The sequence below is a fragment of the Babylonia areolata genome, chromosome 35 (genome assembly GCF_041734735.1).
Source record: "Babylonia areolata isolate BAREFJ2019XMU chromosome 35, ASM4173473v1, whole genome shotgun sequence".
In the NCBI taxonomy this organism is placed as follows: Eukaryota; Metazoa; Mollusca; class Gastropoda; order Neogastropoda; family Buccinidae; genus Babylonia; species Babylonia areolata.
In genome coordinates, this window is record NC_134910.1 from 26090723 (window position 1) to 26156707 (window position 65985).

General features: G+C 43.3%; 1 protein-coding gene across 1 annotated transcript; it reads right to left on the reverse strand.

Moving 5' to 3' along the window:
* Positions 1-29410: 29410 nt before the first annotated feature.
* Positions 29411-60330, reverse strand: LOC143278039 (uncharacterized). Its single transcript, XM_076583051.1, has 9 exons — positions 60222-60330; positions 57514-57615; positions 51156-51374; positions 43916-44152; positions 41735-41818; positions 34579-34653; positions 32758-32838; positions 32382-32443; positions 29411-29527 (listed from the first exon to the last, which is right to left on the reverse strand). Exons 1-9 carry the CDS (start codon positions 60328-60330, stop codon positions 29411-29413), a joined length of 1086 nt encoding a protein of 361 aa, XP_076439166.1.
* Positions 60331-65985: the final 5655 nt, after the last annotated feature.

Here is a 65985-nt window from a genome sequence, read left to right on the forward strand (position 1 = left end):
CAATTATCTACCACCCCATCTGAAGGGTTCCATCTTCAATGACCTACCAGCCCATCTGAAGGGTTCCAGCTTCAATGACCTACCAGCCCATCTGAAGGGTTCCACCTTCAATTATCTACCACCCAGTCTGAAGGGTTCCAGCTTCAATGACCTACCAGCCCATCTGAAGGGTTCCACCTTCAATTATCTACCACCCAGTCTGAAGGGTTCCAGCTTCAATGACCTACCCCCTGATCTGAAGCGTTCCAACGTCAACGACCTACCACCCAATTTGAAGGGTTCCAGCTTCAATTATCTACCACCCCATCTGAAGGGTTCCAGCTTCAATGACCTACCAGCCCATCTGAAGGGTTCCAGCTTCAACGACCTACCACCCCATCTGAAGGGTTCCAGCTTCAATGACCTACCAGCCCATCTGACCTATCAGCACGACACAGCACAGAGAGGCAAACCACAGCACAACACAGTTCGGCACACCGCAACACCATATAGTAAAACACACCACAAAGCAGCATAGCACAGCACAATACATCATAGCACAACACAGCAATGTACGGCACAGCACAACGCAAAGGAACAGAGCACCGTACAACACACTAAAAAAAACAACAACAGCACAGCGAAGCAACTCACAGCACAGCACAGCACAGCACTGCACAACAGAGCGCAACCACTGACACTGTGCAACAGAGTCCAATACAGCAAAGCACGACACAAAAGAGTACAGCACAGCGCAGCGCAGCACAGCACAACACAGTGCAACACAGCACATCACAACAAAGTACAAATGCAAGGTGCAACAACAACATGACATAACATAGCACAACCGAGTACAACATATCACAAAACATCAGAGTGCAACACAACACAGCACAGGCACAGCACAACACAACAGGATACAACACAGCACAGCACCGCAGAGGACATCACAGAACAGCACAACACCACAGCACAGCACCATGCCACATTGTACAGCGCAGCACAGCATAGCCCAGCACAGTGTAACACAGCACAGCACAAACGAGCTCGAACACCACAGCACAGCACCACAGAGTGTAACACACAGCTGCACAGCACAGCACAACAGCGGATACCAGAACGCTGCACAGCACAGCACAACAGCGGATACCAGAACGCTGCACAGCACAGCACAACAGCGGATACCAGAACGCTGCACAGCACACAATCCACAGACGAAGATACTGACAAAAAAAAAAGCGAGCCCCACTCACTACAGATACCAGCCTGACATGTGCTGTCAGTACACGCGGTAGTGTAATTGGTGCAGTCCGATCCTGGCGCCACTCCTGGTGTTTGGAAGAAGAAAGAAAGAAAGAAAACACACACACACACACACACACACACATACACACACACACACACACACACAGAGTAAAAGCGAGAGATTTTACGCAAAATGATATATCTATCTATCGATATATCTACATCTCTCTCTCTCTCTCTCTCTCTCTCTCTCTCTCTCTCTCTCTCTCCACACACACACACACACACACACACATATATATATATATATATATATATATAAAGGGGGTCTTTTTTATATACATATAACACACCATACTCACACACACAGAGTAAAAGAGAGAGATTTTCCGGAAAATGATCTCTCTCTCTCTCTCTCTCTCTCGATTAGATATATATATATATATATATATATATATATATATATATATATATATATATATATATATATATATATATATATATACGGTTTATTCACATATAGGCCTCAGCCCCAAGTGAAGGGGTTAATATGAACATTATACAACTCAGTAAGACAACATAAGCAAACAAGCATAAATGCAGATAACAAAACATAATTATATTCATTCCACGAAGTGGCTATTTCTCTAAGTTTGAAAGTCTTAAACAAAAACCAGGAAAAATCACGAACGTCCTTACTGTTGCTGGACAACATTAACAGACTTAAAGAGGGATGTTTGGAATATTTTGCTTTTGTAAACATTTCACGTATATTTCCTAGTACTGGGCAACAACAAACAAAATGTAATTCGTTTTCTTGGGATTCGTTACACAGAGGGCAGACTAAATCATTCGTACTAGAAGTTTTGTATCTTGAGCGATGCACTGTCAGTTCTGATATTCCTAATCTAAATTTCGTTGTTATAAATTTCAAGTGTCTGTCCATATCTTGCAGTAGATAAGGTTTTAAATCATGTACACTACAGAAAGTTCTGTTCATATCAAATCTCTCACTGGTATGAACATATTATTCCAAGTCTGCCATCTTAAATCAATTAGCCTTTGGCGGAAAACAGATATAAAACCATTAACACTTCCAAACACCCTGTTCCATCCACACAAAGCCAAATCCATATTCAAACAAAGACGACCCTTAGTTACCCAGTTTTTCTTTCTCTTGATATCTAAATCATACAACATTTTATAAGCCTTTGATGATATTCTGCTATCTTCCATTTGAACAAGTTTGGTCCAGTAGCGAATACAATTCAGAACAGAGTTTATATATATAGGATACCGGTTTGTTTCACCATAAACAAAGTCATTTGGCGTTCGCATATGTACTCCTAAAAATGTCTTTAAAGCCATTAAATGAACTGATTCACAAAGAAAAAACAGATTTAACAAGCCCCCATAACTCAGATCCATATTGCACTATTGGTTGTATTTGGCAGTCAAAAAGCTAAAATAATAAATTAAATGAATTATTGTTTAACATATATAATCTTTTCATTACACATATCAAAGCATTTTTTGCTTTACTTGCAAGTTCCTTGCAAGCAGCAACAACACTTAAACGGGTTGAGAAGATAATTCCTAAATGTCTATGCACATTAACAATAGGCATTGCAACACCATCATAAAACCATCGTTCCCTCACACTTAAATGTCCACCTTTCCGAAATACTATTATGTTACTTTTAGACATGTTTACCTTTAATTGAAAAGATGTTGTTGCACGCTGTAAGCTATTTAATTGTGTTTGTAGGCCTATACCTGTTTCTGAAATCAAAAGTATATCGTCTGCTAACAAAAGAATAAACAATTCAAAAGCATCAAGTGGAAACATAGCACCTATGCCTACCATTATTAATTACTTCTATTGCTAATTCGTTTATGAATAAAGAAAAAAAGAACAGGGCTGCATGCATTACCTTGTTTAACCCCAGAAGTACATGTTATATAATCTGTCAGTTTGTCACCACACTGAACTCTAGCTTTAACTACATCATACATACTTTTAATACACCTATACAATTTTCCTTTTATACCATTTAAAAAAAAAAAAAAAGAACTGGCCAAAGAAGATTTCTATTTACAGAGTCAAAAGTTTTTTTCAAAGTGTATAAATGCTACATACCATTTACGATTGTATGAAAATTGTTTTTGAACTAAGGCTAGCAAAGTAAACATGTGGTCAACTCTTGAATATCCCTTTTTAAACCCAGCGTGATATTCACCTGTAATATTATTTTCTTCCACCCACTCCTGTAATCTGTTATTAAAGATTATTCCGAATAACTTACTACTTACATCAATCAAAGAAATTCCTCTATAATTGTTTGGATTATTAATGTTGCTTTTCTTGAAAATAGGTTGAATAATAGATTCAGACAAGCTATCTTGAAATATACCATTATCGAAAAGTTTATCAAACATCTTAAAGAAAAACTGCACAACCTGTTCGTTTGCATTCTTAAATAACTCAGCAATCATACCATCATGACCAGCCGCCTTTCGGCATTTTAATTTTCTGAAAGCATGTAATATTTCTTCTACAGAAATTGGACGATTGAATTATCCTTCTAACTCAACATAAGGCGTGTCACCATTCTGAATATTACTAACATCTTTTTCTAACAAGGCTTGAAAATGATGAAACCACGTATCAACTGATATGTTATTACTAGGTTGTTTTCTCTTAAACGACACTCCTCTAACAGTATCCCATAATTCTTTCTGATTATCAACTGTCATTACAAGTGTATGTAACAAAGATTTATAGTACTGTTTCTTCTTTCTCCTAAGTAAATACTTATATTCACGTCTAGCAATCACATATTCTATATTAACTTCAACCTTTAATGTACGACGACATCTTCGCAACAGTTTTTCTTTGATTTCCTTTTAAAAAGTGCACATTTCTGATCAAACCAGTCATTCACTTTCTTATTACCATTGAAGGACACACGTTTCTTCATACATTCTGCACTCTCTCTGATACAGTCACTGGATTTTCTTAGAGTTTCATTTACATCAGTATCAGTTAGATTAATTGCTAAGTCTGTTTTCATACGCATATCTTTATTACATAAAGTGGTGGTGTATACATCAGCATATACTTCATTCCATACTATTCAGTCTGTAACATAATGCTTTTCTTGTATATTGACATCACACAGGTTATCATTTGGAAAACAACTAGCATTGTCACTGGTAAATGGTCAGAGTCAATACGTTCAATAACAGATAATTCACATGAATCATACAACATTGTAAATAGTTCATTTGAGAAAATAAAGTAATCGATAACACTGCTTCCAGAGTCAGATATATATGCATAGCAACCTTCAAGGTCACCTTTACACACTCCATTTAAAATGTTCAAACCTAAAGCAGTACACATATTCAATAATAATTTCCCATAATTATTCAGATTATGATCATTGGAACAACGAGTAGCTTTAAAAGATTGGCTTCTGTGTGGCGCCTGAGTAAACCAAACTGGATTTGAACAAATCAATTCTTGAGAGAGAGACACAGAGAGAGAGAGAGAGGGAGAGAGAGAGAATGAATGAATGAATGCATCGTGCATTATAAAATGACATACGTTCAACTAACATAGACATATCATACTTTCTTTTAAGTAGTATAGCCTTACCTAAGCAATATATAATACACATCATGAAACATACTGTATTCAACTGATATTTATACACCAAAATAATATATGATATACGCTCAATATCTCTTACATGCTTGGTTAACAGCGCTCAGTTAAGTTATACACTTTGCTCGTATGTGAGTCGTTACTGGATACACTAAGACATAGGAATATGTCAGAGCTTAAATGATTTATACATATAAATAGATTTTTAATAGTTTGTGCATGCGCTGATGCTATAAGTAACGACAATCTAAACTGATTTGGGAACCTAGATTATTCCAATGGTATGTACTGTACACTTGAATCATACAAGACAGGACAGGATAGAACAAAGTGCACCTCATTTTCTTTCTCCATCTGGCAAAGTGGAACATAATAAGTCAGCCTCTTTGTGCATTCTATAACGATAACTATGTTCAGCAATTTCGGAAATGCCCAGTCTGAATCTTGTCATTGTATACTTCAAATGTCTATCTAGATTCATTAGTAAATATGTTTTGATATCAGGTATGGTACAAAAAGTTCTATAAACACTAAATCTTTCAGTGTTGTTTACACTGAAGTCCCATTCTTGTCATCCACACAGAATTAACCTTTCCTTGAAAATCCGAAGAAACTCGTCAATGCCTTCCACACCTTGGTTAAGCCACACATAACCAAAACCAAACATGCACAACTTACAACGTATGTTTGTAGCGCAGTCTGTTTTAACACGTGCATCAAGATCGAATAACATTTTGTAGGCTTTGTGATGTAGTCTAGACTAATATACTCACACTAATTTTAGTCAGTATTTAACGCACTTCATAACTGAATTGATATAAATCGGACACCTGTTCGTTTCTCCATATACAAAATCATCAGGTGTTCTATGCCCAAATATGAGAGAGAGAGAGAGAGAGAGAGAGAGAGAGAGAGAGAGAGAGAGAGAATTCTTTATTATCGAGGATAATAGATAAGCACCAGCGCGCTTTTTTTTTCATCCAGTCCCCGCCCTGAAACAGGGTCTACACTACACAATACTACATTATAATATATATGTCATTGTATGTACTACACAATGCTACTTAAAGTCATAGAATGCGAATACTATACTACATAAAGGCATAAGCATGGTATAAATAACACACACACACACACACACACACACACACACACACACACACACACACAGGACAAGCATGGCATTAACAATCGACATAAAAAAAAAATTAAAAACAAAAACAAAAAAAAAACAGAACACCGCCCCCCTCTCTCTCTCTCTCTCTCTCTCTCTTACACTTGCACACACAAAAGCATACATTGTGTAAGTTAAAAAAAACAACAACTACACTAATGTGAATATAAAACAGTAAGTCTAATAAAAATACACACAGCAATAACAGGGTGCTCATTGCCAAAGGAAGCATAATTCAACATATAAAATAGTATGAGAATATAAAATGTCACAGGTGAACGAGAGAGAGAGAGAGAGAGAGAGAGACAGAGACAGAGAGACAGACAGACAGAGGGAGACTCAGAGAGAGAGAGAGAGAGAGAGAACTCAGAACTCAAAACGTTTTTTATTCAAGGATTAAGATTTTAGGCACTGCCTATTCTTCCAATCTGTCCTTGCTAATCTACATCTATTACAAATAACACAGAGAGATAGAGAGAGAGAGGTCTATACAGTACAAAAAAAAACAAAAACAAAAAAACAACAACCGGAAATTCTCTTCTCTACTGTTACCACGTCAGTCAATTATTGACTTACTGCATTTTTGCTGTCTACACTCAAGTCCTTCAGCACAAGAACCAACATTGCAGCTGCTCAAGGGTGTGTTATCTGACAAAAAAGAACGGATCAACTTGAAAATCTATCTATCTATCTATCCACACAAACACACACACACACACACATATATATATATATATATATATATATATATATATATATATATATATATATATACATATATATATAAGGCCACACGCACACACACACACACACACACACACACACACACGTATTATAAGAACACACACACACACACACACACACACACACACACACACACACACACACACAGGTTGATAGATAACATCATCACCACCGCCACCGCCACCGCCATCATCATCATTTTCATCAACATCATAATGACAATTATAATCATCACCACAATCACCCACTCATCACCATCATCATCACTACCACCAACATCATCATCACTGCCATCAGAGTGATCATCGTTATAATCATCATCAACACCTACCAGTCACCACTATCACCACCACCACCACCATCACCATCACCATCATGTGGAGTGTAGACAGAATGGTAACGCGTTCACGAAGGGAGCGACAGAATAATTATGAGCGCACTGATGCGAATCCCACAGTTGCCAGTATTTTCTCCCCCTCCACCAGACATTGTGTGGTGGTCTGGACGCTAGTCATTCGGATGAGACAAATAAACCAATGTCCCGTGTGCAGCATACACTTAGTGCATGTAAAAGAACCCCCGATAAAAAAAAAAATTTAAAAAAAGGTTTCTGTGGAAAAAAAATGACCCTCCTCGATAAGAACAATAAAACTGGAGGCAGAAAAAAAAGGGTTGTGCTCTCAGTGTAGCGACGCGTTCTCCCTAAGGACATCAGCCCGAATTTCATACAGAGAAATCCGTTATGGCAAAAAGAGTAATACCATCCTCCTGACCACCACCATCATCATAATGATTATCACCACCACCACATTCACACTCACCACAACCACCATCACCATCATAATTATCACCACCACCGCATTCATAATCACCACCACGACAATTATAATAAAAATCACCACCACAACCATCATAACCACCACCACCACCGCCGTCATAATCACTACCACCATCACCACCACCACAACCATCACCATCTTTATGATCATCACCGCTGCCGCCACCACCACCACCACCACCGTCATCATCATAGTCATCACCTCCACCACCATCACCAGCAGCATAATCACCACCACCATCACCACCATCATCATCATCATCATAATCATTAACACCACCACCATTATCGTAATCACCACCACCACCACCACTGCCACCATGATAATCAACTCACGACACTTGTAATATCTGCCCGCGATGGTGCCTTTCGGACAGGTACAGATGGAGTTGATGCATGGCATGTGAAGGCAGTCCTTATCGCTTTTGCACTTAGCTCCAGGTATCCCCCGTCTGGGAACTGGATCACACAGAGGGCCCTGCTGACTATACACTAACGCCTCCTCCGAGGGAGCCAGAGAATCTGACGGGGTGGGATCGAATCCCACACTCACCGAATTTATATGCCCTTCTACTAGACCTTGAGTAGTGGTCTGGACGCAAGTCATTCGGGTGGAACGAAAATTCGATATCCCGTATGCAGCATACACTTAGTGCACGTGTTTTGGTATGTTGCGTTGTGTTGTGGTGCTTTGTGTTTGGTGTGTAGTGGTATGTTGTGTTGTGTTGTGGTGCTTTGTGTTTGGTGTGTAGTGGTATGTTGTGTTGTGTTGTGGTGCTTTGTGTTTGGTGTGTAGTGGTATGTTGTGTTGTGTTGTGGTGCTTTGGGTTTGGTGTGTAGTGGTATGTTGTGTTGTGCTGTGGTGCTTTGTGTTTAGTGTGTAGTGGTATGTTGTGTTGTGGTGCTTTGTGTTTGGTGTGTAGTGGTATGTTGTGTTGTGTTGTGGTGCTTTGTGTTTTGTGTGTAGTGGTATGTTGTGTTGTGTTGTGGTGCTTTGTGTTTGGTGTGTAGTGGTATGTTGTGTTGTGTTGTGGTGCTTTGTGTTTGGTGTGTAGTGGTATGTTGTGTTGTGGTGCTTTGTGTTTGGTGTGTAGTGGTATGTTGTGTTGTGTTGTGGTGCTTTGTGTTTGGTGTGTAGTGGTATGTTGTGTTGTGTTGTGTTGTGGTGCTTTGTGTTTGGTGTGTAGTGGTATGTTGTGTTTTGTTGTGTTGTGGTGCTTTGTGTTTGGTGTATAGTGGTATGTTGTGTTGTGTTGTGGTGCTTTGTGTTTGGTGTGTAGTGGTATGTTGTGTTGTGTTGTGGTGCTTTGTGTTTGGTGTGTAGTGGTATGTTGCATCATACTGTGTTGTGTCAGGTGTGTCGTTTTGCATTACATCACTACATCCCATAGGCCCAACACTCGGCTTATATCACAGATTGAGATAAGATTACATTGGGCCAACAGCAAAGTGAGAGCTGTATGATCAATGGTTTCTCCAGTCAATGGGAAATCATTTACAGCTTAGTCTTTTGTGAAGGACTGTGACTCTCAAACTAGGAGGCAAAATTGCACTGGATCTTAGTGCTGCAGCCTTGGGGGCTAGTTGGTCTTTGGGAACCATCCCAACGGTTAATGTCCTAAAACCCTCTTGGCCGAGAGAGTGGGGATGTACTTGGGCAAGACACTCTCCACTATAATCAAATTCTAGCCCAAGTAGTCGGAACAGCAGTTGCCTCCTCTGCTGCTCTGATGGTCATAGTCGGACACGACTATCATATATATATATACTATCATATATATATATATATATATATATATATATATATATATATATATATATATCACATCACAGTTCTCTGTCTAAACATCAGGCTGCTCTCCCGCTGCCACAGTGCTGTGCCACCTGTTTTTTTGTTGATGGGTTTTTTGGTTTTGTTTTTCTTTCTTTTTTTTTTCTGCCTGTCAATGTATTTGTTTTGAGAAGGTGGATTCTGTCTGAGGAAAATTGCCAGCGACAACTCCTTTGTTGCTGCCCTCAGCACTTCCACGTGCGCTTAGTACATGCTGCATGTACACGGGACCTTGGGATGTCATCTATGGGAAAGACCAGCAGGCTGATGGCCTCCAACAGTGTGTAGACGTGAAGGATTGGCGGTGATCAGTGCGTAATTCGAACCACTGTTGACTGATCACTTGCTTCAGGACTATGGACGCTGGGTCATAGTTCCGTGGAAAAGCAAATATAAAATACACTATTAAACAAATGAATACGAAAATACATAAAGCAAACAAATACATGAATTAAAACAAAAATAATAATAATAATAAAAACCAAAAAAAAAACCCAAAAAAAACCAACTGCATGAAGAAATAAACAAACGGATGACTGAATAAATACTAAGGTTTTCTATAGACACCCCAGAATTCTTTGATGCATGTAAATGAACCACAGAGAGAGAGAGAGAGAGAGAGAGAGAGAGAGAGAGAGAGAGAAGGACCGACAGACAGACAGACAGACAGAGAAGGAAAGGGTGAGAGATTGAGAGGGAGACAAAGACAAACAGGCAGAGAGAAAGAGAGACAGATAGAGAGATAGAGAGAAAGAGAGAGAGACAGAGAGAGAGAGAGCGGCATATATGTATATGTATATATATATATGTATATATATATAGGCTATATGTAGGCTAACTACAGCCGCATGAAATGAAATATTCGCAATTTCACTACCATTAATGTTGTGTCAAAATACAATCAAATTTCAATTTAATCCATGCAAAAGGGGTCAGGTTTTTGGGGTGGTACTGCACTAGGTAAAAACGTTGGTTGTGCTCTGACATGGTTAATACAGAACTAAACATCACCTTCCACAATTACCACTGTAGCAATGTACATCGGATTGATATCCGCTTCGCATTTCTGGCTGCAGCACCTTTTCGGCCAGCTTCAACTTTCTTCGGATTCTTTGTCATCTTCTCCTCCATCATTATTATCAAACTGACAATGTTTTACAGTAGTAACAGCTGTGGTCATTGGAGCAAGGAACATGCCAAACTTATGATATAGCCCACAGATAAGACTATTAAGTGCATGAACCAGGAATGGATCGCGTTCAAAAATCAGTAGCCAACCTTGATTGGTCATCAATTGAAAGATACATAATGCTCCAGAATACACTTGTAAAAATGTACTCCCAAGTGATTTTGCTTTTTTTTTTCTTTTTTTTTCCTAAACGTGTTTCATGTCTTGTATAAAGCTTGTCTACCTTTGCATCTTCGATTTTATCAATACCGAAATCGTTCCCTAAATACTCTTTAGCCTGCCTTCTTGAGACTAGTGCAATAAGCCTCTCACATTTGGATTCTGGCTCTTCAGTTTTGACTTAGTTTTGACCAGTTGGTTTACAAACTCATCAGATGCCATCTTATATTCAACCATACAAAAAGCAGCAGGTTGATCGGTCTTTAGTATCAACTTTGAATGCTTGCTTTCTGCTGATGCATTCCCAACCCTTTTACGTTCGCCTTGTGTTGGGATGATATCATTTCCCTTTTGAAATTCTTCAAAGAAGTCCCCATCCTTACAATGGAATAAAGCGATTGAATTTCTTCACGAAGATTAGTAGGAACTAAATTATATTTCTGAGTCATGACCCACGCTGATTGGTCTGCATGTCTACCAGCGAATGTAAGTTTACTCAATATCTGCTTCTTTTGAGTAAGAGCCTTTAAGTCACTGCAGTCATCAGTAACACACAATGCTGGCTCTCCCGCGAATATTAAAAAACAGTTATGAAGTCTGTCACCAGGGTCTACAAGACAGATCTATGGGTCTTTTTTTTTTTTAACCCAACCTCGTGACTGGTAGGCTCTATATGGTTGACTCTGGGACAGAGAATAATTAAGTGCTCAAACACACCGCCGCGATACCCATTCTCTAATAAGTTCGGAATAAATTCAGTCTTACCACACCATGTCTGACCCCCACCCCCACCCCCCACCCCCCCAAAAAAAGATTGCAGAATGTGCTTCTTTAGTAAACAGCTTCAACAAATCTTCCATCTTCTTTATCTAACTGTGCATCCATGATTACAAATATATGTGCGTTCAGTGGCCCTGCTGTTCCAGGCTGTTTAATAATCTGAATTGCAATACCATCAGATGCATTCTCCATGGGACGACCACTCCCGTGAAGAGAATTATCATCTGTAGTGCGCATATAATATATTTATAGCCACAGAGCGTATCTCTTTGTGAAATGCTCGCCTACAGTTACATCTGCCAGTTCCAAATCTTTTTTGATATGGAAACAAAAAACCTTGAGGGTGAAATTTCCTTTGAAGAAGCTACCCAGGCGCCTAAACGCATGCAGAACAACAAGAGTCCATGTACTTACGGCTTTTTTGCAGGAATTCTTTAAATCATTTTGGAGGGATCTTCGACATTAAATGGAGGTCTGAATAAAGGCGAATTGTTACAAACACAGAAAGAAGGCATAATAGTTTGTACGCCAATGGGTGACAAACCACGAGAAGTTATCAAGAACTGAAGTCCGGTATCTTTTTTAAACGTTATTTATAAAATTGGATCGCTCCCATCCTAACACTGCTGTTCAGAACCTCTATGGACACAGGCATCGTTCCAGAAGACTAGAAATCAGCCAACATCATGCCAGTCTTTAAAAAGGGCGAACATTGAGATCCAGCAGATTATCGCCCCGTATCATTGACCAGCATCCCATGGAAGATCATGGAGCGTATCATCGTCAGTTCACTCATGGACCATCTAGAGAAGAGCAACACCCTTTCTCCCAGACAGCAAGATCTTGTGAAACCCAGCTGCTGGAGTTTATGGAGGAGCTGACCGAGAATATGGAAGCCTGCCAACAAACTGACATCGTGGTAATGGATTTCGCGAAAGCCTTCGACAAGGTTAATCATTCCCTCCTCCTGCATAAACTGCACCATCATGGAGTCCGAGCCCATGTTAACAGATGGACTGGAAGTTTCCTACTAGACCAGAGGCGGGCTGTGGAGGTTGACAGTGCGAAGTCAGACTCGGCCGCTGTGAAATCTGGAGTAACCCTGGGATCCGTTCTTGGGCCAAGCTTGTTCTTGGTTTACATAAACGACTTGCCCGGAACTGTCTTTTCATCCACGCGACTCGTTGCAGATGACACCGCTGCCTACAGGCCAATAACAGCAGGCCAGGACCAGACCAAACTACAAACAGATCTCCAACAACTAGAGGTTGTTTTTTTCCATAGTGTTTTTTTTTTTTTTTTTTCTCCAAGGCCTGACTAAGCGCGTTGGGTTACGCTGCTGGTCAGGCATCTGCTTGGCAGATGTGGTGTAGCGTATATGGTTTTGTCCGAACGCAGTGACGCCTCCTTGAGCTACTGAAACTGAAACTGAGAGAAATGGGATGAACGATGGGACATGTCATTCCACCCCGGGAAATGTATCACCCTCCTGGTTATCAGTCCCAAGAGAAAGAAGCTGCTGACACCAACGTACCAGCTGCACAACCAGACTCTTGCCAATGTCACCTCGGTAAACTATTTGGGGGTCACAATCACACAAGACCTAGATTGGGATCTACACGTTCAGAATATCACGAACAAAGCTAACAAAACGTTAGGGTTTTTGCGTCAAAACCTCATAGTCAGTAACATCAGACTCAAAAATACAGCCAATAAGGCTCTGGTGTGGCCTGTTCTGGAATATGCAAGCACTGTGTGGGACCCGTACAAAGAAGGACAAATCACAAAAATTGAGGCCGTGCAACGAAGATCAGCACGTTTCGTTTTAAACCGTTACAAAAGAACCACCAGCGTCACCGACATGTTACACCACCTTGGATGGACATCCCTACAAAGCCGACGTAAGATCGCAAGGCTTACCATGATGTACAAAATTAATGACAACATGGTCCAGGTGGATTTTGACAAACTTAGTAAATCCCAGGAACCAAGACTGACAGTACCCAAGCAGAGGGACAGAAGAGCACATTCAAGGCAGCTTGCTAGACCAGTGTCTACGGGACTACCGAATTCACTCGTTCCTCCCGCGACCCATCTCTGAACGATACTTTGACCGAGGCTGTGGTTGGAGCTGCATCACCTGGCGTGTTCACGTTCGGAGCTCGTGAACTCCATCAGTAGTGTGTGCGGTTTTTTTTGTTTGTTTGTTTGCTTTTGTTTGTTTTTTTGTGTGTTTTTTTTTGTTGTTGTTGTTGTTTTCTTTGTTGTTGGGTTTTTTGTGCAATGGCATATGCTGGACTATGTGATTGTCCGACAGAGGTAACGTTTCCATTACACGCTGCATGAGAGGAGCAGTCTGTTGGTCTGACCATCGCCTGGTACACAGCAAGATGAACATCAGACTTGCATGCAAGCTCCAACCAGCCAGGCAGAAACCCCCTAGGAAGCTGAACATCCACCGCCTCCCTATCACCAAGGACATGCTGCACCAGCAAATCCAAGCAGCTTTTCAAGAAATTCCTGCATCAACTGATGTAGAAGAGGTATGGAGCACCTTCAGAGATGCTGTGTACACAGCAGCAGCTGACACACTCGGCTTTGTACAGAGGAACCACAAAGACTGGTTTGACGACAACGACTCTGGAATCTCCAAGCTCCTGAACACACTGCATATACAGCATCAGGATCACATTTCCGATAAAGACTGCCAGAGGACGGAGAACCAGTTCTTGCAAACCAAGCAACCCATACAGAAGAGGCTGCGTGAGATGAAGAACACCTGGTGGGAGAGAAAGTCCAAAGAGCTTCAGTCCGCTGCTGATGCTCACGACATGAAGACCTTCCATGATGGTCTCTGAGCTGTGTGTGGGCAGAGAGTCACAGGATCAACCCCTGTCCGAGCCTTGGACCAGACCACCCTCCTGACAGACAAGAAAGACATCCTTGCCCACTGGGCAGAGCACTTCAACACCCTCCTCAACAGGGACTCATCCGTATCTGACGAGGTAATTGCAGCCCTCCCACAGCTACCAGTCAATGACTCGCTAGCTGCCCCTCCCACCAAGGCTGAGGCCCGGAAGGCCTTGAAGGTGACAACGTCAGGAAAAGCACCAGGAGCGGATGGAATCCTGGTTGACATCTACAAGTATGAGGGCGAGGTGCTGACAGACAAGCTGACTGCCCTGTTCCAGTCTATCTGGGAGAGAGGGGAGGTCCCTCAGGATTTCAAGGATGCTTCAACTGTCCACATTTACAAAACATCCTGCGATAACCACCACGGAATCTCTCTCCTCTGCATCACTGGCAAGATCTTCAACCACATCATACTGAACAGACTTGTTGACCATGTCTCCAACACAGTCATCCCTCAAGCACAGTGCGGCTTCCACTCAGGCAGGGGAACATGTGACATGGTGTTTGCCGTACGCCAGATGCAAGAGAATTGCCGTGAGCAGAACAAGGAGCTCTACATGGTCTTTATAGATCTGACTAAGGCCTTCGACACGTTGAACCGCCGTGGTCTGTGGAAGATTCTCCTAAAGTTCGGCTGCCCAGAGAGCCTAATCCAGCTGACTGAGTCATTCCATGATGGCTTGCAGGCGAGTACAGGAAATACTGACATGTCAGATCTGTTCCCTGTGGTAAATGGAGTGAAGCAGGGCTGCGTGCTGGCACCCACACTGTTCTCCATTCTCTTCTCTGCCATGCTGATTGATGCCTTCCAAGACTGTGACTGGGGCATCTACATTCAGTTTCGCACAGATGGCAAACTTTTCAACTTGCGGCTTGCGGCAACTCCAAGCCAGATCCTGTAGTTTGAGGCACTGTTGAGAGAGTTCCTCTTCGCTGATGACTGCGTGCTTGCTGCACACACCCATGAGGACATGCAGTTCATTATGGACAGGTTCTCAACCTCCTGCAGGTGCTTTGGACTCACCATCAGCCTCAGCTCGAGTCCATTTACCAACCAGCTAGCTCACAGAACGCCAGTGCCTCCCCCACACCTGCAATCAAGATCAATGACACAGAGATCAGGTCAGTCGACAAGTTTTGCTACCTGGGCAGCACCCTATGCAGCAACACAGCCCTTGATGCAGAAGTGACGCTGCACATCGCCCAGGCCAGCTCCGCCTTTGGCAGACTCAACAACAGGCTGTGGAACAACAAAGGCATCAGGCTCAGTACCAAAATCAAAACCTACAGAGCTGTTGTGCTGACCACCTTGTTGTACTGCTGTGAAACATGGACAACACATCGCCGTCACATTCAACAACTTGAGCAGTTTCACCAGAGATGCCTAAGAAAGATCCTCGGCATAAAGTGGCAAGGCAGGGTCTCCAACCCTCAGGTCCTAGAGAGGAGTGGCCTGCCCAGCATCGAAAGCCTGCTGATCCAGTGCCAGCTAGGATAGGACACGTTGCCCGCATGACAGACAGCAGGATCCCGAAGATGCTTTTGTATGGCCAGCTGAAGGAAGGCTACCGTGAACTTGGAAGACCCTGCAAGCGCTTCAAGGACACCTTGAAGACAAACCTCAAAGCCTGTGACATAGACTTCGCTTTCTGGGAAACTGATGCTCTTGACCGCTCTCGCTGGAGGATGCTGTGTGTGCTCTAGTGGCATAAAGACGTTTGAAAACAAGAGAACGCTGGCCATTAAGGACAAGCGTGAGCGAAGGAAGCATGACTCAACTTCTGGAGACGTTTTCCCTTGCAACACCCCTTGCAACACCTGTGGGAAGTGCTGCACTACCAGAATCGGCCTCTTCTCCCCTATGAGGACACACACCGACAGATAAGCCTGCCTGCCTACTCATCCGTCGGACCGACGGGAGACTCCATCGCAGCGTGACAGTAACTTGGTCAAATGGGACTGCATGCCTGTTCGACCTTGTTGTGGGTCTCCTAGCCGGGAGAGACAGCTGTTAGATCATGTATTCCCCAGGGCAAGAAGCCCCGTCCCGTGTTTCTAGACCATCCTCAAGCCCTCTTGAGGAAAAAAAAACAACACGTGGTCCAATCCCTATTTTTTGGGGTGGTTTTTTTGTTGTTTTTTTTTTTTTTTTTTGGTTACTCCTCCACCCCTCAGAGCTGTTTTTGTTGTTGTTGTTTGTTTTGTTGTTATTGTTGTTGTTTGTTTGTTTTGTTTTTGTTGGGTTTTTTTTGTTTTGTTTTTTGGCGTGTGGGGGTCAAGAGTCATTTTGGGGTCAAAGGTCAAAGTGAGCCCGCACCCCCTGTCCTTATACAACTGAGAGACAGACAGACAGACACATGCACAGAGGCACTGACAGGCAACACCGTACAACACACACACATTCCTAACTACGTCCCCCCCCCCCCCCCGCCCCATATACACGAAAAGAAAAAACCACGACAAAGGCAGACTCACCGCACTGACCGTTGCTACTCGAGCCGCTGACTGAACTGTCACACGCGCACTTGCCACCCGAGCAGACAGCCCCGTAACCACAGTGTTCATTATGCACACAGCGTTCCCCGACCGCCACTCCTGAAAACACCATGAGAGTCATGAGAACATACCAAAGTCCGCTGTGACTCTTTCCTCTGCTTCTCCTTTTTTCCTCCTCCTCATCTTCTGCTTCTCACTGTGATTAGTATTATTATCGTTACCATCATCATCATCATCATTATTATGATTATTATTAATTTCATTTATGATGATTATATTTTTACCAATTTTGATAAAGATTTTCTTTAAATGATTTATCTAGTGTTTATATAAAAATTTGTTTACAAATTTGATTCATAAATTCCTTAACTTTACAACTTACCTAATTATTAACTTCTGAATATTATTTCACTATTTTCTTCTGATTTTTCCCTCAAGGTCTGACTAAACGAACTGGGTTACGCTGCTGTTCAGGCATCTGCTTAGCAGATGTGGTATGGTGTATGGTGGCGCCTCCTTGGGTAACTGAACGGAAATGACCTGTGACAAGCATCCCCGACCTTCACCCCTGAAACAACATGGCAGTCATGAAGCCCCGATAACACACTGATGACAGCTGTCGACAGCTTCCTGAAACATTTTCCCCCCTCAACACCATGACATTCATTGTTCGATTAACGTCCGGTTGCAACTTCACGTCCTTTGGAGCAGCGAATTCATACCCACCGTGTTGGCATAGCAATTCGGGGCCCAGTCCTCTCCTTCCGCCGTTTTAATCATTTTCCCCGACCGAAGTTAGGTGAGCCATTCAAAGGCTGGGTGAAGTGAGGAAATCAGAGTGAAGTGCGTTTTCCCAACGACACACTACACCATGCCGGAACTGGGCCTCAAACTCCAATCACTGGTGAACACTGGGTCCTGTGCCTGTTTGCGTGTTCAAATCTGTGTTGTGTCATAATCATCTCTTAGTTCACCTCTGAAATATACTGATATTCACTGTTCAGTTAAAACCTTGACATCTGAAGCAGCGCCTGCAAAAATTCACCCAGCGACACTCAAAAACAGTTTCAGTTTCAGTAGCTCAAGGAGGCGTCACTGCGATCCATATACGCTACACCACATCTGCCAAGCAGATGCCAGACCAGCAGCGTAACCCAACGCGCTTAGTCAGGCCTTGAGACAGTACTGCAGCATTGACAGGGAAACCGTTTCACAGAGAATCCAGGCTTTGACACACAACCGACAGACCTGGAAGAATTCGGTGAACAGTTCCACTTTGCAACGCAACAATAACTGCAAAGAATTAAGGGAGAATGAGAAGAAGAAAAAGAAGAAAAATAATCGGTCAACTGATTGACTGAATCTTTACTCGGCAAAGTACTAGACACGTTGAAGGCCTTTTCACAATTATGCCCATTCAACAACAAACAAACAAACAACAAAAACAAACAAAAACATAAAAAAAACTGAATAGCTCCATGCTGGCTTTCAAGAATAGGAACGAGAAGAAGAAATATTTCCAAGGAAAGGAAGAACAAACAAACACATGGGGAATAAAAGCCACAGACACAAAGGGAACTAAAGCCACTGACGCACACACTGACACAGACACAGGGGTAAGAAAAGCCAGACACACAGACACAAGGGAAAGAAAAGCCACAGACACTGACATGCCACACAAGGTAAGAAAAGCCACAGACACTGACATGCCACACAGGAGGTAAAGAAAAGCCACAGACACTGACATGCCACACAGGGGGAAGAAAAGCCACTGACACTGACATGCCACACAGGGGGGAAAAAGCCACAGACACTGACATGCCACACAAGGGAAGAAAAGCCACAGACACTGACATGCCACACAAGGGAAGAAAAGCCACAGACACTGACATGCCACACAACGGGAAGAAAAGCCACAGACACTGACATGCCACACAACGGGAAGAAAAGCCACAGACACTGACATGCCACACAAGGGGAAGAAAAGCCACAGACACTGACATGCCACACGAGGTAAAGAAAAGCCACACACACTGGCATGCCACCCAAGGAAAGAAAAGCCACAGACACTGACATGCCACACAGGGGGAAGAAAAGCCACAGACACTGACATGCCACACAAGGGAAGAAAAGCCACAGACACTGACATGCCACACAAGGGAAAGAAAAGCCACAGACACTGGCATGCCACAAAAGGGAAAGAAAAGCCACAGACACTGACATGCCACACAACGGGAAGAAAAGCCACAGACACTGACATGACACACAGGGGGAAGAAAAGCCACATACACTGGCATGCCACACAAGGGAAAAAAAGCCACAGACACTGACATGCCACACAAGGTAAAGAAAAGCCACAGACACTGACATGCCACACAGGGGGAAGAAAAGCCATAGACACTGACATGCCACACAGGGGGAAGAAAAGCCACAGACACTGACATGCCACACAAGGTAAAGAAAAGCCACAGACACTGACATGCCACACAACGGGAAGAAAAGCCACAGACACTGACATGCCACACAACGGGAAGAAAAGCCACAGACACTGACATGCCACACAAGGGAAAGAAAAGCCACAGACACTGGCATGCCACACAAGGGGAAGAAAAGCCACAGACACTGACATGCCACACAACGGGAAGAAAAGCCACAGACACTGGCATGTCACACAACGGGAAGAAAAGCCACAGACACTGACATGCCACACAAGGGGAAGAAAAACCACATACACTGGCATGCCACACAAGGGAAAGAAAAGCCACACACACTGACATGCCACACAAGGGAAAGAAAAGCCACAGACACTGACATGCCACACAACGGGAAGAAAAGCCACAGACACTGACATGACACACAAGGGAAGAAAAGCCAGACTCACGGCAGAAGAACCGCCGGTCACAATAGGACTTTGACTCACAGTCAGATGAAGAAGAGCAGTGTCTGTAGGTTTCATGATCATACCCTGCTCGGGAGACAACGTGCAAATTTACATGTGTGTGTGTGTGTGTGTGGCACGTGTATGCTCACTTCACTGTGTGTGTGTGTGTGTGTGAGTATGGGTGTGTGTGTGTGGGGGGGGGGGTGTGTATGTGTGTGTATGCGTGGGTGAGTGTGCGCATGTGTGTATGTCCAGGTGTGTGCATGTGTGGATGTTGGGGTGTAGCAGTCAGTTTGTATGTATGTGTGTGTGCTTGTATGTGTGTGTGAGGGAGGGTGTAGGAGAGAGAGAGTGAGAGGGAAAGAGTGTGTGCGTGCGTGCGTGCGTGCGCGCGCGTGTGTATGTGTGTGTGTGTACATTTTTTTCCAGGAGAAATCAGAGGATGCATAAAAGTTCTGCAAATGAGCAGGATAGTCTCAGCAGCCTGGAAAGTTCTTTCCTCCTTTTTTTGTTTTTTGTTGTTTGTTTGTTTGTTTTGTTTTGTTTTGTTCATTCAAGTATCATTTTTCTCCTTTTAACCTTCACCGTACTTGGTTATTTTCCCACTTATCCATATTTTGTGGGTCTCACAGACCCACACTCGCTAAAAAAAAAGGAATCCAGAGCTTACCCCCTATTCATACATCGTGGGTCTGACAGACCCATACAAATTAATGTGGGCTTTTCCAACTTCAATAGACTGAGCAACACGTTCCTGTCATCAGATCTTTTCCCACCCCTCTTCCGGCCAATCAATAGCAGCCTCTGTATGTCTGTGTCTGTGTCTGTGTGTCTGTGTGTGGCAGCCTCTGTATGTGTGTGTATGTGTATGTGTGGCAGCCTCTGTATATATATATATATATATATTTGTGTGTGTGTGTGTGTGTATTTGTGTGCGTGCGCGAGCGTGTAAGTATACACGTCAGGAGAGCTCTGTGCGCGCGCGCATGTGTGTGTGTGTTCGTGTGTGTGTAGAGGATGAGGTATGTGTGTGTTTGCATGTGTACTGTAGGAGCAACGGAATATTGGAATGTGCGGGTGTACACACACACACACACACGCACACGCACGCACGCACACACACACACACACACATATATATATATATGTCATCGTCAGGAAAAGGGATAGGCAAGATGTACGTGTAACAAAGACCATGTGCGGCGCCGAGTGTTGGACAGACCATCGCCTTGTAGTCTCGAAGCTGAATATTCGAATCCAGCCCAAGAGACGCCCCCAAGGCCAGAAGGCTCCAAAACGGCTTAACATCGCTAAGCTGAAAAACATCACCATCAAACAGTCCTTTGTGGAGCTGCTGGAAGATCGTCTGGAATCCGCCTCTCTGGACAACCGGAATGTGGAGTCTGACTGGAGGACCCTGCGTGAGCTGATCCATAGTACAGCTTCAGAGACCCTGGGACCCATGACCAGAAAGCACAAAGACTGGTTTGATGAAAACTGTGATGAAATCAAGCAGCTTCTGGATGAGAAACGCCGTCTGCATCAAGCCTACCTCAGCAACCCAAAGTCCACATCAAAAAAGGATGCGTACGATGCCATCCGCAGGACTGTTCAGCAAAAGTTACGCCAGATGCAGGATAAGTGGCTGAGTGACAAAGCTGATGAGATCCAGGGATATGCTGACAGGCACGATATGAAGAGGTTCTATGATGCCTTAAAAGAAGTCTACGGCCCCACATCCTCAGGATCATCCCCCCTCCTCAGTGCAGATGGGAATACCTTGATCACCGAGAAGGAGAAAATTATCGAACGCTGGGCTGAGCACTTCAACAGTGTCTTAAATCGCCCTTCCTTCATAAATGATGAAGCCATAGACCGTCTCCCACAAGTCCCCATCAACGAAACACTGGACGATCCGCCAACACCTCTTGAGACCCAGAAAGCAATCCATCTGCTATCCAGTGGCAAAGCACCTGGCTCAGACTCCATACCAGCAGAGGTCTACAACGATGGAGGCACTGTGCTGACTGAGAAGCTCCATCAGCTGTACTCACTCATGTGGAAAGAAGAGATGATCCCCCAGGATTTCAAAGATGCATCTATCATTCACTTGTACAAGCGAAAGGGGAACCGGCAAGCCTGTGATAACCATCGGGGCATTTCCTTGCTCTCCATCGCAGGCAAGATACTTGCCAGGATCCTACTAAACCGCCTCACAGCACACCTTGACCAAGGTCATTTGCCTGAGAGCCAATGTGGATTCCGGAAAGAGCGCGGAACCACCGACATGGTGTTTGCTGCAAGGCAGCTGCAAGAGAAATGTCAGGAGCAAAATGCTGCTCTGTTCTCCACCTATGTCAACCTCACCAAGGCCTTCGACACTGTGAGTAGAGAGGGACTGTGGAAGATCATGGCCAAGTACGGATGCCCTACCAGCCGCCGTGGCGAAGTGGTTAGCGTCGCGGACTGACGGCTGGGAGGACGCGGGTTCGAATCCCAGCGGAGGTGGGTTTTTCGGCCCGTGGCCGGCTCCTACCCAGAGTTGAGTGTGCTGTGGGCTTAAATGGGGAGACTGGGACCACACAGTCGAGTGTCATCCACTTCAAGGATGCGTCTTTGGGTGTGTTGCTCTAATTACCTGACCAACACTGCAAGTGTCTGTATCTCTCGGGCCTGGTTAACGCCGGGATATCATTATGACAGGAAGCGTAGAGTACAGCCTTGTCACGCAGTCCCAAACCAAAATGGACCTCCATAGCAACATCGTCATCATCATCGTCATCCTCCTCCCCCTTCATCGTCATCAATATAAACAAAATAGTCTCAAAGTCTGTGACCTTTCATGCCCTGCTCTCATGGTGACCTCAGTTTCGATACCCCTCCACTTCCGTGCTTTGGGTGAGTCCTGTCAATGTCGTCAGTGTCGGCAGATTCATGGGGGGGCTGTTGTTTGAGGGACGTGGTGGCGGTCTCCACTCTGGGAGAGACGCTCGCTCAGTCTGGCTCCGCGACTAAGCCATTATTGTCGTTAGTAGGGGGCTTAGTAGGTGGTGTCCTAAGTACGTTAAAACAGAACAGGCACCACTGAACACCACTGAAGTGACTCAGCAGCAGTGCAGGGTCTCCTCTGGTGTGTGGCCTCCAGGCGACCTAACATCGATGGTTCCCTGTGGACTGCCGACGCTGGGACTGCGACGGACGAACCCGGGTGTGGCCGTGTATGGGGGAATCTAAATGAGCGGCGTGGGAGTAATGCCACTGAAACGGCGCAGATGATGGGGCAGCAAAACAAAAACAAAAAAAAAGTACGGATGCCCTCGGAAATTTATTTCCTTGGTCAGCCAATTCCATGCAGGCATGCAGGCTCGAGTCCAGGACAATGGCGAAACATCTGCTCCTTTTGCTGTCACAAATGGTGTCAAGCAAGGCTGCGTCCTGGCTCCAACGCTGTTCAGCCTCATGTTCTCTGCAATGCTTACTGATGCCTTCAGAGATGGCGATGTTGGAATCGACCTAAAGTATCGAACAGATGGCAAGCTAACTTGATGGCAATTAATAAACTTGATAATCATCAAAATATGAATTGCCTGAGGCAATGACACCGGTAGCCTGCTGTACTGTTGTGTTCTCCGTGAGAGCCGGATGCGATGTGCCAGCCAACTACAGAAGCAGTGAGGTAGCCCATGTGTCATCAGTCATGTACGCACAATCACTTCGTTCCACGTAGTACAAAGGGATTATTGGTTTGTTCCCTTCTTTTGCGAGTATGGGTCTGAGAGACCCACGAATTACGAATAAGGGTACTTAGTGTTTTCTCTTCTTTGGGGAGTATGGGTCTGTAAGACCCACAACGTAGGAATGCAGGTAAAAATTTTCACAATTACGTAACTGATTAGCTAATCAGTTAAAGTGTACATTAATTTACTAAAATGATGCATATGTTGTGACAACAAAAGTCATGAAATTTCAAATTAATCGGACACCAAATATATTTTAAAGGCATTTTTTAAGGCAAAAATGGGTCTGTCAGACCCACAAAGTACGGTGAAGGTTAATCAGGTTTCAACTTTCAGTCAAGTTCAGAAAAGTCAAACCACCTAAACGTCACGTGTTAGAAGCAATCATCCACCTTGGATGGAATGTATGGATGTAGTGCATTGTATGCCACATGGATGGCACTTCTGTAATGGCGATTTTTGGCCGCCATGACAGTTTTCAAAGTGGCCACCAAAAAAAGGATTAATGTTGTTATATTTCAAGCTTTTATTGGAATACAAATGCAATATCAATAGCCATTTATATCTTTTTCAGCATGTAGAATTCTTCTTCCTTCGTGGGCTGCAACTCCAACGTTCACATGTATGAACACGAGTGGGCTTTTACGTGCATGATAGTTTTTACCCCGCTTTGTAGGCAGCCATACTCCGTTTTCGGGGGGAGTGGGGAGTGCATGCTGGGTGTGTTCTTGTTCCCATAACTAACCGAAAACTGACATAGATTACAGGATCTTTAAAGTGCGTATTTGATCTTTTGCTTGCGAATACACATGAAGGGGGTTCAGGCACAAATAAGTCTGCATATATGTTGACCTGGGAGATTGGAAAAATCTCTACCCTTTACCCACCAGGCACCGTTACCGAGATTCGAACCTGGGACCCTCAGATTGAAAGTCCAATGCTTTAACCACTCGGCTATTGCGCCCATCTGTGTAAAATTCAAATTTGATGCTCCAAAAAATGTTGATGAAACGCAGTGTGCTTTGTCGTCGATTTTATTGAAAAATAATAATTCGTAAGTGATACATCTTCCTTATTTACTGCAAAAAATTGACAAAATGAATGTTTATATATACATGATTTTGAATCTACAATCTTTATATGACAATGTCACAGTCAAACATGACAAAAACATCCTCAGTAAAAAGGAGTGTCAGTTTAAAGGGTTAAGCGACACACAGGGGGTTAAATGTGCATGAAATCAGCTCATCGGGCTTGCGCAGTAGTGCTGCGAGCCGAAGTTGGTCAGAGCCACCACGTGGCGACCGAGTTAAAATCTCATGTTGTGCGAAGAGAGAGGCATTCGACAAACCAGTCTCGCAGAGCACGTGTGCTCAGTTCAGGGGCGTTCAACGCCATTGTGTGACAGACCTGTTTGGATCGTGTTGTATGCTGTGAGCCGTTACAGTATGTCCGTTGAAACCTGTTGAGGTAGGTGGTATTGCTTGGGATTTATTTTGTTTTTCATTTCATTATGATGAGGAGCTATCCATTTAGCAAGATAAATGGCACAAACGTTGTGCTCATGTGTATTATGTGAATTTGTGCCATGTCAATATTTTGTTGATTATACTATGATACAGTTACAAAGTTCATACCTTTCTTTTCATGTACAGTAAATAATTTGTCAATATTTTGTCAAACTAAATGAGTTAACATGTATTGCGAAAAGAAAAAGTGAATGATGGATAAACATGAAGTTTTATTTTGTCAAAGTCATACTTATTTTCATGTTTAATCTTTGCCACTTTTGTTCAGTGGAGCTGAGATCGTGTGCGTCCATTGCGGTACTCAGGTATTGCCATTCTAACCAGCTGATCTTTTGGACTATTGTTCCAAATTTTAATATATTATTCATTTATTAAATTTCTTGAAAAAAAAAAAAAAAGAATTGTGAAGTCATTTATTGGAAAAGATAAACTGATAAATCAGTTTATTTATTGGAAACGTTACCTGCCAGTTTGGCTAATGGCACGCTGTCTGAGGGGGTACACATGGACATGCAAGGACAGGTGAAGCTTTTGCCAGGCACGAATGCCTGTGCAAGTCTGCTGTGCAGGTTCCTGGTTTTTCTCGTCTTCATTCTTGTTAGAGAGTTCGGCAAGATGGATGTGCCTGGGATGTTCGGGGCTTAATGCTGAAGTTCTGGAGGTTAGAGGAAATCCCAGGAGTGACACAGGACATGCTGCATGTGGATGCAGGATCGTCACCCAAGTTACATAACGTTTTAACTGTTCAAATTCTTTTTCATTACCCCTAGTGATGTGAAAGATAATAACCAGCCAGAGCTAAGGGGTAACTGAAACCGCGATTTCAATAACAACCTGTGGTTGCACAGAGAAGACAATCATAATTATCATATATCATAAAATTACCATCCATTCTCATCACCTATTGTTTTATTTTGAATAATTATTTTTTGTATGTTAAGTATGATATTTACGTTTGGATTTCAAGTTTGTTCTTGTGTTGAAAAAGATTGTCATTTATGTTTGTATTGTATAACTCTTCCTCACTGTCTTTTAACCTTGGCATCTCTTCTTTGGAAATGGCCCAGTTGTGAGGCCTCCATAGGGTTGCAAAACTTTGTGGGTTAACAAACAAAGAACACAATATATATGAAGTGGTAGATCATAGTAAATTTGCAGGTTTCAGTCTAATCATTTTGTTTTTGCACGTTTTCTTGAACAGGCCATCACAGTGTGTTGCAGGTCCTAAAAAAATGAAGTCATCATCAGCGGTCATCATAGGTCTGCACACCACAGCTGATGTCGAATGCAGCTGGTGTCTCTTCTGCCAAGATCCCAAGTGTACAAGCAAGCAGAGTTCTCTGTGCTCAGCTGTGATGTTAGTCTTAAAAAACGTCACTGACAGTACCAAAGTAAAAGAAAAATACAACAATAAAACAAACACTGACATACTTGACCTGTTAAGAAGCAATGACATTTCAGAACATGTGCATGAAATGCACTGGCGTAAATCTTGCTACAGTGATTTTATGCACAAGCAAGTTCCTGAAAGAATCAATCAACGTGTCATACCCCAAGCTGTTGTGGATCATGAACCAAGCACAAGCACATCTTGAACTTCTGAAACTCAATTTGAAAGGAAACCATGTAGTTCCTTAGACCTTGTGTATACTAATTAACCTTCTTTGTGCAGGCGACATTTCAGATGATCAGGACAACAATGACCAGGATGAGGAGCTGGAAAAGAAAAACAGTTCTCAGATTTGTGAAGACATTGTCTTTGCTACGTTTGGAGGTGGCAAGATGACACCAAAGCAGCTTGGACTCCGTCTCACTATTCATCAGGCAACGTCATCCAAAGAGACACGTGTCACCTCTGCATGCTGCTGGACATTCCGTATCTTATGACACTGTGCTTTGTGCAGACACTGCCATTGTAAACGACGTTATCAAACACTCTCATGAAAATGGCAATATCCTGATCCCCAGAAATGTTCTACATGGAACAACACATGTTCACTGCTCAATGACAATATAGACATTCAGGAGACTTTGAATGGAACGGGCACATTTCATGCCAGCCAGTTTGTAGCTTTCAGACAAAAAGCACCCAATGAGCTGGCAATGGACATCCAGATCAAGACTGCCAGTTCCAAAGTTGTTCATGCACCCCCTAAAATTACAGACATCTTGTTCAGAGAATGCAAGCCTCAGATTTTGGAGACAATGCATGAATCTTATCTCCATTCCCTTGCGGTTCACCAATGCTATCCGAGATGGAGACTGCGAACTTTTCCTCATGTTTTGCAGAGATGCTGCTTTGGTTTGGTGCATTCGACCATTTTCATTATGCATGATGGGGAGCCGTTTTCTTGGCGGACATGAAGATGCTCCCACTGACAGCCCCTGAGGTGCATCAAGGCTTTGTACTGCATGGAGACTTTGTCACAAAAGAGACCAGGCAGCGGTTCACCAATGCTATCCGAGATTGAGACTGGGAACTTTTCCTCATGTTTTGCAGAGATGCTGCTTTGGTTTGGTGCATTCGACCATTTTCATTATGTATGATGGGGAGCCGTTTTCTTGGCAGGCATGAAGATGCTCCCACTGACAGCCCCTGAGGTGCATGTATCGCATGGAGACTGTGTCACAAAAGAGACCAGGCAGCTGTTCGATCAAATACCACATGACCAGGCTATAGAGCATGTTCACAAGGCAGAAAAGGTGTTGGGGGGTGAGGGGGATGGGGGGGCGGGGGTTGGGGGGGGAGGGGCTTGTGTGAATTACCAAGAATGACACTGCTAGAGATAGGTGGTGTACCACCTTCAATGAATGGGCACGACAAAACACAAGAACAATGTTCAACCTAATTGCTGGTGATGAGAATGAATATGCATCTGCACTTGAGGGCTTTGGCGTAAAGAGGTCAAAAAGGGACCTAGATGACGTCCAAAACCTGATCAGTTTGTTCCAGACTTTCAATCCTTTCACTAGCACAATGCAAGAACTCATAGCACTCACCACGGGTGACGCTGCCAGCGATCTTGTGGCAAGTGATCTGCTAACAGCAGCAGGAGAGACTGGAAAACAAGTCATCTTTGATTTTGTTCAGAACAGGTTTGTGAAGAGAACCAGTGGCTTCCATGACATCAAAACGATAAATCTTCACACATTTTAAAGATGTACACCTTCAGGTCAATGTTGGGAAAGAGAGAGCTGTTGCCGCAGATCGGCAATGAAAGGCAGAAGAGATACTGACACTGACAGAGGGTTGGAACAAGAGCTTCGTCCAGTGCCTATTTCCGTAGCAACAGCTGACTGCAGATTGCTCCTGCCACGTAACAAAGCTGACATGGGCAAAATCCTCCAGCTAGGCCTCCCACAGAATGCTGCTCCATCTGTCCACCCATCCTTACCATTTTTGATGGGACGGTCATGATTCACGTCTTTGGGAATCCTGCAGGAGCGAAGTTTGGGGAGTGGAGCAACAATGTTTCACAGCATGTAGGGAAACTGGTCTCCAGTTCTTGCAACAGAATGGATTTGGTCTCTGACAGATACAATGAGTAGACAGTCAAGTTAGCAGCTCAGACTAAGAGAGATAAGTTAGCAGCTCAGACTATGACAGATAAGTTAGCAGCTCAGACCAAGAGAGATAAGTTAGCAGCTCAGACTAAGAGAGATAAGTTAGCAGCTCAGACCAAGAGAGAACTGGCCGGTTAGAGAGATTCATCTCTCTAGATGAAAACAAAGCCAGCCTGACTGCCTTTCTGTGTACAGAACTAGCAAACAAATTGCAGAATGAATGCAGAGAGGTGGGCCTAGCTGGTGAATTCACAACTCCCGCAAAATTCTTTACGTGATCAGGGAGAGACAGCTGGCCTGAACATGAAGAGGCTGACACCAGAATGCTTCTACATGCAAAGTCTTCATGAATGCTTCCATCTGTATCATTTGTTTCTATGGACCACCACCAAGTAGGATGAACAGATTGTCAGATCTATTTTTCTTTTCCGAATTTCCTGATCTTACTTCTTACAGTTCCAAACACAGCGATTTCATCCTTGTTGGTGACTTTAATGTCCTCCCAGACTAGATCTAAACAGCTTCGCAATCTCTTTTGTGATCAAAATTGTATCCAAGTCACCGATGAACCCATTCACAAACATGGTCACTTTTGATTTACTTGTGGTGAGAGAAAATGATGATCTCCAGTCTGTTTCTGTCACGGACTTATCAGATCACAAAGCCATTTTATTCAGTCTTTCAGTTTGGAATCCTCTGCATCAGGAATCCAGTCTTCTGGATAATTTCCATCACGCTTGCCACACGCTCCATGGCCATGCTCCTGTCCGTACCAAATACGTCACTGTCTTTCCCACCCTTGGATCACAGATGATATCAGAGCTGCCAAACAGAAGCTGAGGTAGTCAGAGAGAAGGTGGCTATCCATGCACTTGTTCGTTCATAGCCAAATCTTCACCCAGCAACACTCTGTTCTCAGATCTCTTCAAGACAATGCCAAAAGTGAACATTCTTGTGCTAGCTTGTCTAAATGTAAATCTGCCGAGACTCTTCTTCAAGTCAACGCTTAAGTTTCTGTCCTTCCTTCAACTATCGGATCTTCCTGATAGATTCTGTGATTTCTTTGATCAGAAAATTTCAGATATTCGCAGTGAACGGACTCCACTGATTCAGATCCTGATGTTCACTCGGATACCTTCAATGGTGTTATTCCCTTGACTGCTTTTGAACGATTCTCTGAGAACACAATCCGTGAGTTGCTTGATCTTCTGCCTAACCATCTGTTCAAACTGTGCTCAAATAGTCTTCTTTCAGTTATCACAGAGATTGTAAACATCTCTTTGTATACTGGTTCTTTTTCCGAAAGATTTTAAACATGCCTTAGTCACAACACTACACAAGAAACGTGGTCTTGACAAAGAAATCCTTAACAAAAAAAAAACAAAAAAAAAAAAAAACTCTTCAAATTTACCCTTACCATCAAACAAATATTGAAAGAGTCATTCTTTTCAACTCTTCAGTAACTTGTCATCCAATGAGGTGTTTCAGTCTGCATACAAACAGAATCACAGAACATGGACAGCCCTCTTACACATTGTCCGTGCATTATAGGTTGTTCTAGTGTTGTTGTGTTTGTTGTTGTTTTTTGTGTGTTTTTTCTGTAAGTTTAAAACACATAATAATGGTTATTATGATGTTCAATATGTAGGATGAATGTACAATATGCAGGGTGAATGTACAATGCAATATGCCTAATGTTAACGTTAATATTTTGAATATATTTACGTTAATACTTACGATGTAACAATTATCAATTGCAATGTTTTTAAAGCGAGTATGTGAAGTGCTTTATTTGAAAACTAATGATTAATACTCCGTTTAATCAAGTATTCCGTGTGTGTGTGTGTGTGTGTGTGTGTGTGTGTCTGCTCTCTGATTATCTGGTTTTGTTTTGCCGCACATGATGCAATTAAGCTTTATGAGATAACTAAATTGTTCTTATCTTTTCTGCTAGTAATCATTGTGCAATATAGTAGGCTATGCTCATAATTATATTCAAAATAATGTTTATCAATTCTTCGTTTTTACGTTTTAAATATGACCTGCATAGTGTGGAATGAACGTATGAAACGGTGTATGTGATATTTGTTACATCTGTGTCTTTGTTATATTCTTAACAGCTGTTGTTGTTTTTACAGTTGTGGTCCCCATGTTGTTTTCTCGATGTTGTGATGATGCGCCTGACCAAATGTCTCCAGCTGGAGATAATAAAGTTATCTTATCTTATCCAGCACATTATTGTCCTGTGCAAATAATAGAGATGTCTCAAATCTGTGTCTGCTTGGTCTCTCTGCAATTTCTGACACAACAGCTCATGAAATTCTTCTCAACTGTCTTCATTATGCTTTTGGAATCTCGAGCACAGCTCTCAATTGGTTTAAATATTACTGTTTACTGTTCAATATGGCCTTTATGATGATTTTGAACAATGCTGCAACAGTCATTTTCAGAAAGCATAATAATTTTTTTTTTTTAAAAAAAAATTAAAATAAAAAATCATCTTACCCCACTTTTACGTAAAATTCATTGGTTACTCATCCAGTACAGAATCCAATACCAAACTGCCATATTTATGATATTGGCTTTTAGCCACTTTGAACTATCTACTGTCCTTTATACTTACACCCCTTCCCGTTCTCTCGTGTCTCCTGCTGAAAAGCTCCTTCGAGTCCCCCATACCTCTCAAAGACGTTTGGCCAAAGGGCCTTTCAGTATCAAGCACCTTCTGGCTGGAATTATCTCCCTCACTTACCAACGCCGTCCTTTTTCAAAACTTTGAAAATCCATCTATTCAAACAGACCTTTGTAAGCATAGCTAATTGTCTGCATTCTTCTGCCTCCTTCCCACACCACTTTTCCCTCTACTGAAGTCATCATAATTAAAGTGTGCATGTGTGTCTGTGGGTGGATGTTTGTGCGTGCGCGGGTGTGTGCGCGCGCGTGTATGAAGGGTATTGTGTGTGTGTGTGCGTGTGTGTATGTGTGTGTGTGTGTGCGCGTGCGCACACACATTCCTGCAATTTGTTGTATCGTCTTGGTGTACAGATACGCATATATGTGGGGGGATTTTCATGTTCATGTGTAGAGGTATGTTATTATGCACTGTTATATCTTGGAGCCCATTTCATGGGAAGTTTGCCCCACAGAAGTACTATCTATTAGTATTATTATTGTTTAAAGAAGCAAAGTGAGCAAGGACCTCCCCTGATTACTGTCGTCAGCCGTGACACATTATGTCCTCATTCTTCTTGCACATCAGCCACAGCTCAGTCTCTTCTCATGGATGCAAACAGGGACACCTCGAAGGAAGCATTTTGTTCCAATCCATCCCATCAATATCACTGACTCACACAGAGCATCACTTCTGGCAGTCCGTGCCGTTACAGGATCAGATAGCACTAGCCAGTTCGCTGGCATCGGCAAGCGGTCTGCCTGGGGTGTGTTTTTCAATAATCCTCAGCTCCTCCAAAACCTTGGCAGTGAAGACTTTCCGGATGATCAAGTTCTAGCCGACGCAGAGTCATTTGTCTCCACGACCCAAGCACACATCAGTCCATCCAACAAGTGCGATCTGATCTGTTTCACAACCCGAAGAAAGTTATGGAGAATGTGCACCCACGCACTGAAACTGCACTTCAGGCGATCTCACTACCAGACACTTGTTTGGAAAATAGACCTTGAAGTTACACATCCGCCTGTAGCTGTGGACAGTGGCTGGAAATTGGGTGTGAGGGAGAATGGTCGCGAACTGCGTGAGCTCCAGCTTCTGACACCAGAACCTTAAACTACGTTGTTGGTGGAGCTTACAACATACACCTGCACATCCTGTGCAACGCCGCGTTTTCCGTGTGTACGTGTTGAACCTGGTTGCACACACACACACACACACACACACCCCACTCGCCCCTCCTCCCCCCACCCCCACCCCACACACACTCTTACACACACACACACATACACACACACATACACACACACACACACACACACACACACACACACACACACACACATGCACACACACTTACTGCACTCTCCGAAGACTTTGTCACAGACCATGCCACCCTGACACTCGTCAGTCGCCGTGCACTTGATACGAAGCTTGTTTTCTGCACAACATCAATCGATCAATAAGTATGATGGTCAGTTGTGCTCAACGCTGACCGCCAGTACAACTGCAAGGCAACTCCTGCCTGGACTATCTGGGCTAGGATTTGATTAAAGTGGAGAGTTACATCCCTGCTGTCTCGGCCAAGAAGGCTTTGGGACAGTCGGCCAACTAGCCCCCCCAACGTTGAAGCACGAAGAACCAGTGTAATCTTGCATCCTAATTTGAGAGTCATAGTCTTTCACAGAAGACTGAGCTGTGGATGACTTCATATTGCAGTGGAGAATCACTGGTCATGCAGCTGTCCACTTTGCTGTTGGCCTAACTGTAAGCTAATGACAAGCCCAGCGTAGAGCACTGATAAAAACAAACAAGCAAACAAACGAGCAAACAAACTAATGGACGAATATACGAACGGACAGACTAACTACGTTGATTTGGATTAATTGGTTGGTGGGTTGGTGGGTTTGTTGGTTACTTGATTAATCTAAATAATCGACGAATCAGCAATCGCTGAATCAGTTAATCTGACCAAAACAAATTAATATAGTAAATCCAACAATATTATTGTTCTTAACAGATCTTTTGAAGATGATCTTGAAATATTATGGAATTTTAAAAAAAATTTGCAGAAATGGGCATTATACATATGTATTGTACAAGATCAATACTATTTATATTCAAACTCAAAGTGTGGATGAATAATTGCTGATACGTTAGTACTAGCTAATCATTAGAATTACGGAAAAAATGAATATCCGTTGTTCTGATTATACTTTGATGTGATCTGGTCATTGGAATATCACATGGAATCAATAAGTGAATGGATGCCAATCGTTCTGCTGATATTATTCTGACGTAAACTGGACACCCTAATACCAATGGAATCAATGTGTGAACGGATAGTTTAAATTCTGCCATAACTAGCATTTCTTTATACATTGAGCAATATTTAAGACAATATATTGTCACACAGAACAATGTTTAAGTTATCTATAAACCTTTAAAAAAAAAAAAAAAAATTGGAACAAAAATTGCAACTGGTCAATAAATAAAAAAACAAATATGTAGTATTTTTGGATATTTAAAGAAATTAATTAAGTAAAATGAAATTATTGTTTTGTATTGTTTTTGTCACAACAAATTTCTCCATGTGTAATTCGGGCTGCTCTCCACAGGGACAGCGCGTCGCTACACTGAGAGCGCCACCTTCCCCCCCCCCCCCCCCCCCCCACCCCCCTGCTTGCAGTTGTTGTTGGTTTTTTTTTTTCCCTATCGAAGTGGATTTTTATACAGAGTTTTGCCAGGGAAAACTTCTTTGTTGCCGTGGGTTCTTTTTACGTGCGCTAAGTGTATGCTGCACACGGGACCTCGGTTTATCGTCTCATCTGAATGACTTGCGTCCAGAACACCCCTCAAGGTCTAGTGGAAGGGGAGAAAATACTGGCGACTTGCCGGGATCGAACCAATGCACTCAAGTTCTCTCGCTTTCGAGGTGGACACGTTACCTCAAGGCCATCACTCAAAACAAAAAAAACAAACACTTGAAAGCACGCAGATTGAAAGAAAATGCACTCACTGCATTTGCAGAGAAAAACAGAGGCAGAGATATACGGGGTACACACACACACACACACACACACACAGAGAGAGGACATGTTGTTGTTGTGGTTCTGGTTGTTGTTGATTTTTTTTTTTTTCCTTGAAAACCAAATTCATAAGAAAAAGTTGATATACTCACTGCACCATCCACTATCGCATGCAGTAGTGCTGACGCAGTCTTCCTGCTTCAAGCAGTGATGCTTTACTTTGCCTCCTACAGAAACAACAACACATGGACCAAACGTCAGGCATAAACAGAACGTCTGCAGCAAACACAACGCTTCTGATACGATCACCGTAGCACAGCGGACGCAATAGCCGCGTAGTTAAAACGTCGGACTTTAAACCTGAAGGTCCCAGGTTCGAATCCCGGTTGTGGTGTCTGCTTAGTTAAGGGTGGAGATTTCCTCCCAGGTCAACAGATGTGCAAAGCCACTAGTGTCCGAACCCCCTTCGTGTGTATACACATACAGAATATCAAATACGCATGTTAAAGGTCCTTTAAAATCCATGTCAGCGTTCGGTGGATTATGGAAACAAGAACATAACCAGCATACACATTCCTGATAACGGAGTATGGCAGCCTTCACGGCGGGGTAAAACAAAATTAAGAAATAAAAACAAACAAACAAAACCAAAAACACAAAACCAAAAAAACAACAACAACAAAAAAACAAAACGGTCACACATGTAAAATGTTATATATCTCTTTGCCATTTCTGTGTGTGTGTGTGTGTGTGTGTGTGTGACTGAAACCTGATTGAATGACACTGGGAACGAATGATGAGCGCCCAATGGCAGCTGTCAATCAGCTCTACCCAGGTAGGCGGCCTGTTGTGCAAATAACTCTGTGTTTGTAAAGCGCTTACAGCTTTATCTCTGACCGAGTAGAGGCGCCAAGTATCCATATCAACCTCGTCGCCGTCATCCTCATCATGACAGTCATCATCGTCACAGCCACCATCATCATTATCATCACCATCACTTTCCAAATCATAATCATCCTCATCATCCTCATCAGTGTCATCATCCTCATTCTGATCATCACCATCCTCCTTCTCCCCCTCCTCATCATCAAATTCATTACAATGTAAGTGAAGGGCTGTCACCTCACTGAGATAAGACAGAACTGACAGGTCGGGATGTCAGTGAAGGGCGGTCACCTCACTGAGATAAGACATAATTGACAGGCCAGGATGTCAGTGAAGTGCTCTCACTTAAATGAGACAAGACAGAGCTTACAGGTCAGGGTGTCAGTGAATAGTTGTCACCTCACTGAGATAAGACAGAGCTTACAGGTCAGGATGTCAGTGAAGGGCGGTCACCTCACTGAGATAGGACAGAGCTTACAGATCAGGATGCCAGTGAAGGGTTGTCATCTCACTGATATAAGACAGAGCTTCCATGTCAGGATGTTGGTGAACGGATGTCATATCACTGACATAAAACAGAGTTTGCAGGACAGGATATCAGTAAAGCGATGCCACCACACTGAGAAAAGGTACATCTTACAGGTCAGGATGTTACTGAAGGGCTCACACTTATGACAGGTCAGGGTGTCAGTGAAGGGATGCCACCTCAATCATACAAACCTTACAAGTCAGGATATCAGTGAAGGGCTGTCAACTCACTGAGATAAGACAGAGCTTACAAATCAGGATGTCAGTGAAGTGTTGTCAATTCAATAACACAGAGCTCACAGATCAGGATGTCAGTAAAGGGCTGTCGCCTCACTTAGATAAGATAGACCTCACTGTCAGTGAAGGAAAGTGCAGTCACCTGACTGAGGTAAGACAGAGCTTGCAGGTCATTTATGGGCTATTACCTCACTCAGACAAAAGTCACCGCTCAGGATTTCAGCGAAGGGCTCTCCCCTCACTGAGAAAAGACACATCGTACAGGTCAGGATTTCAGTGAAGGGCTGTCACTTCAATACAAGAAAGACCTGACAGTTTAGTATGTCAGTGAAGCGCTGTCATCTCACAGAGATGAGACAGAGCTTTCTGGCAAAGGATGTCAGTGAAGGGCTGTCATCTCACAGAGATGAGATAGAGCTTTCTGGCCAGGATGTCAGTGAAGAGCTGTCACCTCGCTGAGATAAGACAGAGCTTACAGGTCAGGATGTCAATGAAGGGCTGTCACCTCACTGTGATAAGACAGAGCTTACAAGTCACAGTTTGAGTGAAGGGCTGTCACGTCACTTAAATAAAACTTACAGGTCAGGATTTCAGTGAAGGGCTGTCACCTCATTGAGACAAGACAGAACTTGCAGGTCAGGATGTGGGTGAAGGGATGTCATCTCACTGACAACAACAGGGCTTGCAGGGCAGGTTATCAGTGGAGCAATGTCACCACACTGAGATAAGATACATTTTACAGGTCAGAATGTTACTGGAGGCCTCACACCTCACTGAGATAAGTCAGAACTCACAAGTCAGGGTGTCAGTGAAGGGATGCCACCTCAATCACACACAGCTTACAGGTCAGGATATCAGTGAAGGGCTGTCACCTCGCTGAGATAAGACAGAGCTTACAGGTCAGGATGTCAGTGAAGGGCTGTCACCTCACTGAGATCAGACAGAGCTTACAGGTCATGATGTCAGTGAAGGGCGGTCACCTCCCTGAAATAAGACTGAGCTTACAGGTCAGGATGTCAGTGAAGGGCTGTCACCTCCCTGAAATAAGACAGAGCTTACAGGTCAGGATGTCAGTTAAAGGCTGTCACCTCACTGAGATCAGACAGAGCTTACAGGTCAGGATGTCAGTGAAGTGCTGTCACCTCCCTGAAATAAGACAGAGTTTACAGGTCAGGATGTCAGTGAAGGGCTGTCACCTCCCTGAAATAAGACAGAGCTTACAGGTCAGGATGTCAGTGAAGGGCTGTCACCTCACTGAGATCAAACAGAGCTTACAGGTCAGGATGTCAGTTAAAGGCTGTCACCTCCCTGAAATAAGACAGAGCTAACAGGTCAGGATGTCAGTCTACACACTTTATCTGGATTTCTTCCATTGTTCAGCAAAACAAAGGACACCTCTGAGAAGTATCGAAGATGAAGTAAATGTAGGAACTGTTGTAGTAACTTCAAACATTGATAAGTACAGAAAATGCAGAACATACAGGAACTGTCATATTAACTTTAAACTTTGATAAGTACATAAGATGTAGCAAATGTAGGGACTGGTAGAAACTTCAAATTCACCAGCCGCCGTGGTGAAGTGGTTAGCGTCGCGGGCTGACGGCCGGAGGACGCGGGTTCGAATCCCATCGGAGGTGGGTTTTTCGGCCCGTGGCTGGCTCCTACCCAGAGCTGAGTGTGCTGTGGGCTTAAATGGGGAGACTGGGACCACACAGTCGAGTGTCATCCACTTCAAGGATGCGTCTTTGGGTGTGTTGCTTTAATTACCTGACCAACACTGCAAGCGTCTGTATCTCTCAGGCCTGGTTAACGCCGGGATATCATTATGACAAGAAGCATAGAGTACAGCCTTGTCACGCAGTCCCAAACCAAAATGGACCTCCATAGCAACATCGTCATCGTCATCGTCATCCTCCTCCATCATCATCAATATAAAAAACAAAACAGTCCCAAAGTCTGTGGCCTTTCATGCCCTGCTCTCATGGTGACCTCAGTTTTGATACTTTACACTTATGTACTTGGGGTGAGTTCTGTCAATGTCTTCAGTGTCGGCAGATTCATGGGGGTCTGTTGTTTGAGGGACGTGGTGGCGGTCTCCACTCTGGGAGGGAAGCTCACTCAGTCTGGCTCCGCGATTAAGCCATTATGACTTAGTAGGGGGCTTAATAGGTGGTGTCCTAAGTACGTTGAATCAGAACAGGCACCACTGTACACCACCGAAGTGACTCAGCAGCAGTGCAGGGTCTCCTCTGGTGTGTGGCCTCCTGGGACCTAACATCGATGGTGCCCTGCGGACTGTCGACGCTGGAATGTGACGGAGGAACCCAGGTGTGGCCGTGTATGGGGGAATCTAAATGAGCGGCGTGGGAGTAATGCCACTGAAACGGTGCAGATGATGGGGCAGCAAAAAAAAAGAAAAGAAAAAAAAAAAAAAAGAAAAAAAAGAAACTTCAAACTCAAGCCATACTGATTTGATCTCATCAATGTTTTCCCTGTGCAATTCCGAGGGTCTTTTGTAACATAAACAGCATCCTTGCTGTCAGTATATTTAAACAATTCCTGTCTATTTCTTTCTTTCTGCTTTGTGTTCGATCTTTAATCTTGTAGTCAATGTTAACTAACTACTATCTGTTGTTGTTTTTCTCCTGATTTACAAGTCCACCACCCCTTTCTCCACCTAACGTTGACAATTTTTTTTCCCCAGTCTATGATGTACTGTCTGTGCTGTTTTGCTCTGGTGGTGATGTTCTAAACAGTCTGCAGTGATATTTACGTATATGGCCTCCGTAATGCATTTTATGTGGCTTTGAAACATTATTATAGCCTTTCCATACTTTTTTTTTTTCTGGGGATGATGAATCAAGCTGAAGAGCTGACGTCCTCTGCACGGCCAAGACTCAAGGGTTGACATAAGACACAGAGTAATTAATATATACAAGACAATATATCATGAACAGTGTTGATTTGCTGATTCTGTTTCTTCTTCTTTTTTTTCTTCTTTTTTATCTTCTTTTTCTTTTTTCTTTTTTTTTTTTCTTTTTTTTTTTAATGAAGTGTTTGTTGAGTTTAGAGCCCCATGCTGCAAAGGTTCTGCAGTTAATTTTCAAAACCCTCTGACCGCCAATGAGGCCATTGTGGCATTTCAGCCCCAGCATGTACAAGTTAATTTTCAAAACCCTCTGACCGCCAATGAGGCCATTGTGGCATTTCAGCCCCAGCAGGTACAGAGCCGATGTCGCTGAAATACCAGATCAGGGCCGGTTATTCGCAAACCTACAGGTCTTCATTGTCGGAAGTAGGAAAATCCCTATTTCCTACACGTCACAGAGGCAGAGATGCCAAACTTTGTCAAGTGTTTGTGGAAACAATCAGAAAATTTGGTAGGCACATTCTGAATTTGGTAGGGGCACTCAGACTCCGAGCCACATCAGCAAACGTACATTTTATCTACAAGGCAGACAAACACTTTGGCCTACCTGAAGGTGTAACTGCTACGATCAAGCTGATCAGTCCACTCAATGCTGTTTCAATGTGAACACACAAACGATTAGCTGAGCATCATCAAGTGAGACCAAGCTAAGCAGTGACTGCCCTGGCCTTATGATCGACAGGTTTAGAGCGTCTGGGTAATGCTGCGGCAGGAAAGCATGTGACCATGCCATCTGGTCGAAAATGAACTCGTCGGAACAATTTTGATGTTGGCGTAACGTCGGAACAAACTGCGATCAAGCGCAACAAATCACGGAGAAATCGTAACAGTTGGTACTTCTGCAGGGAGTCCCCAGCATTTTGTCAGACGCTGTGCTTGGCGCCAGGCTGCCGTGTGTTCTGTGCTTGGCGCCAGGCTGCCGTGTGTTCTTTGCTTGGCGCCAGGCTGCCGTGTGTTCTTTGCTTGGCGCCAGGCTGCCGTGTGTTCTTTGCTTGGCGCCAGGCTGCTGTGTGTTCTGTGCTTGGCGCCAGGCTGCCGTGTGTTCTGTGCTTGGCGCCAGGCTGCCGTGTGTTCTTTGCTTGGCGCCAGGCTGCCGTGTGTTCTTTGCTTGGCGCCAGGCTGCCGTGTGTTCTGTGCTTGGCGCCAGGCTGCCGTGTGTTCTGTGCTTGGCGCCAGGCTGCCGTGTGTTCTGTGCTTGGCGCCAGGCTGCTGTGTGTTCTGTGCTTGGCGCCAGGCTGCCGTGTGTTCTGTGCTGGGCTGCCAGGCTGCCGTGTGTTCTTTGCTTGGGCGCCAGGCTGCCGTGTGTTCTTTGCTTGGCGCCAGGCTGCCGTGTGTTCTGTGCTTGGCGCCAGGCTGCCGTGTGTTCTTTGCTTGGCGCCAGGCTGCTGTGTGTTCTGTGCCAGGCTGCCGTGTGTTCTGTGCCAGGCTGCCGTGTGTTCTGTGCCAGGCTGCCGTGTGTTCTTTGCTTGGCGCCAGGCCGTGTGTTTTGTGCTTGGCGCCAGGCCGTGTGTTCTGTGCTTGGCGCCAGGCCGTGTGTTCTGTGCTTGGCGCCAGGCTGCTGTGTGTTCTGTGCCAGGCTGCCGTGTGTTCTGTGCTTGGCGCCAGGCTCGTGTTAGTGTGGACTGACTGACAGCGACACGGGGAGCGGTTTGGAATGGTGAAAAGAAACTTTTTTTTTTTTTTTTTTTTTTTTCTGTTTCTTGAAACATGTTTTATATTCCAATTTCAAAACACACAGAGTTTCAGTTTCAGTTTCTCAAAGAGGCATCACTACGTTCGGACAAATCCATATACGCTACACCAGTTTGCTAGGCAGATGCCTGACCAGCAGCATAACCCTATGCGTTAAGTCAGGCCTTGAGAGCATGCTCATATATTTGTGTACCTATCAGAGTGGATTTCTGCTACAGAATTTTGACAGACGTCAACACTCTCGTTGCCATGGGTTCTTTTTCAGTGCACCAAGTGCATGCTGCACATGGGACTTCGGTTTACCGTATCATCCGAATGACTCGACACTCAGTTTGATTTTCCTGTCAAACTTGGGGTGAAAGGGTGAGAGCGGGATTCGAACCCTCACACTCTGGGGCTCGATATTGGCAACCGTGCGTCTTAACCATTCTGCCACCTTCCTCGTACTGTAAAATGAACGTAAATGCATATACACTGAAAAGGAGAGAGGAACAAGAAGGAAAACGACAACAACAACAACAAACCTACCATGAAAAAAATCATTTCAAACAGTCAACAATTAGATAAAAAAACATCCTTTTAACCCAAAATGTATCATTTGTATTGATCCCAATCCATGTACTTACTTTACCAACACTACTTGCTTTAAGTTATAGTTGCACATGTCGAATAATGATTTTCTATAAGAGTGTTCAAACAATAAACCATTCACAATTCGCACATTATTTTTAAAAAAATAAAAAAATTAAAAAATAAATAAAAAATCTTGAAGTCTGCATACTTCAAAAAATCCTTAGCCTTTACCATCAAAAAGAATAAGACAAAACACAAACAAACATGCTTTTATATACTATTTCCAATCGAAGGCACACACACACACACACACACACACACAAATATATATATATATATATATATTGGTGACCATTTTGCATTTTGTCTTGAAGCTGTATGCTTCATATGCAACCATAACATGATATTCTTCTATTGTGTATCTTGAGAGAATATGATTTTCAAAAGAAGAAAATAGAACTCACTGCATCGGCCTCTCTCACAGAGCAGACCGGGGCCACACACAGCCTCACGATATTCAGGCGTACATTCTTCTGTCAGTTCCAGTGCTGCCGTGAATGGACAGAGAAAAATATGACACGTCAAGTTTCAGTTAAAAAAAAGAAAAAAAGAAAATTAAATTATAAAAAAAACCTGCTCTGTGTGTGTGTGTGTGTGTGTGTGTGTGTGTACCTATATACTTATCTATCTATCCATCTATCTATATATCATTTGTGTGTGTGTGTGTGTGTGTGTGTGTGTGTGTGCGTGTGTGCCTATATACTTATCTATCTATCCATCTATCTATATATCATTTGTGTGTGTGTGTGTGTGTGTGTGTGTGTGTGTGTGTGTGTACCTATTTACTTATCTATCTATCCATCTATCTATATATCATTTGTGTGTGTGTGTGTGTGTGTGTGTGTGTACCTATATACTTATCTATCTATCCATCTATCTATATATCATTTGTGTGTGTGTGTGTGTGTGTGTGTGTGTGTACCTATTTACTTTTCTATCTATCCATCTATCTATATATCATTTGTGTGTGTGTGTGTGTGTGTGTGTGTGTGTGTGTGTACCTATTTACTTATCTATCTATCCATCTATCTATATATCACAGTCAGGTCAGAGGCTTGTCTCTGCTACTGGTAACCATGTAGCCCAGTACTACCTGCGAGAGGGATAGTCTCTGCCAGATCTGGTACATAATTCAAGGTGGCTTTTAAGGGAGGTGATTGCTGGCCCCCTTTACATAACGTGCGGCGCGCATGGCCCACCGGTGTGTGGATACGCCCTGGCGCCCATGAACCAGCCCCCATGTATGGATCAAATACGAAGAGGTCATCCCAACGGCGGAAGAGCAGACATCTCCCAACGGCTACAGTGGCGAATGAGGATGCCAGACAATGGGCTGGGAGACTTGCGAGCACGCCGCGAGAACTGCCGTGGACATTCAGGGCTTGTCTACCTGGAATGTGAAGCCTGGATTCTGCGGACTGCGCTGAAGAAACCATCACTGGTTCTCAGCAATGCGCCGTGGAGCGCTAAAAGGGCGCAGTTAGACACACGCACAACACTGCTGGCCATATACTGCATCCTAACCAGCCGTCTCGACTATGTCTTGCCACTAAGTCCTGATGGGACAGGACGAGAGAGTGAGGCTGACGACCTGCGCAACTCTCCCTCACTTTAATCCCAAGTCAAGGGCAAGTCATAACTTCACAAACTACCACGCGGAACGCCTCCAGCCCTGTGGACATGGGGGAGGGGCGAAGCAGGAGGTGCGGATTCACTGCAAGCTGTAGTCACAAACCTGGACACAGGCGGCCCAGGGGTTATGGTCGCTCTCTACCCTTCTGCTCCTCAAGACGTGTGCCCTGTTCCACCTACCCACCCGTAAGTCACCCGGAAAAGGAACTGACTGGACGTCTGAATGACGAGAGACATGTGTGGTACCGACTGCTGGACCGACCACCGCCTCATTGTGTCCATGTTCAGGCTTTGCATTCTGCTCATCAGGAGACCCCAAAGTCACAAGACTGCAAATGTCTCTAAGCTGAAAAGCAGCAAGGTTGCAGAAGAACTCGTCGACGACACTGAAGGCAGACTGCCGGACACACCACAGGAAGAGGGGACAGCGTTGAGCAACAGCGGATGGCCTTCAGAGATGCTGTGTACACTACTGCCATCGAACATCTCGGACCAGCAACCCAAAGAAACCAAGACTGGTTCGATGAGAATGATGAAGAAATAGAGGCACTAATAAGAGAAACAAATCAGCTGGTCAGAGCGCATAATAACGACCCCACGTTACAAAGCAAGGAAGAAGTCCTTGCTACCGCAAATTGAAAGGTGCCGAAGAAACTTTGAAGCCATGGTCATCTCCAATTCCGAAGGACGAACATTATGTATGTATGTATGTATGTATGTATGTATCTAGATAGATAGATAGAAAAAAGAATGAATAAAACAATGATAAGAACAACGATGATGATAACAATAGCACATGTATAAACATCCAAACTACTTTCCAATAACACATTAGACACAAAGTATACAGAACACACACACACACACACACACACACCCGCACACACACACGCACGCACACACCCAACCAACCACACAGACACACACACACACACACACACTATGAGACTCACTTATGTACGGGTGACCGAAGATTCGAACCTCACACAGGGACAGTCCTATCGCATCATTCTTGATCAGGGCGACGAATCTACCCGCCTTGGGTATGTCGCAGATCAGGTTTGCCGTGTATCTGATGGGTACAGCGTCAACATTGTACAGGCAGACATGGTCCGTCTTGGGTGGAAAAAGCATCGTCTGCAATTTCTCGTCCGCCACCGAAACGTAGAACTTCCTGAGTTCGTGTTCCGCTGTGTCACAGACACACAGATGTTCAACGACACACACAGGTAAACACAGACACAGACACGCATATACACAGACACATGCACACACACACACACACACACACACACACACTGAATCATGGACACAGTCATAAACACACACACACACACACACACACACACACACACACACACAAGTTTCAAGTTTTAATTATCCTTTCACTCCTATTGGAGTATGGAGGATTACTGCAAAATAATCTTTTCGTGCCCAGAACAAACATTTCCAAATACACAACAATGTCACATAAAAGTTGAGAAAACACAAATGTCTTTTAACTCCAAAAGTATAACTAGGCAACATTTGCAAATCTAATCATCTTACTTACAGCTAAAATGACTTTTTTTGCCTCCTTTGAGCATATTACAAAAATTATAAACCGATTTTGGAGACAAATATTTTTTAGGAACATATCTATTTCGTAACTGATTATAATTGGGGCATTCCATTATAAAATGAAACTCATCACCAATCACAGACATGTTATAAACCTTACAAAACCGTAACTCTCGTGGTATGTCTTTGTGTCTCCCTGTTTCTATTTCCAGCTTATGATTACTACTTCGAAATCTGAAGAAGCTGATAATATAATTATCAGGCATTAGGCTTATATATTTTTCTCTACCAAATCCACTTTTGAAATTTCGATAAAACAAACATTTACTACTCGCCTCTAGAGCATGTCTCCATAGATTTTGAAAACTATCTCTCAAAGCAGTGTTGACATTCTTGCAGAAAGATTCCCTCTCCAAGAAGAATTGACCATCCCAAACACAGTCATACCCTGCTTCTATCAAAATTTGTCTGATACAAGTCATCCATTTTGAAGAATAAATACCATTTCGATATAAGTCAGGTAATATCACATATATTTTCCCAGAATATTTTTCTGTGTCTGATATCACTAAGCTGGTCCAAAATCGAACTAATCTCATTTTCACTAACACACTAATTGGATAAATACCAGTTTCTCCATAAACAATTTGGGTCATAGTATTTCTGTTCAGTTTGAACAAGCGTTTCAAAAATTTCAATTCTAATTTTTCAAGTATATCTACATTTTCATAACCCCATATTTCTGCACCATACAACAAAATAGGAACAATCATAGACTGGTACATGTCCAGAATGATATGTAAAGGTAAATCTTGATTTCTGTCTGACTGAAGTAAAGAAAGCATAGCTTTTTGGCCCTGTTCATAAATCATTTTTTTTAGCTTTATAAAAAGTTCCGTTTCTACTAAATTCGATGCCAAGATATTTAAAAGAATCGACAACATCCAAACATGCATCACCAAACTTAAAAACAGGCTTTAGCTTGTTTGTAGAATTAAATATCATCACTTTAGTTTTCTTTACATTGACCACTAGTTTCCATTCTAAACAGTATTTGTGAAAAACATTGAGGGACTGCTGTAATCCTTCTTTCGTCTCTGAAAGTAAAATTGTGTCATCTGCATACAACAGTACAAATAATCGCATGTAATTATCTAACTCTGAAATGTTAACATTCAATAAAAGATCAACAGATGGACTCTTATGCTCAGTCAAATACAACTCTAAATCATTGAGATACAGAGAAAAAAGCAAAGGCGAGAGATTTTCTCCTTGTCGCACCCTTACAAATGCTAAAGAAATCAGATTTTTCACCATTTAAAAACACACATGACTTAATTCTATCATACATGTTCATTATGACACGCAAAATTTTACCATTCACGCCTTCATGAACAAGTTTTTGCCATAACCCACTTCTCCAAACTGAATCAAAGGCTTTTTTTTAAAATCAACAAAAGCACAGTAAAGTTTCTTCTTTTTCATGGAGAAAATATCAATAAGTGATTTCAAAACAAACATTTGATCTAATGTAGAATGGGACTGTCTAAATCCTGCTTGGGCTCCTGAAAGTATATTGTTTATATTGATATAATCAGTCAGTCTAGCGTTTAACACTGTAGTGAATAGTTTTCCAACACAGCTGAGCAAAGTTATTCCCCTATAATTATCACAGTCAAGTGTATCGCCTCTGCCTTTATACAATGGCAATATCAAGCCGGATACCCATTTTTCTGGTACAACACCTTCGTCCAGTATCTTGTTAAATAATTTACAGTATGTTTCTGTCAGCAAAGGAACGCTGTTGATGATATATTCATTACGAATCATGTCACACACACACACACACACACACACACACACACTATGGAACAAACAAATGGAAATGAATAGGAAACATAACTATATTCAAGTTCACGACCACTTGAAGGGTGAGTTATGTTTTTTACCTTATGATAAGCAGATCAACCGAAACAATTATCAAAAGATACAATGTTATTCCAGTTCGCTGGTGATATCTATTTGTGGATGAAGTTAACAATAAAACACTAAACTCAAACCATGATTTTGAACTATACAATTGTTTACCAGCGAAAATCGATAAAATTAGCAAATTCATGATAGAAAATGGACTAAACCTATCACTAGAGAAAGCAACCATGACGCTTTTTAACTCGGGATATGATATGATCCCGAACTCCCTGTATTTATTCCTCATGACATTGCCACAAATTATACGCAGACTGTCAAATTTCTGGGAGTTTATCAACAATCCAAACTTACCTGGAATCACCACACCGAGTATATGATAAATCAAAGCGAGGAAATGTCTGAGGTTTCTAAAAGTTAGCAAACAACACGGGACAGGAAGTCAAAAAGCTGATGTCCGTCACCCGCTCTTGTAAGTTCAAAGCTAACATATGCTCAGAGGACGTTCTTCAGTGCACCGTGATACCTATAAAAAGTTACAAAGTATAGATTGCAAAGCTTATAGACTCCTTCTGTGAGTCCCATCACACATATCATGCTTAAAACCCCTTCACTGCCAGGGGAAAACAGCAGAATGTGGTGTTTCAGGTCACAAAGCATTATCCTAAACAATAAGCCTAAAACTGAGAAAACGGACTGGAGATATTCCACTCTAGACAAACTGTGTGAATTTTCTGCCTTCCAGAGCTATTTCCCTTTTTCTGATGACAGCATCAGTGACGTCACTATGCACGTACGTAATACGTTTATGGCAGTCAAGGGTGTTAAGGACTAAGCAGGTGTATTATCCCTTGATGAACTCAGGAAAGTATTCGCCACAAAAAATTAAATTGAGAAGCTCAGTCCATGACACTTTCTCCAAAACTGAAGTGCACTTAAAAATCAAAGATTCTGCACAAAAAAAAAAGGGCCAGAACAATGCTGCCCTTAAAGTCTACCAATACATTTACTGAAGGTGTCCTCAGCAATTCAGAAGTTGATGTAAAAAACATTGCTGTTAAGCCGTCATTCTCAATCATACCACGTACAAACTGAGAAAAAAACACCTTTAAAATGGACTTCAAAAATATACTAAAGACTGAATCACCTATCAAACTAAAGAGTTCTGATTGCATTCACAAAGAAAATGAATTTCTAAATTACCTAAACATTCACACAGACGGTTCGGTTCTTGTTAATGGCAAAGTGGGGGCAACGTTTGTTTTTTCTGGTTTAACGGGCCAGATCCTACCCTGGCCAGAGTTCACCCCCGTAAGAACTAGCCTAGGCCAGAGTTCATCCCCGTAAGAATATTATTCTTTATCAACAGTGGTCAGTAATGGTCAACAGTCAGTGGTGGGCAGCGGTCAGCAGTGGTCAGTTTGCAGTTAATACAATCAAAACCAAAAAAACTAGGACGTCAGGATAATACACAAATGTGACAAAACAACGCAATCTGAAGAATTTGACGTAGTGGTCAGCAGTGGCAAGTAATGGCCAACAATATAGTGAAATCTGCTAAAACGTTGCAATATTGCATACAATGTGATGCAAGCTGGACTATAGTGGTCAGTAGTGGTCATGCAGCGGTCAAACATCTTCAAAGACATAATGTACAAATGTGACAACATAATGCAGTCTGAGCACTCTTGAACTGTGGTCAACCATGGTCTGCTGTGGGGGAACATAGACCTGGGGGAACTTAGACCTAGGGGAACATAGACCTGGGGGAACTTAGACCTGGGGAAACAGACATGCTCCCCTGCACTGGATGCCAACTAGGTCACTGTTAACCTTTCTGATGTTGTCTGAAAGTGAGCATGATGTGAGCGGGCGTGGCATGGCACGTGAAGGACAAATGTGTGTCTGTGTGTGGGTGGGCATGGTGGTGTGTGTGTGTATGTGTGTTTGTCGGTGTGTGTAAACATAGACGATAGCGTCAGAAACAGGACTGCTTAAGTCAGCGCCGCCTTTGGGAGACTCCGTGAGAACGTCTGGGAGCGGAGGCAATTCAGCTCTACCACTAAGCTGAAGGTCTACCGTGCAGTGGTCCTTACCACCCTCATTTACGCCAGCGAAACCTGTACTGTCTACAGCAGACACGCCAAAAGCTCAACCTGAGCTGTCTCTGCAGACTCCTCCATATCTGGTGGCAGGACAAAGTCCCCGACACGGAAGTCCTGGAACGAGCTGGCCTCTGCAGCGTCTAAACCCTTCTGCAGAATGTCCAAGCCAAGTGGGCTGGACATGTGATCAGAATGTCAGAAAGCCGACTGTCTAATCAGCTGCTGTGTCAGGGCAAGCGCTCAGTTCGAGGACAGAAGAAACGCTACCAAGACTGCCTCAAAGCGTCCCTCAAAGTCCTGGGCGTCAACACCAACACGTGGGAGACACTTGCTCTGGACCGTCCAGCTTGGCACAGCATAATCACGACAGGAGCACGTGCAGCTGAAGCCAGGCGCATCACCGAAGCGCACCAAAAGCGTGCTGTACTCAAGGCCCGAACAGCATCCACTGCCACAACAGCACCCAATCACTTGTGTCCCACATGTGGGCGTGACTTCAGGGCCTGGACTGGCCTCACCAGTCACCTCCAGACCCACAGCCACTGATCTTCCATCTGACTCTTGAAGCCATGGTCATCTTCGAATCCGAAGGACGAACATCACCACATAACTTTTTTGACAAACATCATCACATCATTTTTTTGATTAATTGCATTAATTGGGGTATCCAAATCTACTTACAAGCATTTTCCAATTTATTTTATGCTTGTGTCAGCTTATATGACTGTTCAGCTTATGCCCACAGACTTTTGCCTGAATACTAACATGATGCAGAAAGATGGAATGTTGTTCTTTGACTCACTTGTGTAAACAAATTTGGCATAAAAATTGGAAAAATTCAGTTCTTTCCAATCATCTTGTTTAAAACAATATTGCACCTCTGGGATGGGCACACAAAAAAGATGCCAAATTATATCCAAACTGCACTTACTGTTATATTTATATTTTTTGTATTCTCTAAACTTGGCACTTTGATCTGATATTCTGACACAACAAGAAGAGCAGTCATTATTATCATTTTTTGTTCAGACAGGAACTTCTTTTGCTAAGCATGGAAGTTTTATTTATTTCACAAACGTTTTGGTGCAGATAGTAAAAAAGGGAAATTAATCTGTAATAATTGCTAGGGGACTAAATTTGCTTTAAACTGATCTTTCTCATCTTAAACATTACATTCTGAAATTATACTCAATACATAAAAAGCTTGTGTGTTTTACTCTCAGTGTACAGGGCTTTCACTATGTTTATTCGCCCAAATCGTCTTTTTCGGAAAATACTAAAATCAGTACGACGAGTGGACTTTATAGATCTATTGGCTAAGCCCTGAAGGTCATGGGCAAAAATCAATTGGTACACATATTTATACACATTCAAAGCGCGTGCTCATATTCTTCGTGAACGCGAACGACGCCATTTTGTTTCAAGTTGTTGACCTGCCCGTTCAATCCTATATTCAATCGACAATACACGATAACATGCGATGGAAAGTTGGAGAAGGAGACCGTTAAATATTTATTCAGAGAAAGATTTGTGAACGCCTCATCACTTACTGGATTATGCCCCAAACTGCCATAAAAATATCTACAGAATCAGTCGGAATTCACAGTTAAAAATTGTAAACCATGCGAGTTAATACCCTTGAATTGATGAAACGAAAAAATTTTCAGTCTTGACTTTTCTCAAAATGAAGTCCTTTTCACTTCATACGACGTTTAGAAGTACTTGTACTTGGCTCTACAAGTTATCAGTTTAACAAAATACTCAATTTTCATATCAACTTTAAAACTATAAAACTAGAATGAACATAAAAGAGAAATTGAATCGACCATGTCAACCGGGTGTAACTAAACTTGGACATATACCTAGATCCAGAGAAATCGGCTAAATGTTGCAGTGTGATTGCAGCGATAGCCACGTCTCCTTTACTGCGGACTTAAAAAGAATTTTTAATTGCCCTTAAAAATGTTTTGAATGCCCAAGATACACCAGCATATTATTTAAACAGCGTTTTCACTGGGAATGTCGCAATCGATTTATCGCCCTTTAAAAAAAGCATGTTTAAGTATTATATTTTTGAACGTCAGTTAAGGAGCCACGATAGTGTTGTGGGTAAGACAGTTTCTTCTCACCCGAACACGCGGGGTTCGAATCTGCCGTTTGGACTGTTTTTTCTTCTTTTTTTCTTTTTCTTTTAACCCGAAGCTTTATAATAACAAATACAGAACACATTTTAACGATTAGCTTTTTTTTAAGTATATCACAAGTGAGTCTTGTTCTTTTTCTTTTAACCCATAGCTTTATAATAACAAATACAGAACACATTTTAACGATTAGATTTTTTAAAGTGTATCACAAGTGAGTCTTGAAGGCCTTGCCTCTCTTGTTCACTCATATGAACACACTGGATGTTTTCCATTGTCAGATAGCGGTTGATGTGTTTTTTAAGGCATGTTTATAGTCAACAGGATGATGTAAGGCGCTTTGAGCAGCATTGGTGCTGGATATCGCGCCATAGAAAAAGTATGTATTATCATTATTATTATTATTATTATTATTATTACACCCCAGTCCCCTAAACCCTCCCTGGCTCTGAACTCACAACAGCAGTCGACCCGTGCCTGCACTTCGAGATTGTACACCATGTACGTGGTCCCCAGGTCGATCCGAACCCAGTGCAGTGTGGGCCGACCAGTGTCCCTGGTTTTGACGCAGTGTGAGGAGTCGTGGGGAGTCTGGAACATGTCGTTGATGTAGCTGCCGTCTCCCCACTGGAGGCTGGAGACCTCCACTGCTTTGTTGATGCCCACGTCGTGCAGTGCTGAACACACAGACATTGACACAGACAAACAGATCATAATGATGATGACAGTGGTGGACTGCTGTGTTGATGTCCACGTCGGTCGTGCAGTGCTGAACACAGACATTGACACAGACAAACAGATCATAATGATGATGACAGTGGTGGACTGCTGTGCTGATGCCCACGTCGTGTAGTGCTAAACACAGACACTGACACAAACAGATCATAATGATAATAACAGTGGTGGACTGCTGTGCTGTTGCCCACGTCGTGCAGTGCCGAACACATGCAGACAGTTTCAGTTTCTCAAGGAGGCATCACAACGTTCGAAAAATACATATACACTTCACCACATCTGCTAGGCAGATGCCTGACCAGCAGCATAACCCAACGCGCTTAGTCAGGGAGGGAGGTGGTAGAATGGTTAAGACGCTCATCTGCCAATACAGAGTCCGTGAGGGTCTTTGTTCGATTCGCTCTCCCGCCCTTTTCTCCCAAATTTGAGTGGAAAATCGAGACGATAAACTGGGGTTGTGTGTGCAACATGCATTTGAAAAAAAAGGAACCCATGGCAACGAGAGTGTTGTCCTCTGGCAAAAATCTGCACACGAAATCCACAAAGGAACCCATGGCAGCGAGAGTGTTGTCCTCTGGCAAAAATCTGCACACGAAATCCACAAAGGAACCCATGGCAACGAGAGTGTTGTCCTCTGGCAAAAATCTGCACACGAAATCCACAAAGGAACCCATGGCAACGAGAGTGTTGTCGTCTGGCAAAAATCTGCACACGAAATCCACAAAGGAACCCATGGCAACGAGAGTGTTGTCCTCTGGCAAAAATCTGCACACGAAATCCACAAAGGAACCCATGGCAGCGAGAGTGTTGTCCTCTGGCAAAAATCTGCACACGAAATCCACAAAGGAACCCATGGCAACGAGAGTGTTGTCCTCTGGCAAAAATCTGCACACGAAATCCACACGGATAGGTGCAGAAATACATATGCATGGACACAAACAAACAAATCGTAGTATTGACATCAGTAGTAGTAGTAGCTGTTGTTGTTTTTTGTTATTGCTGCTGTTGATGATATTCGCGTTGTTGTTGTGGAAGTTGTAATGATGATAAATATAATAATCATCATCATCGTAGCAATAAAAACAGCAGCAACAATAACAAACAAAAAAGGCAAGGCCTTCTCAAGACTTACTAGTGATACCCACTGAAAAGAAGAAAAAAAAAATTAGAAAATTGATTAGCTTGTTGAAATGTGTTCTCTCTTCGTTATTATAATTGTATAAAGCTTTGCGTTAAAAAAAAAAAAAAAAAAAAAAAAAAATATATATATATATATATATATATATATATATATATATATATATAAACGTCTTGAACGCAGATTCGAACCATGGATGTTTGGGTCGAGAGCGAGTGGTTTTATGCACTGCGTTAACGCAACATTAAATGATGATGAAGTCTCCCGTCGGACCGACGGATGAGTAGGCAGGCAGGCTTATCTGTCGGTGTGTGTCCTCATATGGGAGAAGAGGCCGATTCTGGATGCGAAGCACTTCCCACAGGTGTTGCAAGGGAAAACATCTCCAGAAGTTGAGCCCTGCTTCCTTCGCTCAAGCTTCTCCTTTAAACGTCTTTATGCCACTAGAGCACAGCATCCTCCAGCGAGAGCGGTCAAGGGCATCAGTTTCCCAGGAAGCGATGTCTATGTCACAGGCTTGGAGGTTTGTCTTCAATGTGTCCTTGAAGCGCTTGCAGGGTCTTCCAAGTTCATGGTGGCTTTCCTTCAGCTGGCCATACAAAAGCATCTACGGGATCCTGCTGTCTGTCATGCGGACAACGTGTCCTGTTCAGCATAGCTGGCACTGGATCAGCAGGCTTTCGATGCTGGGCAGGCCGCTCCTCTCTAGGACCTGGAGGTTGGAGACCCTGTCTTGCCACTTTATGCCAAGGACCTTTTATAGGCATCTCTGGTGAAACTGCTCAAGTTGAATGTGACGGCGATATGTAGTCCATGTTTCACAGCAGTACAACAAGGTGGTCAGCACAACAGCTCTGTAGGTTTTGATTTTGGTGCTGAGCGTGATGCCTTTGTTGTTCCACAGCCTGTTGTTGAGTCTGCCAAAGGCGAAGCTGGCCTTGGCGATGCGCAGCAGTTGAAAAGTCTGCCATCTGTGTGAAACTGAATGTAGATGCCCCGATCACAGTCTTGGAAGGCGTCAATCAGCATGGCAGAGAAGAGAATGGAGAACAGTGTGGGTGCCAGCATGCAGCCCTGCTTCACTCCATTTACCACAGGGAACGGATCCGACATGTCAGTATTTTCCTGTACTCTCGCCTGCATGCCATCGTGGATTGACGCAATCAGCTGGATTAGGCTCTCTGAGCAGCCGAACTGTAGGAGAATCTTCCACAGACCACGGCGGTTCAACGTGTCGAAGGCCTTAGTCAGGTCTACAAAGACCATGTGGAGCTCTTTGTTCTGCTCACGGCACTTCTCTTGCATCTGGCGTACAGCAAACACCATGTCACATGTTCCCCTGCCTGAGTGGAAGCCGCACTGTGCTTCAGGGATGACTGTGTTGGAGACATGGTCAACCAGTCTGTTCAGTATGATGCGGGAAAAGATCTTGCTGGCAATACATAGGACAGAGATTCCATGGTGGTTATCGCAGGATGTTTTGTCTCCCTTCTGTTTGTAAATGTGTACAACTGAAGCATCCTTGAAATCCTGGGGGACCTCCCCTCTCTCCCAGATAGACTGGAACAGGGCGGTCAGCTTGTCTGTCAGCACCTCGCCTCCATACTTGTAGATGCTGGCCTGGATTCCATCTGCTCCTGGTGCTTTTCCTGACGTTATCAGCTTCAGGGCCTTCCAGGTCTCGGCCTTGGTGGGAGGGGCAGCTAGCGAGTCACTGACTGGTAGCTGTGGGAGGGCTGCAATTACCTCGTCAGATACGGATGAGTCCCTGTTGAGGAGGGTGTTGAAGTGCTCTGCCCAGCGGACAAAGATGTCTTTCTTGTCTGTCAGGAGGGTGGTCTGGTCCAAGGCTCGGACTGGGGTTGATCCTGTGACTCTCGGCCCATACACAGCTCAGAGACCATCACGGAAGGTCTTTATGTCGTGAGCATCAGCAGCGGACTGAAGCTCTTCGGACTTTCTCTCCCACCAGGTGTTTTTCATCTCACGCAACCTCTTCTGTATGAGCTTGGTTTGCAAGAACTGGTTCTCCTTCCTTTGGCAGTCTTTATCGGAAATGTGATCCTGATGCTGTATATGCAGTGTGTTCAGGAGCTTGGAGATTCCAGAGTCGTTGTCGTCAAACAAGTCTTTGTGGCTCCTCTGTACAAAGCCGAGTGTGTCAGCTGCTGCTGTGTACACAGCATCTCTAAAGGTGCTCCATACCTCTTCTACATCAGCTGATGCAGAAATTTCTTGAAAAGCTGCTTGGATTTGCTGCTGCAGCATGTCCTTGGTGATAGGGAGGTGGTGGATGTTCAGCTTCCTAGGGGGTTTCTGTCTGGCTGGTTGGAGCTTGCGTGCAAGTCTGATGTTCATCTTGTTGTGTACCAGGCGATGGTCCGACCAACAGACTGCTCCTCTCATGCAGCGTGTAATGGAAACATTACCTCTGTCCCTCTGCCTGACAATCACATAGTCCAGCATATGCCACTGCTTGGGGCATCCATTTGTTCTTGGACTTGTCCGCTTGTTGGAAGAGGGTGTTGGTGATGGTTAGTCCATGCTGTGCGCAGAGCGAGAGCAAAAGCAGTCCGTTGGATTTGCACTTGCCAGTGCCGTGCTGTCCTGGGACTTTTGGCCACGAGGAGAAGTCCACGCCGACTGAGATCCTCGTAGAAAGCTTCTTTGATGTCATCAGGGTTGGTCATCATCGGGGCATAGCAGCTGATGACTGTGGAGAAGCGATCCTTGGACAGCTTCAGACGCAGGGTCATCAGCCTATCGTTTATCCCACTTGGAAGGCTGTCAAGCTGTTGTGCACGTTTGCTTCATATTGCAAAGCCCACGCCTGAGGTTCTTGGGGTGTCATCTGGTTTCCCAATGCAGTAGAAGGTGTAGCCCCCTCAACTTCCTCCAGCTGGGTTTCATCGGCAAACCTGGTTTCGCACAGGGCTGCTATGTCCACCTGATAGCGATCAAGCATTCTAGCAATGAGCGCTGTGCGTCTTTCTGGTCTGTCGTCTCTGTCTAAAAGGCTGCGAACATTCCAGGCACCCAGAGTCAGGGCATGACTCCTGGTTCTTTTCTTCTGTTGTTTTCGACCGCTAGTGTTGGATGTCCAAGTAGGTGCGGTTTCCTACTAGGTACTAGGCGAGACAAGCTTTGTTTAGGGATCCTTTTATCTCCCCTTCCCCATGTGGGAGAGGAGTGCTGTCCCTTCACAGCCATTGGGAAAGGTATCCTCATCCGCCAGGTCCGTCGTTGGAAGACTTCACAAACGGCAGGTAGTACTGGGTTACATGGTACCAGTAATAAGGGCTATGCCCCTGACCAACGAAAAATATTATCTAAGCACGTGCTTTTAGCGGTATACATCGAGAATGGTTATCGAAGTGAAAAAGCCGTGTATTTCATGTTATTTTGGTCTATCCTGGTTTTTTGTGTGTGTTTTTTCCAAGTCCGAGGTAAAGGAGACGTTCCCATCGCATGAAACACTGGAATATGTGTCCGATACTTACAGATCTGCAGAAACCCGTGTTCGACAAGCAACGAAACTTCGACACGGTCCATTCAATTTCTCTTTTCTGTTCATTCTAGTTAAGTCAGTATCCACTTCAAAACATTCATACGCAGTAAACACGTCAATGATCACTTGTGAAATCCTTTTAATTCGGCGGTAAAAGAGACGTTGCCATCGCGTCTGGCTTTGCAACATGTTGTCATGATCTGCACAAACCAGCGTAGACATGGCTGACCTTTGTGAAATGGTCGATTCAGATTTTCTTTTATGTTCATACTAGTTAATTTAGTGTCCACTTTAGAATATTCATATGCAGTAAACATGTCAATAATGTAGTTAGTGTCGCTGTTCTGTCCAGAATTTGTTTTTCTTTGCTTTTAATTGCAAGTAAGAAAAACGAGGTCATAGTGCCTTCTCACAAGAAATTCAGGCAGCTGCATAGGGGTAACAGCGTTTTCGGAATCCAGAACCAGCATCAACAAAATATACCGTTAATGGTTCGGAAGTATGGTTAAATTCGGGGGACGTACGACCTATTACGGGTATGACTGTGAAGATTTTTTCCCATCTGTGTTTAAGCCAAATCTGGTATTGGCAGACAAAGTATTTCCAGAGAAAATGGCATGTTAAAGTTTACCACGGACACACAGAACCCCTCCCCCCCAACCACCCTCCCACCCCACCCCCACCCCCAAACACCAGGTTATAACATACTCACTTTGCTTACACGAGTGAGTCAAAAACTATAGTAACAATATCGATAACAACAATAATTATAAAAAGGCGCAAAAGCAAGAACAAAACAACCAACGACTCAAACAACACTTTTTGTTAAAAAGATTACAAGGTTGTATGCCTACCTTATCAAAATCAGATCCATAGCAATTGTCACCAAAAAAAAATTCAGGTACTGCACCTATTAAAAAAAATCAAAAAAAAAAAAAAAATCACATCCACAGCAGTTGTGACGATTACAAGTATTCTGCCTACTTCTTGTTCAGAAGCAAAGTTATAATCAGATCCAAAGCTATTGTCATGAAGATACCAAGTATCCTATCTATTCTTACAACGTCCCTAATAATTGTCATATAAATCCCAAGTACTGTACCTAATGTGGTGTTTTTTGTTGTTGTTTTTTTGTTTGTTTTTTGTTGTTGTTGTTTTTTTTTCAATCACATCCATAGTAATTGTCATAAAGATTACAAGGTAATACAAGGTATTGTTCCTTCTCTTATGATCAGATCCATAGTAATTGTCATAAATGTTACAATGTATTGTACTTGCTTTTTATTATCATATTCATGTTAATGATCATGACCTAGTTTTTATCTAATATATCCATAGTATTAGTATAGTGTGGTAAAGATTTAAGGATATGATACCTACTTTTGGATACACATCCACAGTAATGGTTACAAAGATTCCAAGGTATTGTACCTACTTCTGTTATCACATCCATAGTAATTGTTGCAGGTGTACTGGCAGATTGTAGAGCAATTCTTGCAGCTCTGGCCACTAGCGCCATACGTTCCCATCTTGCAGACTGAAATGTCAATACTAAAACTCATACTTACACTTATACATCAATACTGTTAAATACTAAATAAATGAATAAATAAATAAATGACAATCCTTATCAGAATAACAGTGACGATAGCAACGACAAGAGGGTGGGGGGGGGGTAAAGAGAGAGGGGGAAGGGAGGGAGAGTGAGGGCAGAGAGAGAGGGTGGAGGGATGGAGAGAGAGAGAAAGGGGGGGGGGGAGGGAGAGGGAAAGAGAGAGAGAGACAGACAGACAGACAGACATGGGAGAGACAGAGGCAGACAGAGTGAGAAAGAGACAGACAGACAGAGAGAGAGAGAGAGAGAGAGAGAGAGCTCAGAACTCGGATGATTTAATGCACTTGGCCATATGCCCATGTCATAGGGTCGAGAACATGTAAAAATAGTGTGCAGCAAAAACAAACACCAAACTTACGTAAACAACACACACACACACACATACAGAGAGAGAGAGAGAGAAAGATACAAGAAATAAATAGTAATAATACATGGTGCATTGTGTGAACATATTATGATAAAAACAGACCCAACAGCAATAGTGTGTTGGGATGTTTTCAAATCCGAGACTAAGATGCCTCTTAAAGGTTGACGTGCCTCAGAGCGATCTGATAATGGTAGGAGCTGGTTCCTAAATACATAGGCCAGATCTGATTAAGTCAATTCTTGGAACAGTGATCTGAGATTTGCTGCAGTCTCGCATGTTAAAAAGAAAACTTTGGTGCGATGCTAGTCAGAACAGTCCCTGACTATTATTGACATCTAAATTCTTTTGTTTACAGAAAATACTTCCATCAGAGGTAAGCTGGCAAGTGATTTATGGTATCTGATTATCGAAACGTAATGGCTTGATGAGGACTGTTTTGAATAGCCCGTTTATTGATACTTTATAAGGGCTTATATATTGATAAACTGAGGAAGAACAAGCAAAACTGTTGAATCTAATGGTAGGAAGCAGAGCAATGAGCTTTTTACTTTTTTGTATTGTTGTTCTACACACAATTTTCGTTTCCATGTGGTTCAGAGACATGTGAGGGTGAGAGCTATTGGAAATTCCACCAGATACGGGGTTCAGAGACATGTGAGGGAGAGAGGGATGGGAACCTCCACCCCACATGGGGTTCAGACACTTGTGAGGGAGAGAGGGATGGGAACCCCCAGCCCACACAGGGTTCAGAGACATGTGAGAGAGAGAGAGGGATGGGAACCCCCAGCCCACACAGGGTTCAGAGACATGTGAGGGAGAGAGGGATGGGAACCCCCACCCCACACAGGGTTCAGAGACATGTGAGAGAGAGAGGGATGGGAACCCCCACCCCACACGGGGTTCAGAGACATGTGAGAGAGAGAGGGATGGGAACCCCCACCCCACACAGGGTTCAGAGACATGTGAGAGAGAGAGGGATGGGAACCCCCACCCCACATGGGGTTCAGAGACATGTGAGAGAGAGAGGCATGGGAACCCCCATCCCACACAGGGTTCAGAGACATGTGAGAGATAGAGGGATGGGAACCCCCACCCCACACAGGGTTCAGAGACATGTGAGAGATAGAGGGATGGGAACCCCAACCCCACACAGTTTTCAGAGACATATGAGAGAGAGAGGGATGGGAACCCCCACCCCACACGGGGTTCAGATACATGTGAGGGAGAAGAGGGATGGGAACCCCCACCCCACACGGGGTTCAGAGACATGTGAGGGAGAGAGGGTTGGGAACCCCCACCCCACACGGGGTTCAGAGACATGTGAGGGAGAGAGGGATGGGAACCCCCACCCCACACGGGGTTCAGACACTTGTGAGGGAGAGAGGGATGGGAACCCCCACCCCACACAGGGTTCAGACACTTGTGAGGGAGAGAGGGATGGGAACCCCCACCCCACACAGGGTTCAGAGACATGTGAGAGAGAGAGGGATGGGAACCCCCACCCCACATGGGGTTCAGAGACATGTGAGAGAGAGAGGAATGGGAACCCCCACCCCACACGGGGTTCAGAGACATGTGAGAGAGAGAGGGATGGGAACCCCCACCCCACACAGGGTTCAGAGACATGTGAGAGAGGGATGGGAACCCCCACCCCACACAGGGTTCAGAGACATGTGAGAGAGAGAGGAATGGGAACCCCCACCCCACACGGGGTTCAGAGACATGTGAGGGAGAGAGGGATGGGAACCCCCACCCCACACAGGGTTCAGAGACATGTGAGGGAGAGAGGGATGGGAACCCCCACCCCACACAGGGTTCAGAGACATGTGAGGGAGAGAGGGATGGGAACCCCCAACCCACACAGGGTTCAGAGACATGTGGGGGAGAGAGGGATGGGAACCCCCATCCCACACAGGGTTCAGAGACATGTGAGAGAGAGAGGGATGGGAACCCCCACCCCACACGGGGTTCAGAGACATGTGAGGGAGAGAGGGATGGGAACCCCCACCCCACATGGGGTTCAGAGACATGTGAGGGAGAGAGGAATGGGAACCCCCACCCCACACAGGGTTCAGAGACATGTGAGAGAGAGAGGGATGGGAACCCCCACCCCACACGGGGTTCAGAGACATGTGAGAGAGAGAGGCAAGATAACACTTACCCCACAGCTGCAGCTGGCATAAACTGAGGAACTTGTGCTGACTGCTTTCTGGTTTCACTCCCATCATTTCTGGGCGTCGCTTTTGGAGGCGAATGTAGCGTCCAGTCATCGTCTGCTCACATGTAACTTTTGATTCTGAAACCATATATGATTGTCAGAACTACCTGACCATGACCAGCAGAACAGCAGAGGAGGCAACAACTATCCCACCTAATTATTTGATTATAGTGGACAGTGTTCTGCCCTAGTTACATCCCCACTTTCATTTGGATTTGTTGGTATGTTTGACGAATGAGAGTCAGCTGTGTCCAACTATGACAATCAAGGAGGAAGCAACTGCTGTCCCAACTTTCCTGGCCATTGGTTATGGCGCAAAGTGTCTTGCCCAAGTTAAGTCCCCACTCTCCCTGCCAAGAGGGTTTTAGGACAGTTGGCGCTGGGATGGTTCCAAAAGGCCAACTGGCCCCCGAGGCCTCAGCGCCAGTGCAACCTTGCCTCCAATTCTAAGTCACAAAAGACAAAGCTGTAAAGATTTCACATTTGCAGCAAAGGAACCATTGACCACACAGCTGTCACTTTGCTGTTGGCCCAACTGTACATTTATGTCAATCTTAGATGTAAGCTGAGAGTTGAGCTTGAAATCAATCGCTAGATAAGCAAATAGGCCAGGCTTTCGTGTTTTCACATGTTATACGCACTTCATCCAACAAACGAATTAAAACCAGTGATACAAAAGACACTACAAAATATATAATGTAGGGAAAAGATAAGTACTTTGATGTGGCCTTGATCTTTGACCTCTAAATTTACGCAGCCTTCTATGTTCTGACTGAAACAAAAAAACAACAACTCTATAATATTTAATGAAAATGGAATGAAAAAAACTCGAGTTCTCTCTTTGCTTCTACAAGGTTGTGATCTCTAACTTCTAACCTTGAGTACTGAAATTGCTTTCACCCTGACCAGTCACTGTACAAAATTCGATAAATATTATACACAAGACCTTCTCTTTCTTGCACGTCTCAAATGTTCCTGTTACTGTGACATCTTAAACTTCTGGTTTTGAGTTTCTTTAGGAATCATGCATGCTGCACTCATTACATACATTACATGGTTTTATCAAAATTACTGTGGTTCACATCAAGCTTCTTTTTCTACAGACAAGAAACTGTCAACGTTAAAGTTTAAAACACACAAACACACACACCAGGAAACACTTACCGAGAGGTATGGACATCCCCTTCTCTGTGATATCAGACGGGTAACTATAACACAGTCGACCATCCACCAGCACATCCAATGAAGCCATTATCTGCGACTCGGCACTCGCTACAGAGCAAAGACAGGATTGATGGGGATCAGGATGATAGTAAATAATAATAATGATAATAATGACAATATTGATAGCAACAATACAACTACTAGGTACTCCAAACTGCCGTCAAAAGCGAGATAATCAGTGTGTGTGTGTGTGTGTGTGTGTGTGTGTGTGTGTGTGTGTGTGTGTGTGTGTGTGAATAAGGCGAGTTGTATTTTAAATCTCTTTCTTTTGACACTGTGCTGGATATGATGTTGTTGATACTGAATGATATGGAGAAGATGTCTGACAGGCTGGCTATTCGCCTTTACCTTTCTGATTGATTGATTGATATGGATACTTATATAGCGCCTATATTAGGTCGGAGACCAAGCTCTCAGCGCTGTACAAACACGAGGGCATTTACACAACAGGCTGCATACCTTGGTAGAGCCGACTGACGGCTGCCATTGGACGCTCATCATTCGTTTCATGTGTCATTCAATCAGATTTAAGGCACGCACGCATGCACACTCACACAAACAGGTAACACTTAACATTTTACGTGTATGACCGTTTTGTTTAATTACCCCGCCGATGAGATGACAGTAATCCATAGTCCAGAGATTGTATTTGCTTAGATTTTGACCATTGTATTGCGAGTGCTGTTGCGGAGTTGTGGTCTGTCTTTTTGCCGACATGTTAACACAATTATTGGGCTGAAGAAGATTAAGTTCTATGTTCATTTTAAATCATTTCTTTGGTTGTGTTCCCGACCAAACTGCATGCAACAAATGACAAGCATACCTGAACTTCAAGAAGTCATTTTACACAATTTACATGTGCCACCAGAACCAATATCTACATTATATAGTAGATACCGGCGGCCTCGCTTGTTAAACTGAAGCTGCTAAAAAAAAATTTTTTTTTAATTTTAAAGAAACGTCGATTTTGCCCATTTTTCCCGAGCCTGTAACTCGAGAGCTGATTAAGAAATAAAGATATATGTTTTCTATGGAAATAAAGTTCAGTTTCTCCTCTTTACTATGCTGTTTTTGGTTTTCTTTTTTCTTTTTTTCTTTTTTTTTCTTTTTTTTTCTATTTTTCTTTTTTTTTCGTCTGTTTGTTAGTTGTTTTTCTCTTTTTTTTGTTTGGTTGTTGTTTTTGTTTTGTTGTTGTTGTTTTTTTGGGGGGAGGGTTTGGGGTTTTTTTTGGGGGGAGGGAGGTGCGGCGGGGGGGGGTGGGGGTGGGTTGTTTTTTTGTTTTTGAATAAAAGAGTAAAACTCGGGGGTATTTGAAAGGCTTCTTGCACGTTGTGGCCGACTGCTCCAACACAGATCGCGTCAACTTGTTTTCGCGTCTCTCCTTCCTTCGCTTAGCTTGCCTGTCCCATTTTTAGTACAGCTGTTTTTGTCTGAACCTCATCTTTCCAGTGAATATTGGTTCGGCTTGCAAAACTGCGTATTGCGAATACAGCGTTAAAAAACGATTTTCGTTCAACAACGACCTTGATCGGTTCCGGAACATTGTAGGAAAACCTTTGAGTTCGTTTGACTTTACTATCACACTGCTGATTATATCAACGATAAACATTCAAGACGGGGTATTTTTCATAAATGAATGCACGAAACTGCTCGATCATTGGGAGTACCCCATACTGCCGCACCTCGTTTCGACTCGAACTGAAGCGACGATCTTTTTTTTTCTTCTTTTTTTTTTTCATGATGGAATCAATGAACAGTATGTTAAGTTGCTGTTTGTTGAAATGAAATTAATCAGCAGATATATGTTATGGTAGTCGTTTCACTTTTATTTACAAAGCACAAATTATTACACACAAAAAATTCCATTTTTCCAGAACATCATCATTCTTGCAACTTGATAACATGATTTTTTTTTTTAATAAATGAAAAAGAAAAGAAGACGTAAAGAAAAAAAGAAGAAAAAAAAAATTGCTGAATGTGAACTTTGATTCAAAAGTTGTGGTAGTGTGTGTGTCTGTCAGAGAGAAAGAGAATAGTGATGTGTATTAATTTTATGCATGTATGTCTGTCCAGTTTTTTTTTTGTTTTTTTTTTAAAGAAGAATTTAATGTTAAATTTTACAGATCATATAGAATAGATCTAAACAAAATTCTTCAAATTGCATCATTGCTGTACCCCATTTTAAAGGCCTTGGTCAGCTGAATACAAATCATTTTTCTTCATAAAAATAGCTTGATAAATGTAAAAACTGCGCCTGTTGCTATTTCGACAAATTTTGCCGTGTGTGAGAATTAAAAAAAAACACCAAACAAATGGAATTTTGAGCTGAAAATCAATAAAACGATCAGGTAATATAGCTGGGGGAAAAATTAGGCATCTTTACTATATACAAAATATCATTTTCCTTAATATTTAGCTGTCTCTGTTGTTTAGTATACATGCAGTGATGCTGTAAAATTGGAGATTTGTCCAAAAGCTGAAAATAATGCGTCAAAAAGGCTCAATTTCAATGAACTTCAATTGGCTGTAACTTTGGTTCTAATACAGATAGAAACATATTTGTTGTGGGATGTTTGTTTAGACTTACAGTTTTAATCTAAGCTTGTTTTGATGTTGTTTTTACAGACCTTTTTTTTTTAAGGTTGCTGGTACCTAGATATAGTATTTACTAACTCACCACCCCCAACCCCCCTCCCCCCTCGCGCCCCCACACACACACCACACACCCCTACCCCCCACAGATCCAGAACATTCAGAAAGCAAGCACAACTTGTCGATATAAAAGACGTCCAGAAATGTTTTCTTGACGGTATAACTACATGTCATATACACAAAATTACTGAGAATGGTACATTCAAAGCCAGGCTTTAGAGAAGTTCAAAATGAACTTCGAAACTTTGGATCGTGAGAAAGATGAGCGCTAATTGGCTGATTTCGGAATTAGTCTGCCGGCAAAACCTATGTAAGGCACAACGCTGGTGGATTTGGGGAGCTGAGCTGAGCAAATCTAAGCCGAACAAGAAGTAGAAATACAGAGAGCAGCTAGTAAGAGCCATCGTTGAAATGAAAGAAATCAATTATCAAGGCATAGTCAAGTACAACCCAAAAGCTTAGCTCCCTTGGCTACTGCAGTTCCTATTTGGGCCCTTTCCAAAAGATTAGAACTAAAGGACGCGTTAAACAAATAGATCTAGAATCTAAAAACTAAAACAACGATAATTAACAAAGAATGAGGCCAGGAGATGAAATGATTAGCAAATAGTAAAGACTGGTAACGCTCTCCATTCACAAGGTACACAACTTCAAGTCAGTGCTGCTTACGCTACCGATTCAGCTAGCACACAGGTAAATAAAAGGTACTTTGGAACAAACCCAGACACTTCCTCAAAAAAGGAAGCGCCGGGCTTGTCCTTATACCGATCATTTGACATGTGCACACAGCAGCACAGACAGAAGAAATGTGCAAACACAAATTAGCTTTTATTCAAGACTGGCATAGCCTCTTTAGTCCTGAACAAGCCACACAGAACACATGGACAATACAGAACAAACACATGGTTGCCTCTGTGGTTTTTTCAACTGGAAATTAACAAAGAATGAGGCCTCAGAGTGTTTATGACTTGTAAATGGTCACAAGTAGCGTGATAAGCAAACACACTGTTTAGAACAGTATGCACTATAATGTACTCAGTGCGTGTAGTGACCCTATTTAAAGACCAAATTTAGCCATTTGAAGAAACTGCTGGTAGGTCTATGTGCCTCAAAATGTTCAGATAGCATCACTGTACATGCGTGTAACACATTTTCATTCAGTTGTCTCTGTCTACAAATTTTATATCTGTCTTCAAAACATTTAAGTTAAGGGTTTGCCAGTCAAGTTCATCTGGTTATACGGTGACCAAATTACATGTTTAGTGCTAAATCTATTAAGCTAAGTGTCTGAAACGAATAACATACAAAACACAACAAAACACGGATTGTTTGAAAATCAAAAGTGATGATCAAAGGAAAGACATTTAGATCTGCATTACAATGACGCGGCCGGTGCGTGAAGGGTAACTTACTTTCATAGCTATTTGTAGCCAAACGAGGAAAGTGCCAAGATGTCCATTGCCTAAATATGTCCGGATAGAGTCACAGTTCACGTGTGCAACAGGTCATGCTTCCACTTCACAACCTAACTGTTGGGATTCGTTGAGAATTGCTGCGAGCCTCTTAGCAGATGATGTTTTCCGAAGACGCCATATTTGTTTTACTTCACGTTGCTTCGGTTATAAACACATAAGTCCTTCGATGAATTTTTCTGAGTCACATACACCACAGAAGGAAGCAACGCCAATTCGATCATTCCACACAGAGCCTGAACTTTAAAAAAAAGGAAAAAAGAAAAAGAAGCCAGTAAAACCGTTGAAAGCCGACTGCATCCATACGCTATCTTGAGACAGAAGGTCCAGGGGAGACGATCAGTGCCTGTTCACTGCTC

Excerpts from the sequence above, each read along its gene's own strand:
- LOC143278039 (XM_076583051.1), bottom strand. The coding sequence starts at position 60,330 with ATGACTGGACGCTACATTCGCCTCCAAAAGCGACGCCCAGAAATGATG. Across the intron at positions 44,153-51,155 it reads GGCACGGGTCGACTGCTGTT|CGGAACACGAACTCAGGAAG; the intron begins GTGAGTTCAGAG and ends TCTGTGACACAG. Across the intron at positions 34,654-41,734 it reads CTGTGAGAGAGGCCGATGCA|GAGGCAAAGTAAAGCATCAC; the intron begins GTGAGTTCTATT and ends TTGTTTCTGTAG.